The sequence below is a fragment of the Anomalospiza imberbis genome, chromosome 27 (assembly GCF_031753505.1).
Source record: "Anomalospiza imberbis isolate Cuckoo-Finch-1a 21T00152 chromosome 27, ASM3175350v1, whole genome shotgun sequence".
NCBI classification, from domain to species: Eukaryota; Metazoa; Chordata; class Aves; order Passeriformes; family Viduidae; genus Anomalospiza; species Anomalospiza imberbis.
In genome coordinates, this window is record NC_089707.1 from 395,856 (window position 1) to 467,788 (window position 71,933).

The 71,933-nt window shown below is 44.9% G+C and overlaps 1 protein-coding gene and 1 pseudogene across 10 annotated transcripts; both read right to left on the bottom strand.

The window, feature by feature from the left end:
* Positions 1 to 1,642: 1,642 nt before the first annotated feature.
* CERS4 (ceramide synthase 4) lies at positions 1,643 to 45,854 on the bottom strand. 10 transcript variants are annotated; one of them, XM_068174246.1, is made up of 11 exons: positions 45,651 to 45,854; positions 24,699 to 24,872; positions 17,337 to 17,454; positions 14,985 to 15,103; positions 12,944 to 13,001; positions 10,457 to 10,507; positions 7,067 to 7,159; positions 6,304 to 6,432; positions 5,950 to 6,056; positions 5,426 to 5,582; positions 1,643 to 2,762 (listed from the first exon to the last, which is right to left on the bottom strand). In XM_068174246.1, exons 2-11 carry the CDS (start codon positions 24,869 to 24,871, stop codon positions 2,571 to 2,573), a joined length of 1,197 nt encoding a protein of 398 aa, XP_068030347.1. In that variant the 5' UTR covers position 24,872; positions 45,651 to 45,854; the 3' UTR covers positions 1,643 to 2,570. The 10 variants fall into 10 exon arrangements, with proteins under 10 accessions (XP_068030347.1, XP_068030340.1, XP_068030349.1 ...); XM_068174239.1 differs by lacking the exon at positions 45,651 to 45,854 and adding an exon at positions 42,106 to 42,143; XM_068174248.1 differs by lacking the exon at positions 45,651 to 45,854 and adding an exon at positions 41,453 to 41,530.
* A 21,093-nt stretch (positions 45,855 to 66,947) lies between these two features.
* LOC137462887 (butyrophilin subfamily 1 member A1-like) lies at positions 66,948 to 71,059 on the bottom strand (annotated as a pseudogene).
* Between the last annotated feature and the right edge of the window lie 874 nt (positions 71,060 to 71,933).

Sequence of the window (71,933 nt, forward strand, 5' to 3'; positions counted from 1 at the left end):
TGTCCACATCTACTGGAGTCAGCAGATTCATGTCAGCCATAATTTTGGGCTAGGGCAAGCTGGAGGCCACACTGTGCTAGCCTTGACTCACTCACCTCACAGCAACCTGGAAGCATCTATATATGCTCTTTTTCTCATGGCTCACCTGGAGCTGGATGCCTCATCTCCCACAGTTGCTCACTAACATTATGTGGGCACACACTGTGTGATGCACATCTCATCTGTGCATATGGGGGATAAAAGTATGGGGAAAAGAGAGTCAGGCCCTGCTGTGGTGCCCGGTGCTCCATATGGAGATAGAACTCTCCATTAGAGAGTAAGTCCTATGAGGAGAAGGTGAGGGAGCTGGGGGGGGGGGGGGGGCGGGGGGGGCTCAGCTGGGAGAAAAGGAGGTGCAGGGTGATCTCACTCTCCACAACTCCCTAACAGGAGGGTGCAGCCAGGTGGGAGTTGGGCTCTGCTCCCAGGTAACAAGTGACAGGAACAGAGAAAATGAACTCAAGCCATGCCAGGGGAGGTATGGGTTGGACATCAAGAAGAATTTTTTCATGGAAGGGATTGTTAAATATTGGAATGTGTTGCCCAGGGAGGTGGTGGAGTCACTGTCCCTGGAGGTAATTAAGAAGTGACTGGACTCTGCTTGATTGACAAAGTGGTGACTGGTCATAGGTTGTACTTGATGATTTCAGAGGCCTTCCCCAATCTAATGGATTTGGTGGTTCCATGATATGCTCTGCTGGGTTTCTCAGCAGACAAGTGACAGACTTGCTGCAAGTTTTCTACAACAGCTGTCCTGTGGGAGGAGCTGTGATGCCCCATGTGTGAAGAGAGGAGGAGATAGATACACTAAATTCTTAAACTATCACACTACTCCGAAGCCTCCAGCCCTGGAGCAAACATAAAGAGAGAAGATGGAGCAGTGCAGGGAGGAAGCTGAATGCTTCTTCAAGACTTAGCAAGTTGATCGCAAGAAAACAAATTCAGCAGCTGATCTGTCTCAATGACTCATCACTGTTATGCTCAGCTAAAGGCAGCACTCAGTAATTTTCAAATCCAACAGCTCTCCCGTATCCTTGATGTATCTTTCATAAGAACCAGATTTGCCTCCTAACAAGCTTATCTCAATCTTCAGGGACACAACAAAGCCCTGAGAATCAAATCCAGCAGGCATTAACATACACTGGCTCCACTGAGCATTATGCAGCCTCTGGGAAGCATTCTGCTTCTCGGAGGAGAGGTGATGTGATTTTACAACAGGGATCTTCTCTAGCCTCCTAAAACCTCACAAAAAAAGAAGAATAGATAAGGCCAAGGCCAAAGCACCTCCCCAGTGTTGCCATCTTGGACTTGCCATTGTCCTGGCAGTACCAAGTAAGCTGGCCTGCCCCTAGATCTAGTGTAGGGGTGTCCCAAATTGTCCCATGTTCCAGGGCCAAACACAGTCTTACTGAGCAGGACACAAACCTGGCAGCTGCAAGTCTTTACTGGCATGGCTCAGTGTGGCTGTGTGTCCTGTGCAGGCAACATCTTCCCCTTGGCAATGGCACCCACATGGGTCTCCCTCATCACACATCCACCTGTAAGGTGCAGCCAGCCAGGTTTACCTCCTGGTGGTTAAAGAAGTACAAAAGAGACCAGACGATCAAACCTTTAAAAGTAATTTATAAAGAACATTTACATTCAGTAGTACAAAATGATGTATCATTTCAATATCCCTCCTGAGCACAGCACCTACAGAGAGGTGAGACCATACGCTCAGATCACAGCATACAGAACATGTGCTTCCAACTACCAGTTATCACAGAATTACACAATACTATGTGTTGGAAGGGACCCACAAGGATCATCAAGTCCAACTCCTAAGTGTTGAAAAACATCTGTCTGGATTTCCCAGCTCTTCCAATGTAATTTGTGTGAGTACTCCTCCAGCCTGGGCTTTGGAGCTCCCTCCTTAGGGGCAATAAGTAGGGACTGAGATCCATACCATTACAAAACTGGTCACTGGCACAAAGAGTACTTCCTTTGAGAAGAGTATGTTTTATCTTCTACCTTTTCAAAAGCTTTCATTTCACTATGCTCAGTTTTAATTTTGTAAGTGTATATAGGGCACCTGTTTTCTCAGAAGAGGTAATATTTGTCACTTGTCGGCCATAATAATTACTGGCAATAGGCCAGGGCCTCCAGAGGCTGATCCAGGCTAAACATATTCCTATCAAATATTAGGTGGGTAAAACTTGACACTGCCAGAGTTTATCCACCTTCTTATTTTAAAGTATTTTTCAAGATTAACACAATTGACAACAATTATGGTACAGTCTTAATACAAGTCAAACCACTTTGATCCCTTGCTATCTGTTTTGAGGCTACAACCTATAGTAAGCTTTTACTGAAGGAAAACAAAAAACTTCCTTCAAATATCCACTGACTATAAACACTTCGGTTTATGAGAAGCAGGAATTCAGCTACAATACTGCAATTGCACTCCAGTTAATCTACACAGTGAGCAAAACTGTTTCTACAGATGGTGGCCTGGGGTCGCTGGAGGCCAGGCCAGCAGCACAGGACAACAGCTATCTTTCCTTGGCATGGCCATTGGCACGGTGGGCTCTGTTGTCCAGGGGCTCAGATCCATTCCTCTGGATGTAACCATTGCTTGTGACGTTGCTGAAACATTTGATCCCATTTTTCTCCTTTTCTCCAATTTTATCTCTTTCTTCATCCTTGTCACTTTCTTCTGTGTCACTTCTCATGTCCTTTTCCATCTACAAAGGCAGGTGAGTGAGAAGCCAGATAAACACAGCAGTTGCACAAGCAGCAGTGATGGCTGAGCCACAGGCTGACCATGCACCTGCTGCGTCAGCCACTCAGCACAGTCCTGCTCTGTCCCTTCAGCTTTTACATTACCCTTGGGAACAGATTCTCCCTGCCTCTTTGCTTTCAGTCTCACTGGAATCTCATCTGTGATCCTGATACACATTCCTGATACACATAATTCCTGAAATTAGGAATTACAGGCTATGAAGCATAACAAAACCACAAATGCCCAGGACAGAGGACAACTGTGTAAGCCTGAGGAGATCCACAGTGCTGTGGTCATCAGCATGAGGGAGAAGGATGGGGGAGGCAGTTAATCAAGCTCTTTCACACCTTCCAAAAGGACAAGGAGCTAACTTCTGCCTACATGGCCTGGGTGGCTGCAGGCTGACAACACTGCTTGGGACAGGCTGGAAACACATGCTTCCCAAAGCCACCCCACTCTGACTAAATTCAGTTTTATGGTCAGGCGTTTCCTCTTGCTGTTTATTGACTGAGAGACCTGTAATCCACTTCTGTAAGTATTTAATAACTGCCTTAAAAGGAAGGCAAAAAAGAAATAATGGGATAAAACAACAGCTTAGAAAAAAGCAGCTCAGCACTTCCAGGCTACTCAGGCTGTCTCTACTCTGCCATATAAGATGCCAATACTGGGGACAAATTCAGTGTCACACTCCTTGTTGGACAGAGGAAAAGCTGCAAACCCCTTCTGTGACCTCAGCTTTAGAAACTGCTCTAAAGCTGAGCAGATTTTTCAGGGGAAAATCAGGTGCTGCCCAGAAATTTAGTCTCCATTTATGGCTGTCCATTCTTCTTGAGATCTCCCAGATCATATTGAGAACTCTATCTCTATCTTTCCAGAGATCACTACAATCAGATGCAGACAGGATTTGTAAAAATCTAAATTTGCACTGAATTCAATCTGCCTCCAAGTACAATATGGGTGGGAGATGGTATCTGCTGTGGACAACCTGCACCTTGGATCACTCTGGAACTGACAGCTCAGGAAATATACAGGAGTCTGGACCTGTAGCATAAGGACAAATCGTAGTCAATATTTCTAAATATATCCATTGATAGCCAGAGAATGTGGCTGAGGCCTTAAATCTGGCAAGATTCCCAAAGGAACTATAAAGCTGCTCCCTCCGTGAGGGAATGAAACTTGTACTTCAGGATCTAGGCTGAGTTCTAATTACTTGGGATTAGGAAACATCATGTGAGAAGGTGGTAAAGATTATCCTGTAGCCAGAGAGGAAAACTGTGGAGACCAGAAAGGCCTGCAAGAAGCACATGACCTGATTGCAGCAAAAGTTTCGTGGCTCTCAAAGAGAGAATGTCCTGTATTCTTTCTGATATTGCTTTGGGCTACTAAATACTGTCATTGAAACAGATCTGTCTAGGACAATTCTTTTTTGCTTTTTACTGCTCAGTATAGAAAGTTTTCAAATATATTTTTATAACAAATCTGGCATATCCATTTTAGATAAAATAGGAAAAATTCTGGATATGCTTTGGATTTTCTTCCCTGATGGTTCTTTACGTTCTAATAAGACTATTTATTACCTCATCATTTTACACTATAGTAACTGCAGTGGTAATTCAGCCCTCACCAAAACTAGGAAAACAGTAAAAGGCTGTCTTCAGTTGTGTCTTCATTTCCAGCCTCGTTTCCTGATCTGCAAGTAATTTGCTCTGTGCTACCTTAAGGGAAGGCAGATAAAGAAAATGGGAACAATCAGGATAAAGAGAAGCCTTTTATGCTTGCTCTCAGTTCCTGTAAGACAGAATTCCTCAGCTGGATACTAATAAAACAAATCATCCTGGGCTCTGAGGTCAGTTCCCACAAAGCACTGACTGGTCACCTTTGGACTGCATCCTTGGCATGTGGCCAGTCATGGCTTTGATTTTGGGAAGAATTTCATGCTGAGCAGCACTTTGGTCTCACAGCAAATCCTACAGGCCAGAAAGAGTGGGATGTGGTATGCATTCAATTTCAGTTTATACAGCTGGAGCTCAGATACTCATCTCTGGTTGCTCTATGCCTGTTGAGCAGCACTGCCAGGTGAAGTATGGAATGGATCATAATTTGGGCATGCCTGTCGCCCTCCACTGCTGGAAGAAGAGCCCAGGCAGCTGGTTTAGTCAGAAATACCTACTGTGTGAAATCTACAGCACCATAACACAATTGTAATAAAAAATCCTCTACAGTAAGGGAAACATTTCTGCACTGACCTCACCAATCATGACAGTTTCCTCTTCCTTGATTTCTTAGTCTTGTTACAAGTCCAAATCACACTGCACAAAGTGTTGGGATTTTTACTCAGCTGTCACTGGCTTTGTTCACAGACCTCTCTCCAGGAGTCCAATCCATATTTTTGTTGAATATAAGCATCAGAAGTGGACCCAATATTGTAGTGATTAATAAAAATTTTTTTGGTCAACTTTCCCTAATATAACTGTATTTCCTTCCACCTCACTGTTGGAAATATACATGTATAATTTCAATAGAACAATAAGGAACCCATGCCAGATGGACCCCTGTATTCTCAAGCAGTCTAGGTGGACCCTCCCTCCCCATGTGATGTAAAGTATAGCACAGACTGATGCATACCGTGCCCTGGAGGATGAACTTGTAGACCATGTGAATAATTAGGCAGGACCAGAAGACATGGAGCAGCTGCAGAATTATCAGGAGGACATTCACAAAGTAATATCCAAAGAAGGGTTGGAATATCTCCATGGAGTAATAGTAGGTGTTATAAAGCACTCTGAAAAAGAGAGGGGATTGCAGTGGAGAGAAAGCATATTGTTAACAGGGCTACAATTAAGCCCCAGAAATTTGTAGTCACAGAGGACGTTTCAGATCAGCAGCTTCCATCTTTACCTATCCCAGCTATCAGTTCCCCACCCAAAGTACACGGGATGGAGCCACTGGCCCAGGGCTCCAGGACTGCTCTATGAACCCAAAGAGCAGCCTTGTTTACCCCAAGGCAGGTGCAACAGCCATGTGGCACCCATGTGCAAAGGGGAGGAACACATGCTCCAGGACAAAAAACAAAGGCTGCAGCACCCAGATGATTTGTCCTGTCTCTCAGAAGGCAGCTTTTCCGTGTCCCCTCACTGCAGCAGACTCACGTGTAGGGGTAAATGACCAGGCGGCTGATCAGGAAAACAGCTGAGAAGATCATAAAGAGGCTGTCACAAGTTTTTTTCCACTTCATGTAATTGAATATCTTAGTTGGCTGGAAGGAGAAAGAACAATTAAACAGCAGCCAAGACAGCATCTGCACACACTCCAGGGGGTTAATGAGACAGGTATGACACAGCCTGCATCTCACAGCTCTGCCCAGCTCTCAGCTGGGCACCTTTTGCGGGGTCAGCAGAGCAGCAGAAGGATCTGTGGAATACCCCAGAGTTTGGCCTACATTAGATAGAAGGACATTCTGTGACTGAAGAGCACAATTGCTGATTAGGCTCTGCCTGGCTCACCTCTAGGAAGCAATCAGAAGCATCATGAATCACCATCACCAGTGTCCCAATGCGGATGTAGTTGGCACAGTATGAAAAACTGATCAGGAAGATGGTTGCAGCATGATGGACTATCTGTTCCTTGAAATCCTGATGAGAAGGGGAACAGCAGAGAATAAAATAAATAATGCACCTCCTGCCCCAGTCCAAGTGTGGCTCCTGCAGGTAGCAATGATATCTCTCTACCCAGTGATTAGGAAACCTCCCACTACAAAGACTTACCCATGTAATAATTTTATCAAATGCATTCTAGAAATGTAGGCAACCAAGAGACCCAGGAATGAAGAGCTTGTGGTGTAAACTGAGGTTCTCACAGCAAAGAACATTCTTTCCCCCCACCAGCCATGGCCTGATGCTGCACCCTGTCTGTTGGGGCACTGGCACCAGGAACACAAGCAGCTTTACTGGCAGAGAACCACCTCTTTTCCTGTCTCTATGATCAGTGCAGCCTAGAAGAGTTACAGAAGAGCAATTTTTATATTTGGATTTTAAGTCTGGATTGAGAACTCTGCAGTACTTTGCAGCTTTCTCTATCAGGGTTGGTGTTCTCCACTTCCCAGAGTAGAGAAAGCCAATGAGTGGGAACCAAAATTCCTGTGAATGAGCAAGGAGAGAGTGCCACAAAACCCTGACTAGACTGTACATGTGCTCTTAGAGATCACTCTCCTAAGTGTTCAGCTTGTGTCCTGTTTGTACTTGATTCTCCCCTGAGACTGCCACTCACCTTCCTCTTCACATCAAAAGGCAAGGTGAAGACCAGTGACCAGTAGAAGGAGAGTTCCAGCATGTAGTACCAGAACAGGGAGGGTTGGAGAGGCTGTGAGAGAGGGAGAGACAGGGAAACACCCATCAGATACATTAATGCAAGGGCTGCAAGTGAAAACTCCTTCCAAGGCAAAAGACAACTATAGTGGGTTGATGCTGACTGGATGCCAGGCAGCCACCAAAGCTACTCTGTCACTCCCCTGCACAGAGGAGAGAAAATATAACAAAGGGTTCAAGAGTTGAGATAAGGACCAGGACAGATTGCTCATCAAATATAGTCATGGGCAAAACAGACTCTAATTACAGATATTAATTAATTGCTAACAAAATCAGAGCACGATCATGAGAAGTGAAATAAACCCTTAGAAACACCCTTCCCCCTGCCCCTCCCTCCTTCCCAGCTCTACCTCATACCCCAGTGATGCAAGGAGATGGGAATGGGGGTTATGGTCAGTTCAGCACTCATGGCTTCTCCTGCTGCTCAGGGAGAGGAATGGTTCCCCTGCTGCACTGCGGAGTCCCTCCCATGGGAAACAGTTTTTCATTAACTTCTCCAGTGTGAGTCTATCCCACAGGAAACAGCTCTCTGTGAACTGGCACAACATAAGTTCATCCCATGGAAAACAGTCCTTCCCAAACTGCTGCAGCGTGGGTCACTCTTCCATGGGGTGCACTCCTTCAAGGACAGGCTGCTCCAGCATGGGAGCAGGGCTCCTCTCTCCATGGGTCTCCCACGAGGCCACAGTCTCCTCTCAGGCATCCCCCTACTCTGGTGTGGGCTTCTCCTCCATGGGCTGCAGGGGCACAGCTGCTTCACCTTGCACAGCCTGCACAGGAACCTCAGCTCCCGCACCTGGAGCACCTCCTGCCCCTCCTTCTCCACTGCCCTTGGTGTCTGCAGAGCTGTTCCTCTCCCGTGTTCTCAGCCTGCTCTTCTCTGGCTGCAAATACAACTGTGCAATAATTTTTTTTTCTTTCTTTTTAAATCTGTTATCACAGAGGTGTTACCACTATTTCTAATTGGCCCAACCTTGGCCAGTGACATATGTTCAACTTGGAGCCACCAGGGACTGGCTCTGCTGGACATGGAGGAGGATTCTGGCAACTTCTTACAGAAGCCACCTCTGTAGCCCCCTGCTACCAAAAACAGGCAGTGAAAACCCAATACTACAACCAAATCAACAAAGCTAGCTCCTGCAGCTACAGGGGGAAATAGTTCAACTGAACAACACACTCACTTACTAAATGTCATCTGTGCCAAGATTAAATAAAAGAGCAGGGGAAATTCAACTTTACCACACCATGTCAAACATTTAGGGAACCACCATGAAGATCGTGAACATTTTTAGGATTTCTTCGGCATTATTCAGATTCCTGAGCAGACAGTACAGAGTTTTAAAAACTACATAAACTAATTCATTATGGTGGAAAAGGAGCAGCTGAATAAGTCATTCTCTTTTTAGGCCTGAAGATGCATCAGATACTCTGCACTCTGTCACAAATTTTCCAGTTTAATCAAACTAATGGGGGGAAAAATCCAACCCCAGCAGGAAATGTAATTCACATTCTTTTGGGTAAATTATCTGGGCTTTTACAGCTGGGAAATGGAAAGCTTAGACCCACTCAGCAAGATCTTGTTACTTAACAAGCAATTTTTGCTGTTGTTGCATTATATGATCTCCTTAAACCTGAATCTATTTGATAAACAATTACTATAACTAAAGGGGCTTTGCAACCATTTTCAAAGGAACATTAAGTATTTTCCTCCATAATACCAACTGGTTATTTATGGCCTTCATAAATTTTAGTTTGTTTTCCTTTGTAGCACCAGCAACTGGCCACAAGAGGAAGAACAGCTGGATGCCCTGGGGCTTCCAGGGAGGATATGAACATCTCCCTAGCATATATGTGCTGGTCACACTCCAGGTTATCCTAGCAGGAGGTCTGGATCAGAAGCTATTTTTTCCCCCCCAAAGATCAGACTGTTTGAAAGAACTGGTGTTTCTTTTGTCATTGTCGGTAGCACAGGACATGTCTGTTTAGTAGAAATTGTAATTAATACATTTGTTGTTCCTACTAATACACAGGTTTGTCCTTGTCTTGCTCTTTGCCAGTGAAACATGACCAGCCCTGGTTTCGGTCTTTTCTGGTTGTTACAAATGTTGGAAAATTGGTGTGTGTTGGATTTACATGGAAAGATTTTGGTAGCGGGTTGGGGGCAGGGGTGGCTGCTGTAAGATGCCAGAAGCTGCCCCCTGTCCAACAGAGCCAGCTCCAGACACCTCCAAGATGGATCTGCTGCTGGCTTCATGAATGATAGTGGCACTGGCTTGAGGACAATGTATTTAAGAATGGAAAAAATTGCCAGGAAAGAGTGGTGTGGAGAGAGGTGTGAGACTATGAGACTCTGTAGACCCTCAGGTCAGTGCAGCAGGAGGAGGAGCTCCTGGTGCTGGAGCAGAGATTTCCAGCAGGTCATGGTGATACAGGCTGTGCCCCTACAGCCCACAGAGGTCCACGGGGAGCAGAAATCCACCTGCAGTCCATGGAGGACCCCTGACTAGAGCAGGGGGATGTGGCCTAATGAAGTTCTGAGCCTGTGGAGACTGTGCTGGGGCAGGCTCCTGGCAGCACCTGTGGACCTATGGTGGACCCATGATGGAGCAGTCCATTTCTAACAGACTGCATCCTGTGAAAAGGATCCACAGTGGAGAGGTTCATGGAGAGCTGTCTCCCACTGGAGAACCCTGCTACCAGAGCAGGAGGAAAGAGCAGCAGAGACAAAGTGCAATGGACTGACCACAACCCCCATTCCACATCTCACTGCACCACTGCAGGGGAGGAGGTGGAGAATGTGGGGGTGAGGTTAAGCCCAGGAAGAAGGGAAGGGTGCAGGAAGGTGTTTTTAAGATTTGGGTTTATTTCTTATTAAACTACTCTTATTTGATTAAAAGTAAATTAAAATAATTTTCCCCAAGTCAAGCCTCTTTTACCTGTGATGGTAACCAGGGATGCTCTCTCCCTGTCCTTATCTCAACCCATGAGCCTTTTGCTATATTTTCTCCCCCCTTTCCATTTGAGGACTGTCAAACAAAATCCCTGGAACATAAGTCTTCATTTTCTCTTGGTAGTGACAAAGTGCTCTGCCAATTCATCTTCTCTTGCATTAGATGATACCAGGTACAAAGATGTTCTCTCCAGATGAGGGTCTGACTTTGAATTCTTAGGTCTTCTGCATCTGAATTTAATTCAGTGTCCTCTTTTTGTCACTATTATAATCTGATTTTCAAAAAATACAGAAACACAATAGAAGAATTATAACAGCAATTTTCTTTCTTGTATGACTCACCTGTTGTGGATATCCTGTCCAGCACTCTCTGTGGTCCCAAAGCCAAGGCTTCTGCAACAAAAATGCAACATGTATGTGAGAATATCAGAGAAGTTCTTTTCTCATCAGTTGTCTAATTCCTTTAGTTTGTTACTACTGTAGACTTTGTTGCATTTTATTACAGGCAGAGCTGGTCTCACTGTCTGGAATTTAATTGCCAAGACATTTCCACTACAAGGACTTGCATCTGCTTGTGACATTTCCAAATTGTGGCTATTTGCCTGCATCCTCACACACTATTTAGCTGTTCCAAATAAAATAGCTCAGCGAAGACCTCTCCCAACTTTTTGCCATCTTCTACAAGCTTGAGGTGGTGGTGATGTTTTGATTTTGTTATTTTAAAATAATCTTACAAGTATTTAAATAGAAATATCTGTGATTTAGACAATAACACTTAAATGTGGATAGGAGGCTGAAAACTGGTGTTTCAGGTAGGTGGTTTTTCCTTTAACAGTGAAGGTTATGCTGCAGTTTGTTAAGTAATGAACCTCTGAAAATATCCTACTCTGTTCAATAGAAAATTGTTCGTTTAGAACTTGGCAGTTTTGAAACCTTCATAGAAACATGGCAACTAAAGTCCCCAAGAGTCCTCCCTGCATGGAGCATGCTCTGTCTGGAGCTGTGCCCAGAACTGGGTCAGAGCTCACAGAACACAGCAATGCCTTGCACCTAATTTTCTTTAAGTTCTACAGGGCTCCAGGTATCAGAGCTGAGGCAAGAAGGCAGCATTTCTTCTTCCCACTGAGCACCGCTGGCGTGTGGGTGATACAGAGGAAAAGCAGGAGGCAGTAGTTTTAGGTGCAGTGGTAATTTGGAACAGAGTCCCTGCTGACTGGGAGTGAGGCTGGGAATAGAATTTACAGCAAATACTTGTGCAGAATCAGGAGAGATGTGTGATATAGAACCAGAAAGCACAAAGCAAAAACTGTGAAACAACTATGGCATACTGTTTACCTAAGCTAGAAAGGAACTCCAGATCCCTGAATTTCATCATTCCTCCATTCTCAGCAAATATAGCTGATTTATGGCAGCCCACTGGAAGATAACTTTCCTTTGTTATAGGCTGTTTCACTGACTTATGGGCAGAGGTTTTTGCTATCAGTCCAAAACTACTAATGCAGAATTTAAACATTTGCTTTTTTCCTAAAGAAAGAAGGGAGTTTCACAAAAACAAATCCATGTTTAAAAGCTACTCAGGTTACAAAGTAAACATGTGAAAGTCAGGAAATCTCACAGGTATATATGCTTGTCATGTTGGTTCTTTGTCCTTCTTTTTAAAGTAGTATTTTAGTACAATTTAGGTAACAGAATAACATATTTGCTACAGGATCTAGAGGCGCGGTCTAGATGGATGTAGGATGTAGGATGGATGTCTCCCTTTTTTGTGAAAATTTTAAGATGTCTGTTGAATAAAGACATGGGTCACAAAAAGTGAAAATGGTATTTCATCCATATAATGGACAGACAGCATGGTGAAGAACATGATTTTATCCATTGTTGCCATGGGGCTCTTGTACAATGCTAAGCAGGTCATCCAGACCAAATTTCAATAGCTGGTCTCAAAGAACAGTCTTCTGTTTTGATGTACAGATCCACAGAACACTGCAGCTCAGGTTCAGACAGCTTCACTCCTCAGCTACCTCATCCTCTAATCCTCATACTTTTGAGTACCTTAAAATCTGACTTGAAAAAACGTCCTTCACGTGTTACAGTGAGAGGTTACAAGGAGAGTTTGTGCCTGCTGCCTTGGGATGTGCACATTTTACATCACTTAACTCATCAAACCCTATCAGAAGACTTTTGCAAAGCTCACCTGGGGAACCAGACACAGCCAAAGAGTCAGGGGAACCTTGAAAACAGAGGCAGCAGATGGCCAGTGCCCTAGTCCCAGCTCAGTGACTACAGCTCAGGGACAAGAGCACACCCATGGCTCCTGTTACCACTTCTGCCTGGTGAGGCAGTACAAATTGTATCAAGAGAACTCATTATCAAATTGGAGAAAAGGCTGAGGCATGAGCCTGAACCAATCACACCCTGGGTAAGGAAAAGAAAATTAGCAGATAAAATTATTAAATTGCAGTCCATGCTCCAAAGGAAGCCCAATTTATTAACCTTAAAGAGGTATTGGATACAATACATATAAACAGGCAGTGCAGCTTCCAGCTTAGGTAAGTGTTCTATCTCCTACCCTGCAGAAATTTACTTTTATACAATCCCAGCTGCCTTCTGCTTTCCCAGAAGAATAGGAAACATCTTGGTTCTGGAGTCCATAAAATAAGCATGGTCCAGTATGTCTGTGCTCTCCTAAGTGTGCTATGCAGGGGATACACACCAACCTGTATGGAAAAATTCTAGAAGAAGATCTGAAAAGGCATGTTTGAAAACAAACTCTGCCATTCTTGCAGGCTTTGTCTGGGTAGAACAGCAGGTGACTGTGTGTGTACTCACATCATACAGGACAGCGAGTCCAGTGAAGAAAGAAATGATGTAAAATGTAAATCTCCAGCTACAAACAAACAAAACAAAGGACATTAGAATCCCATTCATTAACCCCTGAGCTGCAAGTCTGTGTATCCTCACACTAATTAAAAGAATAACACTTTTAAGGCAAAGACACATGTTAGTATGTTCAAGGTTTGACCAAAACAGGAGCAGCTCTTTGCATTTTATCAGCATATTTCACAGACTTCACAAAGAGCAATTCCTTTGCTGTAGAGATGGCAGAGGACACAAGAATCTTGCTGACTAAAATCTTGAGTAGAATAATCCCTAAGCTTCCCAGCAGTAGAGTAGTAGATGCATTTGTAAAAATGAAACAGTGCCAATCTCTCTCCTAGTCCTTGGGAGATCCAGCCTGCTAAATTTGTTATCATGTACAGTAACTAATTGCTGTCATGTCTGACGTAATGAGGAGTCAGAAATGATTTTCCAACATTAAACCCACACAGAAGTACATACAAACTGTTGGCCCAGTTCAGTGGGCAGAGGCAGGTCACCTGAATATTCACACACATAGTAAGGAATGGGAGGAATTTCAGCCCAACAGAATAAAAAAGTTATTAATAAACAAACCACAGGAAATATTAAAAGGAGTAAAACTATCTAAACTAGTCCTTTAATTTCCAAAAAATCTCCATAACAATTCAGACATAACTGCATTTTGAGACACTCCACCTGTCAATGAAAGCCCCAGGAATTCCAAGACAAAAATAAACTCTGTAAAGCTGCTACGTCAGATCAGCAAGACGTTCTGTCTACAGACTGCACATGGCCACAGAGGGCAGGGGGAAGGACACTATCCTCAGGGGGCTGAGGCAGAAAAAGATTTACTGTTTCCTACTTACTGTTACTATTTACTACAAGTTATCAGAGTGCAGGGAGAGCTGATATTTCATCCAGAAGGAGGCAGAATAAACATTGTTGCTTTACAACTCCTTATTCACTGTTTCTGTAAATATTTATTACTATATGGAATATTATAAATAAATAATACACATTTTTTTTCTTCTTTTTGAATTAGGTTTTTTAGGCAAAGGTTTTGAATTACAGGTGGAGTGTTAAATGGAGCACATGCTGATGAGTCCAAAGTTGATGCCTATCTTATGGATACAGATACACACTTTTAGATAGATGAATAGTACTCCAGGTATTTAATGATTTCTTTTGCTTATGTGACTTTCCTGGGGGAACCCAATTCCTTACACAAATAGCAGAGTAGCCCCTTGTAAATAAGGCATTCCAACCAACCTGTGGAGAATCCTTCTTTTCTGTGGAAAGCTGAGCCAGGACTGACATTCAGATCTGTCTGTCCTGAGATTTATTTTGTGCCTCCACATAACAAGGAGGATTTCCACACAGCTGTTTCCTAGGCAGTTTCTGCTCTTTGCTCACAAACTTCCATGCTCACCCCCATGGAAGGGTGCCGGTTTATGAATTTCAGGATGCTGAAGACAAATGACAGCAGAATCCAATCCAGCCTGCTGCCTGTAGCTTTTGAAAGCAACAGTGTGCAAAATAGTTGCAGAAAAGGTGCAGCAGAAGGAATCTATGCAGAAAGGGAAACTATGAGAAAGGCAACAGAAAGAATGCCTTTTTAGTAGGTGCTGAAGCAGCAGCAAAGCACTCAGATGTAAACAGCAGAGACTTTTTCAGGTTCAAATGTGTGTCAAAGCAGGATGCCAGAGTGCCAAAGTCAGGAAAAGTCAGAAACAAGGGCCCAGTAAGGAATAAAGGTACAGAAGTAAAGGGAGACTTGGGATTGCAAATAAGGGGGAAAAGAAAGAAATATTTCTGTAACAGAGAAGCAGCAGAGAGTTATAGCAGAGCCAAGTGGGTCAGGGAAGACCCAAGATGCTCTCTGCATGGGGATGGAGGGTGGACAGGGAGCTGGGATCTCTGTGTAAGGATGGAGGGCAGGGGGAGGCAGTGAACTGTCTGTGGAGCTCAGGTCCAGTGAAAACCTGAGTTCATGGCTTGTGCTCCTGCTCACCAGGCCTCACTGAACTTCTTGGACAGGCTGGGCCGGTCCATGTTCCTCCGGTGCCGGAACCACTTCTCCACCTTCCTCACTGGCAGGTCACATTGCTTGGCTAAACTGAGCAGATCACCCTGGAAAACAGGCGAGGCAGCAGGCTAAGATTCAGATTCAAAGGTCAGACAGGGCAGTATCTCATCTGACCCACCACAGAGTCCAGCTGGAGCCCCTGGCCAGCCTAAGTCTGTTCAGCCTAAGGAATCTTTCTGAAAGCTGTCCATTCCTAGTGTAAAGATCTTGGATAGTAGAAAATCTTTCCATTCCCCTCTAATCAATTGGTTATAAATACTAATGTTGAAACTTCTAATTTTTTCTGATGCAATATCACAGTGGATGTCATGAGCAGAGGCAACATTTTCCTACTGGATATTCTCCTCTTGTGGTAAACCTGTTAGGGGTAATTCTTCAATATATGACTCACAGAAATCCTGCAATTACCTTCCTTCTTGTCCTTAGGCTGTTAAGAGCTTGTCATGCTTTATATTCCTACTTGGAAGTGTCATCATGGATAACCTTGTTTTTTAAGTAAAGCAATAGTTTCTCATGGAATGCATTTACCTGAATTGGTATCATGTGAGAGTGGCCTACATACTTTGAGCATGCTGTACAAAAATAAATTGATTACCAATTTTCAGATACGCTGCTTTCAGATACGCTGTTTTTTGAGCCCTGTTCTGGAGGTGGAGACAAATGGAGATGCTAATTTACATTCTCCAACTGCTCCATCATGTGGAATTTGTCCCAAGAAACGGCTGCCGAGAACTGCAAAATCTCATACTGTACTGGACAAGTAAAAACTGCCTCTAACGGTGGTTTGAGAGCTCATGGGAGGGGATGGAGCCAGCTGACTGGCTGAGATGTACCCAGTGAGTGGAGACATCTAGGCAGCATTCCTGCTCCACTTCATACTGCTGTCTCATGGTGAGGATCTGTTCCAGTACCCCAGATCTGCTGGGAGAAAAGCACAACTTCGGTGCAACAGGGGTGCAAGTAGAGCTGTGGGAAAAAACCTGCTGGCAAAGCCAGGCCTTGAGTTAGATCTCTGCTGTAGAAGCAGTTATACTGAGAAATGTTTGGATTTTGGGGACAGAAAGGCAAGATGAAGGTCAACCACATTGACAAGTGTCCCTCAGAACACTCCTTCCCACTGCTGCAGAGATGGGCTGGCTGCACTACCCAGATCAATGCCTATATTTTCATTTTAGCATGTTTTCCTTTATTTCTAACCTGGTACTGCATGTCCTGGGGCTCCTCATGTCCCACTGCAGCAAAACCATGCTGCAAAAGCCTTGGTGAAGCAATGTGTTTGGAGTAGGATTGTTCCTTGGGACTGGAACACATGGTGAGCACCCTACTCACCCATCCTCTATAAGAGTTTACAGCTATTGCTTTGAGGCCAAGAGAAAGTCTACAAAAACAAGCTGAAATAAAATCAGATTGCTTTTCCTACCACAGAGTTCACACTCAGGGACTTCACTGACCAGGTTAAATTCTAATATTGTGTGACAATTCATAATCCTGCTAGTGGTCTTTCCCATCAGCAGCAGCCATTATAACTCTGGGTCATCTTGCCAATTTCCTGAAGAACACTTTTCTTATCCCTCAGGGGAAAACTACCCACAGTTGTGTTTGCAGGTTTCTGAAGCCCCTCACAATCTCTGTGATGATGGCCAAGATTCTGGCTTCTTGCAAGGCCAATCTCAAACTCATGGATTACATGGCAACAGAATGACCCAGTCTAGGACTACGAGATCAAGCAAGACACATTGGCTGAGCTGCAGGACTAGCAATGTGGGAGCTCAAGACAGCTGATTTTTTACAGGATTTGCCAGTATATGAAAAGAAGCCATCACAGAATGGCTGGAGTTGGAAGGGACCATGGAGATCACCTCGTCCAACAGGCCCTGCTCAAACAGAGCCACCTAGAGCCAGGTGTCAAGAACCATGCCCAGAGAGCTTTGAGTTTTCCCAAGGATATAAATTCCCAACTTCCCTGGGCACCCTCACAGTAAGAAGGTGTCACTGATGTTCAGGCAGCTGTGCTGTGTATAGGGTAAGCAGGGACAGGAGCTGTCACTGTTCCTTTGGGGAGCAGTTTCCTCCCAGGTGTTCAGAAGCAGAACTCAGAGCTGATGGCATTGCAGGAGAACCTTCCTGGCAGGCTGCTCTCAGGTAACCAGTGCTACAGTGTTTCCTTTCATGAGCTTCCAGATATTAATGGCATTGCTGAACTTCAGGATTCCAAATGGGTTTTTCTTTGGCTAAAGACATGAAATCTACAAGAAAGCAAAGAAAGAAGGGACTCACGTCTTTCGGGTTCTTGCGGCATGTACTATAGAATGTTTCCAGCACGGGGTTGGGCTGAGCTTTTGGTCTCTGCTTGTCTCTCACACCCAATTTGGTACTGAGGGGCAAGGCTATGGCTCTGCAAAAGAAAACATAAAGGGTCAGCCAAAAATAGAACAGCGATTCCTGATTTTGCAGCACTGTTAAAACATAATGCAGTACATAACAGCTGCTTCCCACATGTGAATCTAAACATTAGTATCATGTTAAGCAGGTAAAATCACAAACTTACAGTGGAAACTGTTGGACTTGCACCCTACTGCTCTGAGCTCTGTGCTGTGATATTCAAAATTACATGAAACTGGTAAATGTGATATCCTCCTTTGTCAGCTTCTGAATCACCAGTCACGTGTTTCTGGTGTCCTTGCAGCTGATGGGGAGCACCACACTGGTGATAAGGTCTAAATGTTGTTCCCTGCTCGATCTAGAACATGAACATACATGGCATCCACCTGAACTAAGGCCTTGGCTCAGGATCAAGAGGGAGGCTCTGCCAGAGGTGTATTATTAATGCAGAATAAATGTCCTGCTGAAACAGGAAGCCATTTGGTCTTTCCCGAGTAACTTACCTCCATGTTTCCTAATATAAATCAAACACAGTTGCAAAATAAGGACATGGCAACTAGAAACCTTGTCACAAGGAATGGATGTTTGCACTAGCTGTGCATCTTCAGTCTTTCACGGTGAAACAAAGAAAAAAAAAAACAAAAAAAACAAAAAAAAAAAAAAAAAAAAAAAAAAAAAAACAAAAAAAAAAACCAAAAAAACAAACCCAAAAAACCCTGCATAAATAGAAAAATGTTATCCAAGGAAAACTGCTCAGAGAATTCCTGTGCTCAACAACTCAACTCCTCTACTACCAACTCTCTTCTCTACCTCAGCAGCAGGAAACATCCTCTTCGAAGGTGTGAAGTGAGATCTTGCAAAAATAGAGCACAAAGAGGAAACTTGTCACACAATTTTCTTTTAAATATCCAAATCATCTGATTTTTACTTTAATTTCTTGAGAATTGGCTGTTATGAATTACTCCCTTTTACACACTGCCACTGGGGAAGTGTCTCTGTGTTACTGCAGACTGGTGCTGAAGCTGCTTTGAGCTAACTACACCAAGCAGAGGCAGCGAGTGCTGAGCCCCACACCTGCTCTGCCTGGTCACTCCTGATGTCCAGGCAAGTCCTCTGATCTGTTCTCCCTAATGATTTGGACACAGAAGAAGATTTTTTTTTCTTTCACTTTCACAAAAGCTGCAAAAGCTATTTCACTGTGTAGGTGTTTAAAGGTGCTCTACTTCAAGAGAGTATGGGATATATTTATGGCTGTGATTATCTGGTGTGGTTACCTGTGGTTTCGGCTAGTTATAGAGCCTATACTCCATATGCATGTCTTTAGGGACTATTTCAGGTCCAGAATACTCCAGATGGGTCTTTTAGAAGTTTTCTTTTCAAGAACTCATTTCTTAATTTAATTAACAAGTATTAAAAAAAATTTATGAAAAGACCCCCTACCTAAGGAATGCTGTGCTTCTGTTAAAGCACAGAATGGATACACATTTTGCCTACTCGTATAACAGCTCTCACTTTTCTTTTGAACAGCCAACCCACCTGCCTGTGTATCAATTATTCTTTGTCATTATCTCTGGGTTATTCCTTTGGCATCACTGGCTAGAGGAACATTCAAAGATGTACCAAGACCAACAAATATTACATGTTTCTACCGTAAAAGAAGGGCCAGGGCGAAGTGTGCTTGCTGGCAACAAGACACATAATGATCACAAAAACATGGGTAAGCATTGATAGCTTCAGTGAAATTTAGCAGCATCCTGGCACTGTTGCTGGGTGGCAAAGGAATATAGCCATCACTGGGAATTCTGGGGTTTGGCTCTGACTGCTCTCAAGAAATGTTTTAAGTGCATCTAATGACTTTTTTCTATATGAAATGAATGCTTTAAGAAGAGTGATACTGGACCAGCAGGTCCTGTGCTAAGAACAATAACACAGTATTTCAGTAGTATCCATAACTCCACTGAAGTTGGGAAAACATCTACCTTAAGCTCTGCATTAGATCTTGGTTCTTATATTAAAAAGTGGGCCTGATCTTTCTCTTTCAAAGAACAGGCATGAACACAAGCACCTCTGAAGAGGAAGATGCAATCAATTCTATTGTTGAAAACAATCTTATTGCCACTTCTTATCAGGCCATATTGGGAACTAAAATGTATGACATTTTCCAGATACATTAAACAAGGACAATGTCAGGTGTCAATGCAGCTTTCGAACAAATTTATTTTACTGAAAAGTGTCCTGAAAAATTTCTTAATTTTGTTTAATCCCTGATTTGTCTATATTTCCTGCTGATTTCTTATGGTCATGGCATAAAATCTCACAGGAACAAGCCAGGTGCAGTGGATGAAGACAGGGTGTAACCAGTTACAATTACTTTGTTGTTGAGGTTTTCAGTTTACCCATGATTGATGGAACCAATCCTACTTTTATGAACATCATTGGGAAACCAAGGTCTGAAATTCTTCCTAAGGGACATTTGCACGTGTTGGCTGTATGCTCTGACTCAGTTCTCAGTTAAGTCCTGTTCCAAGCACAGCCCTAAAATGATGATGCTTGTACTGATTTCAACATCACAGATATGTCATCTCAGTGGCAGGGACAGCCTCATCATGTCACTTTATCAGCTCTCTGCAAGACAAAAGGGTAAATCTGAGGACTAAACTGTGCCCCTCTCAGAGTCAGACACAGTCAGGGAGATGATTCTCATCACCAGCCTACTCCTCCATCAGTGAGCAACTCTCACTCCATGTTTTACATGGCAGAGGTCTCACCAAGGCTCTTTATTGAGTAATCACAGAACAAGCTGTCTTGTGCAAAACCTCCTGACGTTGAAACTAAGTGGATTTATCATAAATGGGGTTAAACTGCTACTCTCCCACCTTTCAAAAGTGGGCTACACTCCTTCTGCAGAGCTTTCAGAGTTAGTGTGAGGTAAAAAAAAATTAACGTTGAGGGTGGATATTTAAAAAAAAAATATTTATAAGGGTGCCACTGGCAAATACCTTCAAGTACTAAGAAATGCAGAACCAGTGACAGCAGCAATCTGAACTTCTGTTCTTTGAACTGTACAGTCTCTTTTGGCCTCCTGGTTTCCTTTGGCAGAGGGCTATTGCTGTGCTCCTGGCGTAGTCTCTGCCTTCTCCTGCTTGCAGGAGATGTTTCACACCAGTTAAACTGACTGTGCCATTTGATACAAGGCCTGGATTCACTGCAGTGCTGCTGTCCAAACTGAGTCAGGTCCATTTTCAGTTAAATGCTGCAATGTGTCCCTCATCTTTGCACCAAGCCCTGCCTGTAAGACCTTAACAGGAAACTGTTTCCAGATCCTTCCTGATTACTGATCAACAACAAAAGTCTCTATGCAAAATAAACTTTAGAAAGATAAATTTATAAATAAAATACTCAGAATTGGTGTCCTTTCCTTCTTTTGGTTTTGAGTTCAAGTATCTGTTCCTTGCTGATCAAGACTGTCCATTTCTTTAAATGTACAACATATGAGTCACATCCTGGCACCACTCTCCCACAAAGAGACCCAGTATTTCTGACTAAAATCCTCTTCTAGTGAAATCCGGGAGCTGCGTGGATTCAAATTCACTGACAATTCCTTTCAATTGACCAACACCCAGAAATCCCTGGACAAGTCCAAAATCAGACAAATCAAAGAATTTTATGTAAAGAATGGTTTTCAATGGCTTTACTATTTCTCAAAGGACTTTACTTGCCACATTTTACTAACCACGCAGGCAAGAAACACTTTGCAATACTCCTTCAGAATAATAGCTTTCCAAGAACTTGATTTTTACAGAAATGGTCTTAAACATTACATAACTAGAAGAGAAGCCAACATCCTTGCAGGATTATGTCCAGGGAAAAGTCCTGCTAAGTAAAATCAAGCTCCAAGTTATGGTTACAGGAAATATCTCCTACTCACAGGTGCAATCTGGAAACATTAAAGGAACGGGGGAGATTCCCAAGTTCTAGGTCCTCTCTTTTCTTAGGACATCATTAATTGCTTCCCCCAGTTCCTGCCTCAGTACTGTGGCATAGCCCAGCACTGCAGCAGGAATGGGCTTTCTACTCTCCAGCACTGAATCCACTTTTCCCCACCCTCCTCAGCACAAACCAGCTCACAGGGGAGTTGCTTCACAACCTATGAGCTGTTTCTTCTCCCCCAGGGCTGCACCCACAACCTCCTCAGCTCTCCCAGGCCACACCCAAACACCACAGGTCCTCTTCCCACAGCCAGCACCTCATCCCCAGCATCATTGGCTTTTAGAAGGATGTTGCTGTCTCAGTTTTCCCCAGTTCAGCCAGCTGGTGCAAAGGAGAGGAAAAATCCATCCTTTCACAAGTTTAATGCCTAAAAAAAGGATGAAACAATTGGTCCCAGCATAGCGGCTGATGCAGACATTGCAGAAAATCCTCCAGATTTCCCCTGTCCCTTATTATTTACCTGGAGTTCTGATCATATGAACACATTATAACATCTCTGAAATCCCAAAGCAGACACCACCAGGAACTATCTAGAGAGAGAAAAACACTGCACCCAATGCAGAGTTGCAAGTAATAGCTGGTGGAGGCTGAGAGTAGAATAAATTGCCAGAGGGCAAGCTACAGCCACCAAACCCAAATCTGTCTACTAGTTACAGCCACTCATTTCAATCTGCAGACCAGGTGTCCAAAGATATGCAGTCAAGGTTATCTCAGAAAATGAGAAATAAACACACATTTCCTTTTACAATTCACAAACTTGGTGTAAATTATTTTAAACTGGGCCAGTGCCACTGTTTAAAGATACAGATAAGGCAATGGAGAAACTGAGGGCTGGATTCACACTTCACCTTCCCAAGGGAAGCTTTCTTCTCCAGGATGAACTGGATGTGAAACACTAATGATTCAGAATGAGAAAAAGTCATGCTGAAATAAATTACTGCAGAGTTAGGACAAACAAGAATACAGCTCAGAACAACGGCTTGTAATTTGCATAGGTAAAATAGTGCTATGATTATAGGTTTCCTGGACCTGTAAAATGGGCTTGTGATGTTATCTTTTTCAAGGGTGTGACATGCAGCTTTTATTTAATGAAGTTTGTGAATCAAAACAGCTTTAAAATTAATGAGTAGGACCAGGCCTGTGGAAATGCTCCCAGCTGAGGCAGCGCTTGCATGGGAAAGAAAAAATCTTTTTACTTGGCCATCAGCATCTAAAAGCAGATGATAAAGATATTTAGATTGACTGGGAGTGGTGTGGCAGGAGGTAGGCAAATAAAGGGATAGAGTCACACAAGCACAGAATCAGAGATGCTGAAAGGGGCCTCTGGAAATCACTCAGCCCAACCCTGCTGCTCCAGCAGGCTGCATGGGCTAGGTCCAGCTGGGTGTTGTGTATCTCTGCCAATGCAGACTCCCTCCTTCTCTGGGGAAACTGTTCCAATGTTTGACCACCGTCACAGTAAGAAGACAGTTTTTGTAAATGCAGATGGAGCATCATGCATTTCTGTTTGTGCCCATTGCTTCGTGTCCTGTCATGAACCACCACAGGGAAGAGTTTGGCTCCTCCTTCTTCCTGGCCATGTCCTGCACTGGGGAGCCATAAATTGGCCAAGTGCCAGTCAGTGGCACATGGGCCCAATTTCCAACACCACACCAGAAGTACATCTGTGTCACTGACCAGCAGGGCCCACCTGAAGGACTATGGCATCCAGCCAGGCAGCAGGGAAGAAATGTGAGTCACTTCTGTTTTAATGGCTGCCTAGAGCACCTTGGTTTCCACATGAAGAGAGCTAACCAAGATGGCCATGTCCCCAGGAAAGTGCAGGATAAAAACCATGGAATTTATGGAATGCACACTGAGCATATTGTTTACAAACAGGAGATTTAAATTCCAACCTTGTATCATCCTAAAATGATTATTTCAGTAATTATTCACACATTTGGTTTTAATAAAATACCCCAACTTACAGCCAGTATTTTTATATAAAAACATTCTTATAGGAGAGCTCTGAATCATTTCAACTTCTATATGTTTTTCCAAGCTACCCCTGTGTCACAGAGAATCTGCAGAAGAAACATCTTTCTAGTCTACAGAAAAGTCCATTTCCATTTTGTTGTGCAGCCACTTAAAAAAAAAAAAATTTAAATGTCATTGCCCCCCTCTTTCTAAGCTTAAAACCACCAAGATTTCACACGATTACTTCTTCAGAGAGCTACTAAGAATACTGGGTTTTGAATATACTGAAAAACACTTTAAAGTGTATTCAAAATCACAAAGGGGACTTGCTGTGCAGTCTTAAAAACAGTTAAGACTGTAGTAAATCTCAGTTTTCCACCAGCAAATCATGTGTCACCAACCACATTAACTACTGACCAAACTGCATAAAGCAGTGGCACCAGTTCAGGACTTCAATTATTAAAGCCAGAGTTAGTGACACCTGCAGGATTTCTTGCTATACTTTTGTCATAATGACCAAATTTTCTGTCTTGAAGTGTAATGTGTAAAACATTCAAATGGTTCTGGCCAGAAAGATCCTTGAGTCAGAGTAACTTCTTGTGCCACCGGCACTGGAGTATGATATCACAGAGTTTGCAAAAAGCAGCCCCAAAAGCAGATCTGGTAGCAGAATGAGAGGAGCAGAAATCCTGGCAGCTCAGCACTGAGGGGTCCGTGGCAACTTCAAGTCAGAGGAAGCAGCTACAAATGTCTGTCCCCAGCAGAGGAGAGCAGTGGCACTGCCAGCCCGCCTGGGGGTCAGTACCACACACCCCCCTGTGCTAGGCAGGGCAGGTGCTGAGGCACAGGGCTCAGCCCAATCTGATGCATCTTGTTCAGGTTTATCTATCAGGTGCAATACTCCAGATTCCCATCACTCAAGATAAAGGAGATTTAACTGTATGATGGAGTCTTAACATGACTTCTGCCACACTCAATCCTGAAACAGCAAAAAACATGCAGCATACACAAACCAGCAAAACACACACACAAACCTCACCTACACTGATCTGTTTTATGTGTACAAAGTCACAATGCTTGCAAATAGACCCTAAGGATAGGGTTTGTGCTCTACATTCAACACATGTCTTTAGCCAGTACACAGGGCTGAAAAGAAGGACCTGAAAAATGTATCTATGTCAGCAAACTTTGTGACATGGAGTCTCTGTGGACCTCTTCATTCATGCATTGGCACAGACAATAAAGCCAGCTTTTGGACCCAAACTGCTCCCATTGTACCTAAGAAACCACAAACAGTATTAAATAACTTACCTTTCAAAGGCAAATCGAATGACTACCAAGATTAAAGCAAAAGGGATACTGAGCAGGAGATCACGAGGTTGAGGGTAATGAGTGTCTTCAGATTCTTGCATGTCCTCCCAGGTGATTCCTGGGGGCAGCCAGAACTCGTGCTGCCACAGCCACTCATACAGAGAGCGAGCCATCCTGGAAGGAGGAGAGACCAGAATAAAGTGAGCCCTGTACACAAGAAAACCTGTCAGCACAAGCCGGTGCAGCCAAGGAAGGATTACACCCTTGCTGAGGTGGCATCTGGCTCTGGAAGCAGAGCAGCTGTGGGATGCAGCACTGCCCAAGGAACTGATAACTTGTTCACAGATCCTTATCATGTGCTTGGTAAATGCTGACTCCTGGCACCCAACCAAAACAGGGGTAAAATGGAGAAAAGTGCCTCAGAATTCAACAGAGTACTAGTGCCAAACTTCTCAGGTTCACAGATTCCTCTCTATAGCTTGGTATTGTGGGGATGTGGTAAATTTGCTCTACTTTTTATGTATACAGCCTTATTTTTCAGTTTTTGATCTTTTGTATTTATTTGTTTCTATTTACAGATTGTAATTCCGTTATCTCTGTGTGAGTGTGTGTATGCATTATACTTATTATTCTGAGACTTTACCTTATAAAAGAAAAAAAAAATCAGCTTTTTCTTTGAATTATTCAGGTAAGAATTTTTGTGCTAGGTGGATTTTGTGCTGGGTTCTTAATGTAATTTTAAAGACTATGCTTGACTGTGGAATCTACATATATGATCAGTGAATTTAGCAGCAAAATTAACAGCAGAATATTGATATGACAATTCAACACACAAATACTGTTTCTAGATAACTCTACCTCATACAGAAATATGAGCTGCACCGCCCTCCAATGCTCATTCTTAGCTGGTAACAACCAACATCCCAAACACAAGCTCTGAAGTCAAACAGACTCTATGCAGGCACAGAAGAAGGAAATGGGAATGAAATGCCCATTGAGATAGTCAGAACAGTGCACAGGAGATGCCATCTCAGGTAATGAGGGGAAAAGCATACAATTTAAGAGTCTGGCCCAAGTATTATAAAGCTTCTCTTCAAGCACAGTCCCAAGGCCTGATCTATTTTCTGCAAGAACTGCCCATCTAATCAAAAATTAACCAGTCATTTTATTTTGAAGATATCTGTAATTCTGATGCAATTTCTCTGTTAAACTCATTCTACAATTCGGTGTCTGAGGGATATTTTCTGAATCACAGCCATGGAGTCATAGAATGGCCTGGGTTAGACAGGACCTTCAATCTCACTCCACGCCCTACCAAGGGCAGGGACACCTTCCACTATCCCAGGCTGCTCCAAGCCCTGTCCAGCATCGCCTTGGACATTTCCAGGGATCCAGGGGCAGCCACAGCTGCTCTGAGCAACCTGTGCCAGGGCCTACCCACTCTCATGGGGAAGAATTTCTTCCTAATACCTAATCTAAATCTACTGTCTCTCAGTTTGAAGGCATTCCTCCATGTCCTGTCCCTCCAAGCCCTTGTAAAAAGTATCTCTCCATGTTTCTTGTAGGCTCCCTTCAGGCACTGGAAGGAAACGCAACATCTTTTCTTGATTTGGACTTTACTATTCCCCTCAATGTGTCTTTTGATCTGACTACAACAGGGAAAACTAGGATGCTATTTCTTCAAATTTGACTCATTTTGCTGCATTTCCCTGTGGAATGGTATCACCCTCCTGGAAGACCCCTATAGCTGTGACTGTTAGAATGATCCTTACTTCCTCTTTGTACCCCATTGGCCCAGAGCCAGATAACCCAGACCTCCCAGACCCTAGATAAAAAAAACCCACAGCCATTGTCCGTCCTCTTTTTCCTCCTTCTCCCCAGAGAATAAACACCTGGAAATTGAGCCTCTGTGAATATCTCGCCTGGTTTCTGAAGCTTCGTATCCCTGCAGGTCCCCCACGGCTGGGCTAGCTTAGCAGTTCAGGGGGGCTGACAGGGGGGAAAGCTTCATCATTTCTCCTGGCACATGCACATCCAATTCGGTTTGAGGACAAAGCTGATTAAAAATATATGTGCAATTGACAGTAAGTGGATGTAAATTTTCTAATCACTTACAGAAAAATATATATAATGTATAGCATTTATATATCATATATAGAAAGAAGGAAAACATTTCCCTTTCTTCCCAAAGAAAAAGGAAAACCATCTTATGAAAAATGCATTCTTCTCCTCCACCGTGCACTGCCTGATTTCAGCTTTTCATAATAAAACCCACAGCATAAAAATCCTCCTAAAAATCAAGAACCTGACATACTGAAGAATTGCAGCCAAAAGAAGTGGAAGTATGGCTTCACCAGCACTGAAAAGAACATCCAGGTCATTTACTAGAGTTCAGGTTGACAATAATAAACAGTATTTTCTTTCTGGTGTAGCTTCTGGGCCTCTGGAAACTGCAGTTTTGATGCCACTTCCAGGCTGCTCTCCATTCCTTCTTCTAGTTCTTCTTCCAGACAATGCCTGGATGAAAAACCACTGGCACACAAAATGGAGACAAACAGGGTTTATAGATTCTTCAAATCCTGTTTTAAGAGCCTGACTAGCAGGATGCAAGAGTTTTTGAACTGCCTGCCAAATCTCAAGTCTCTACAGCTCTCAGGGGCCTAGAGTATAATCTAACTGTCCCCACCAAGGCTGTTTGGAGGTGGGAACATTTGCTAGTAACAACTGTTCCTCTGGCAGGGCTGTAGGATCCTTTAAGACAGTTTTGCCTTTAGTGGTCCCGCAAAAACACCTGAAGCCAGGACCATGGACGCTGGTGACGGCTCACTGGTGACAGAGCTAGCTGAAGCACACATACACACCAGCTTTTCAGAAAGGTGAAAAATCTTTTCAGACTACTCAGTAAACATGCTACTCACCAGTACAACTCCACTTGGGTGACACAGCCCTGTGCCCATGGGACAGGACGGCTGTGCTGAACCCCCAAGCCTCCGTGAACCATTTTTTCAGGATGTCCCCAAACTTCCTATAGACTGTGTGAGCCCAGGTTTATCCATAGAAGTCTACATTTTTAGAGAAGAACGTGTTTATGTAGAAGCAAACTGTATATGGGCTTAGCCTACGATGAATTCGACATCCTGTCACCATGAAGCATGGTGACACCACACCAAAACAACTTGTGCACTTCAGACAGTAGAGGATACCAGCCTGAAGAGCCAAATAACCCAAGTGAGGTACCTGAATTGCAAAGAACTTTACAGGCATTGAACATACCAACTTCAAAATGTAGGTAAACTTTCTCAGCAGATAAAAATCTCAGCTCTAGTTGGGAAAAGCATTAGGAATGCCTAGGAGAACTCCAGGGAGAAATTACACTTCCTCCTTGGCTCAGCTCTTCAAAAAACATTTCTTCAGTAGGTTTTCTCACTGTGCAGACAGAAGGCATGCTGGGGAAAGCTGACATCACAGCCAGCTTTGCAGCTACACAATCCCACATTCTCCCTCCAGAACTGTATATATCTGGCAACAACACAAAACCACACTTGGTAGAGAACAGCAGCTGAACTCCACTGGGGACTCTGCGGGAGAATACAAAATAGATATCCAATTTGCTTAGGGGGAATATATCGATTCAGTGTGCTAAGGAAGCAAATAGCCAGTACTAATTGACTTTCATGTGCAAAATACAGATAGGATCACCCTCATGGAATATTTCTTCATCTTTGCAGCAGTCTTCACACATTACAAAAATACAGAACAGGGTACTACATGAAGTAACACATATATCTTTTGCAATTTATACATGTCAAGTTCTCAAGTCAAGGCTGCCGGAAAGCTGAAGACAATGGTGTGTCTAAAAGGCCCTTTGAGCACTCACAGAAAAGTGTAAGTGGGCCCAATTCTTTCTCAGAAGTTCTTTACACCTCACACAGCATCTATCCTGCACTGTAGCTTTGTAACATGCAGAACCAAGCCCTTCAGCTCTGAACAAAGGTCTAACAGAGAAGGCACCCCCTCACACAGAGCTCAGCAAGAACAGAGATAACAAACAACAGTGGGAATCACTGGACAGATCAACACAAGGACTTCACAAACAGCCAACAAAATAGTAAATGCTGAAAGAACAGCTTTAGGTTGGTTGTAAAAAAGGACATGTAAGGATGAAATCAAAACCAAAGAAGTATCACAGCTACACCATGGGGTAAGGGGGGACAAGGCTTCGGCACTTCCTGAGCCCGTAGTGCACCAAGAGGAGACTAGCAAAGTGGACTTCACTGAGCTCCTTTGGAGTGACACAGGTCTTGAAGCAACTGGACTCTGCAGCCCAGTAGCCCCATCCACTGTATTTACTTTGTTGAATCTTGTCTTTCCTGGTATTGCTTGTTTTTTTGGTTTTTGTGAACATAGTCGTTTCATCTGTATCCTCAGCATTATAAAAGTCTCAGCTGTTGGGCTTGCTGAGCTGCTCCAAGGAGAGCAGGAATTCCTGCATCTGCAGTGCCTGCAGCAGAGCAGCACAGCAGGGCTCCCCACCCTGAGACACGGAACACCACTGCACTGAACCCTGCAGGGCCAGGTTTGTGCTTGGTTTCGCTTTGGAAGCAGAACTGTTTGAGAAGAAGCAGGCCATCCAGCTGAAGAGGTTACTGCCTGTCTCACAGGTAAAATGGCTAAGCAGGTTTACGCAGGCAATGTTAACTGTTCCTTACATCTTCAAAGAGTTACTCTCTTGCTTCACTTACAGACACCATTCCCAAGCAAAACATCACTATATTGGTACACAACTAATCATGTAAATTTACATGTGTGAATATAGCAGATAAGGGTGGAGATGAAACAGAGAGAAACAGCTTACACATCTTGGAAAGAACTGGCTACAGAGGCCTTCGAGTGCTCATTTATAGCAGACATGGTCCATTGTCTGCAGGTGGATTATACAGGTTTGTGGGTGAACCATGCCAAAGGTACAAACATCCCTGCAGTGGCTTTGGGCCAAGCCATTTAGGTCAGCCAAGTCTTATTAGTTTAAATGCAGCATCATGTTAATGGCCTGGCTGCCAGAGCAGTGCAGGGATTCCTGCAGCAGCCTTCCTGGTAGGGCCAGTTTTCCCAGGATGCAATTATCCCCTGCAGCACAGCACAGCCACAGGGGAAATCACTGGTAGATGCGGAAGCACACCACCACAAGGATGCAGTTATGCTGCTTCTCGAGTCAAGTTGCTTTATTTTTCCATGGGGTTAATGCTAAAGAAAACCAAAAAAGTCTCTTCAGTCTGGATATGCTGGAGACCAAAATGGAGAGGCTTGTCTTAACTTCCCGGGAAACTGGGGTCAAGAAACAAAGTCCTCCATATAGTTCTAAAGGTTCCTGTTATTTCAAACTGGAAGAGCCATTATGTTCCTGCCCTACTGTGGTCCATATTGCCTAAATTTGAGTTTTCATTGCCTTATGCATTTGAACCTTGAACCCATTTTACTAAGAAATCAATTAGACAAGAACCCCATGAATAAATTCTCTCCTGATAGCTTTTCTAGGCAGTTTCTTGTTTGATACTTCCCATAATCCTGATGTCTTCAACTAAAACTACTTTGTAGAGCTACCCAAGAGAAGTTACTAGTTTAGACATGACAATTACTGCATCTCTTTTAGGCAGAAATAAATAACAAATAAAGCTCTGACTAATATAGCACAGGCTATCTTTTGAACACTCATATTTAATATCTTAATCTCCATCTCCAAGGATTTTTCTTTTTTTAAACTTTCACACTAATGATCACAATACTGGTATTATAGTATTATAGTTCTAGGATAATTTTTTTCTTTTTTTTTCTTTTTTTTTTTTTTTTTTTGTTTTGTTTTCTTTGTAAAATCTTTTATGCATTTCTTGTAATATATATCAAGACTTGGTAAAATTTATAGATAAAAAATCACTAAAGATTTGGTAAAATTTATGGATAAAAAGTCTTTGCTCCAAAATTCTTAATTACATGTAGCATTATTTTCAGCATACTGAGACGGAGATTAGTTAGTTAGAGTCTCCTACCTGAAGGGAATACATTAAGCTTTTCAAATTTCACTTCAGTTTTGATTTTGATTTCCATTTCCTCATCTCTGTTACCCATCCTGCTTTCAGATATCACCTTATTCAAAACCTTTCCCTTGCACAAGATCCCTTTTTAAACTATGTTTCTCTTGGTTCTTCACCATTTTAAGGCTTTTCTTATAATGCAAATTTAACCATTGATGGACTATGTTTCTCTTGGTTCTTCACCATTTTAAAGCTTTTCTTATAATGCAAATTTAACCATTGATGGACAGTGTCCAAGGGACTCAGCTGAAATTTATCAATTAAGAAAAATGCCTAAGAAGGTCCTCCCATGGTAATGAAAAAATATTTAAACCTTTCCATATAGTACCAGTCCATGAACTACTACTGATTGACCTTAGCTCTCCTAGCATGCTTCCTCACACTGTCAAAGTAACATTCCTACAGAACCCATCACCCTCTACACTTCCATTTCTTTGAACTTTTTCTGCAGATTTTTACAAGCCTGTTTGCTCTGGCCATAACTGATGCAGAATCTCCAATCACATGTACAGGTTTTGGTATTAATCTCTTTTTACCTGCAGCTAATTCTGCTTTATTTCTCTAGTTCCCCAGCCTTCTCATCTCTTTCTCTTGTGACTCTACACAACCCTTTCCCTAAAACTACAGCTTCTGACAGAACCTCCATTTCTTTTTGCATGAAAGAAGATGTTTCAACTCTCACCAGTAGCAAGAGAAATGAAACCACAACTTCCTTACCTTCATAATCTCTAACACTATGTTCTCCAGGCTGACCCTCCTCACCCAGACTCAGTTCTCCATATCCTCTTCTTTGGAAGATAATTGAAAATTTGAAATTATTTGTGCAGCCTTGTTTCTCCACCAATGTCCAGTTACCCTCAACATCCTAGCTTTCAGATGTTCCCCTCACTTAGATATACCAGCTGACATTTCCTACCAAATTATTTTGTGTCTGCTGTTTACACAAGAATAAATTCATTTTCCAAGTCATGTGCTGTCCTGTTCAAAGGTAAAAATTTTCATGTACACCATCTTTTGGGAGGGCTCTGTTCCAGAAAAACCCTAAAATGCCCAATCAAACATTTGAAACTGCAAATAAAAGTTCCAAAATGGACAAACTTGCTTACCTAGATCTGAAGAGAGCATCTTCCTCACCCAGCATAAATTACATATCAACCTCCCATACCTTATGCTCCACTTGCCAGCTCCTTCCTTGCTGGGCTGCTCTGCCTGCGAGTGCCTGGCCCTGAGCAGACTGCAGGTATGACCCACAGCACAGGTTTCAGCTGATGTCACTCACCACGTCAAAATGCAAATCAGACAGCTCTTCTCATTCAATCATCCCTCACTGAGGGGAATGAGTACAACTTCCTGGTTTTGCCCAGTGAAAAACAAGCATTGGTTTATTCAGCTAAAAACAAGGCCAGAAAAGCCCTCAAATACCTCTGGCTTCACCATGTCTTTGGTCAGAAGTTGCTCAGAGCAGTGTGCCCAAATTTTTCTTAGCCTCCCTCTTGCTACCAATGTACTTTCAGAAGCTGCTCTGGGTGCTCTTCACATCCCTCACTCCAGCTGAGCTTTAGCTTTCCTACCTGCATCCTTCTTTCCCCAGGCAACATTTCCATATTGCTCGTGGCCATTCATAATGCTCCCACCTTCCTGACGCTTCCTGCTTGTGTTTAAGCTCAAACAACAGTTCCATGCTCATTTGTCTCCTACCATGTTTGTTTGTCTTCTTGCATGTTGCGATGGACTACATGTGCTTGGATCTGGCTGTCCTGAAAGATCAGCACCTTTACCTGCCAGGAGAGTCTCCCATGAACTCCTGCCAAGTAGATCCCTGAAGAAGCACAAATCTCCTCTCCTGAAACTTAAGAAAACCCCAAGAAGGTAGATTCAAATTTTGAAATACCACAGATGTTTGTGCCATATTTTTCCTCCAAGAACCTGGAGATACTTCCCTACTAATGCTGCAAAAAACCTGGGCTGAACTGCAACACTCATCAAACTAGTCTGAAAAACAAAGTACTGTATTAAATTATCAGGGTAAAAGCAACAGAGACAAAAGCTAAAGACCTTTGCTGTTTGGCTGGTACCTAGTCCATGGATGAATTATTAAATGAAATAACATTACTGTTACATGCCAACATGAAGTAACATACCTTCCTAGGGCAGAGTGAGGTAACTTAAACCTTGTTGTCCTGACACTTGGGAACAATGTTCTGCTACTGAACATTAACTGTACAAACAAACAAACAAAAAAAAATCATCAAAAAACCGCAGGACACTGCATGCTGATTGTTTGGCCACATCACTGTGCAGAAAGCTACAGATCATGTTAAGGCTTAGTAAGAACATCGGTCACCACTGGCATCCAAGTAAAGCAACTGAGGCACTCAAAGCACCAGCTACACATCTCCACAAAACACACAGTCCCAGACCTATGTGTGTTTCTCAAGAGTGCAAATGTAAAATATATGAGAGAGGTACCTATAAACCCCAAATGAGCTACTTATCAATTTCTTTGCCTTTTTCCCTTCATTCTTTCTCCTGACATTGACTATTTCCTCCAGTCTCACTGTAAAAACAGCTGTCATTGTCTGACATCACTTGATAGAATTGAGGAAGAAAATCAAGTTATTGGTCTCAGGCCACAGTGAGCCAAGAAGACAGGTTGGAAGATCACTCAAAGAATCAAGAGGGAGATTACTTCTCATAGAACTGCTCACCTGTTCTTTCTCTAAATTTATCAGTATCAAAGAAGGAGTCAGGCAAACTTAATGAGATCATGTCCTTCAATCTGAGTTAAGAGACAGTAAAAACTGCCAAAAAGCCTCTAATCAGAAATGCTTTTTATCCACAAAGATTGTACCAACAAGCAGTTCATACACCAACAGGAGCCTTTTGACAGATTTTGGAAGAGAAAGGCACAAAAAGGAATCACACTGTGAGAATACACACTGAATAAGGCTCAAGACTTTGAGCCTGGGCAGCAAAAACTTTGTGAGAAACTCTTCCAAAGGCAAGTTCTGGCCTTACAACCCAGTTTATGGGCATGGATGATCAGGTGCTGGAGGAGCAAAAAATACTTGTTCAGATCATTCATGACAATACATACCCCTGACACTTTTTCCACTACCAACTGAAATCACTCAACTGATTATCACTAATCCTGTTACTCAACAAACACATACTAAGATTTAAAAAGTTTAACTTAAAAATTGAGAATAACAAAAAGTAGGTGGGAGGTTCAAGCCTCCAAGTCATGCTCGAGTCACATTAAAATATCAACATAGCTCTCAATAAAGCTTCTTTCTTACGAGCTCATGGGACAGTGCAATGCTTCTCCAATGCATTACCTGACTCTCCAGCCCTTTTGAAGCATAAACATTCCTAAATAATCATACTGTTGTGGTCTGATAGCCCTCTCCTCACCTATCCTCTAAGAATCATCCTTGGCAAGCCCTTCTGGTCCCTTCCAGGACAGCTCCTCCTCTTCTGTCCTTCTGCCTTCAGCCACACTCCAGGTTCCAGTCTGTGCAGCCCTCAGAAGCTCTGCATCCATAGTTTACCTACAATTCCTACTTCCCTGCAGCCCAAAGCATCACCATTGCTCCTAATTCATACAGTCAAGCCCTACAGTGAATCAAGCACTCTTATCCCTCTTTCTCCCCCAGCCAGGCCATTTCCCCAGACAAGTTTTCTAATTCATCACACCAGCACCTCTGAGCATCCCCCTCAGTGAAGCGCTGAACTCCTGAACAGCTGATGTTGGGTCAAAACAAGAGAACCTGCTGTGTTAAATAAGGAGGCCTAAGGGACCAATCTATGCAACCTCTGCCACAGACCTCACAAAGATCAAACAGCAAAGTGGAATTGGATCATCTTGAATGCCAACATAGATTTGAAAAGTGCTTACCTATCACTTGGGATGAATCTGTTGCATGAAGCTGAGGGAGGCATCCCGTATTACAATGCAGTACACCTACACACACAGTGAATGACTTTTCACACAACCCTCGCTCTCCTCACTTATGCAGGGAACACACAGGCTTTAATTACTTTTTATGAGTTGGCTTTAAATTTCACTATCAACAGTTCCATCAGTTTCCCAGGTATTTGCTCCTGCAAACGTCCCAGCCTGTTCCAAAGCTTAGGGAAAAAAAATTAATTACGCTAAAATTAAGATTCTTTTAAATTATACTCCTACCTGTAAAACTAGTACATGCTTTCATGATTTTTCATTTCAAAACACAAAACTTAAAACCTTATCTGAGAACATCTACATTCCCAACATTACTGCAAAAACAAAATAAGTCAAAAACATTGAGATAGCAACTGATAAAAAGATTTCCCTTTCTCCAAGATTAGAAGCATTGAGAGTCACTTTTCACAAGCATTATTGCTTAATGAGTAATGCAATCTGTCACATGATGATGTTCATTGGAAAACAAATGTGAATATGAATTATTCTTCATTAGCACAGACAATTTAAAAGCTCTGTGATAGGAGCAGCCTATAAAGCCGAATGTAAAACTCTGGTTGTTTCCATAGGCATTGAGCTCTTTTCTTTGCTGGAAAGTGCCTAACACGAAGAGAACCTGCCTCCAGTGGAGCTTTGCCTATTACATAAACAAACCACTATAGGATGCTGTATTCCTTGTCAAGATTTGAAGGCTGCAACCACACTGTGCTATTTATCCAGCAATTCTGGCATTACGGGATGGCTTAACTACATGTGCAGTGGGACCCTTTCAGTGAGTGATCCCACTGGACACAGACAGGGCTCATTGGGATTGCTCAGCCCTGGAGGTCCTCTTGGTCTTCTGAGGAACACGGTCACTCCTCAAGCTGGCCTCGATCTGCTCTGCTGTGTTTGCTGAAGGATCTGAGAGAGAACTCTGACACCCCATTTATTCCTCCCTGGGCCAACTTCTCTGCAGAACAGACACTAATTTACCTAACTGCAGCCAGTTGTTCTGCCCTGCCTGAGCCGAGAACATCGTGGCTGCAGCAGCCACAGAGGGTGAAGACCCCGGCCCTGAGCACATGGCGGTGCCGGCCTGGGCCAGCTGGATCCCCCAGCCTGGGCCAGCTGGATCCCCCAGCACACCATCAGCACCTCCGCCTCCCGTGGCACGGCCCTGACTCACGCTGGCTGAGCTCAGGGTTTATTTTTAAAATACCGATAATGAGGGTCACTTTCTCCTTGCTTCAATTCACCACAAGTAACTTTACAAGGAAAGTCACACAGAAGTGATTATTTGGGGAATTCTGCTTTCATGCTTTTAATTCGATATCCTCTCTAAACAGAAAAATTCCTCTGATCTTTTCTTTGAAAACATTAAACACAAACTCTGACAATTCATCTTTCAAACCCCGCAGAAGGATCTTTCAAATACGTATGAAGACAGACAGATGAACAATAGGGAAGTCGTTGACCCAAAAGCTCTTACAGTACCTCAGGGATAAAAATAACACTGCTCATTACAAACAAAATAATGTGAACACAGCCTGTAGTTTACCTCTTTCACATTTTATTTTTCCTTATCTGTTTTGATTCAAAGCCTTGGCATTTGTTGGGTTGGAAGGCATATGCTGTAACCTGTGACTATCAGTGCAGCAAACTCACAAAGAAAAGTATTTGAAGAATTTCTTTATTTTTGGAACTGACTTTTAAAACAAAGACACCAATTCTGATCAAAACCAGTTTCGGTAAAAGGTGAATCAGTTTCAAAGTTTATGGAATTACTGCAGTCCTCTTTGAACGTATTTCCTATTTTTCAAAATAAAACTCCTGGATTAATTAAAACTAAAGCATATTGGAAATGGAGTGGGGAACATGCACTGGGATCTTGGCATAGTTATTTAATTCTGGACAAACCTGCTGAGGCATACTCATCAGCATAGATGACAACGCTATAAAAACAACCTCCAACAGAACAGCCTTAAGTGGACCTTCAAAACTGGGAAAATGATGACATTTTTTTCTTTTTACTTAAGAGGAACCTGCTATAGAGTGCCAGTAGAATTAAATATGAAACCTTCAATACGGATATACTAAAGATGAATACATGCAAATAGCAGAGACCCACAATAAAATGCAAACCTTTATTTGATTGAGGAGGGTGGCCAAGGGCACAGAACAGACTTGCAGACACCTAGTTAAGGTGGAAAACACCCCACAGCCATGTCAGTATGTGAGACCAGGAGCACTGGGTCACACCACGAGCAGGCACAAGGACAGGAGCTCTGCCAACACCTGTAGTGGCCAGGATGCATCCGGTGGAGAACAACACTTTGCATCCTCAGCCCCTCACAGCAGACCCAGCCTGGGCTGGGTAACAGCTCCTGGAACTCATCCAGAACCAGAGCCTGCACTGGGCATTCCAGGACTGTCCACGCTGCTGGGCAGGAGGCAGTGCCCAGCTCCTGGCAGAGGTTCCCCTACAGCTCCTCTCAGGTGTACTCCAGGTCTAGGGACTCCATGAGCTGGAGCTGCAGCTTTTACAACAGAACCTGCAGGTGCTGGAAATGTGTGAACTCCACACCTGCAAGAGACTCCACTGAAGTGTTCAATTACTCAGTTAATGTTAACTAGAATGAAGATAATTAATTTTACTAGTAAGAAATAATTTCAAGATTTTGGCCTCCTAAAGAGCAATCCATTTTTAAGTAAGCCTTTTGACTTCTGTTCTTCCTTTACATGAAAGCATGGCTTTTCTCCTACAGGGAAGAAACCTGGAATAGACATTAGAAATACAAGCAGGATATAAAATACAGAGCACAATAAACAATTCTGACTCCAGAAATCTCATTACATTTTTCTTCTTATCAACAGGCTCTAAATTCACAGCTAAAGTGGAGTCAGTTCAAAACTGCATGCCCCTCAGTTCAACTGCAGCCCCACTGGATTTTAGTGTGGACTTGTTATGTCATAGTAATGTCTGGATACATCCAATGAGTCTAAATTTGTTAAACAAATGTGATTTTTCAGAAAATGCTGTGATATAATGACTCCATTTTCAGCACTTCAAAGAACAAGTACATGTTACTTACACCCTACAGTACAGAAAATCAAGACAGACTCTTTGTTCTGACTTGTGCATGTCAGTACTTTCATGTTCTATAAACTTCTTTCTTCTAAGTTTACTTTCACCTGAACAAAGCCTAAGACTGGAGGACCACAGTGGTAAAAGAAACAGATGTACTTCTTTTAAGATTATATTAGTGGGTGGAGAGATCCACTACAGTCCTTAAAATGAAACTGCTGCTCTTTCCAGCACGAAGATTCCCCTGCTGAGAGAGGCTCCTTACAACTGAGAGCCAGTGTAAACCAACAGAGCCATCAAAGACTGGACCCTGGCCTCCACCCGCTCCTGACCAGCCCGCCCACATCACTGCCACAACCCAGGAATTTGTGAGGCTTCACAGAGAACCAGCTTGAGAAAAGGATTTGGGTTTAAACCAAACTTTTTTTTTTGTTTTTACTTGGGGATGATTTTACCCCATGCCAGTTCCTCAGTGCAATTCACTTCCTGGCTTCAAAATCATTTGTGCAGGCTCAATGCAAGGTGTAAGGGGAAATGACAAGTGGCCCAGACCTGGCAAAGGTGGCACCTCTCTCTACAGAAATGCACCTTAAGCTAATGAAACTGTACCTCTACTGAGCTCCAAATGCCCATCTGCTACATCATACCTGGAAATATCTGGATTCATATCATCAAATCCTTACTGGCCTCTGCAAAAGGAACCCAAAAAAAACCCCAAAAACATATAAAACAAAAACAAAACAAAACAAACAAAACAAAACAAAAACCAACCAGAAAATTAAGCCTAAATATGTGATAGATGCAGCCCCAAGCAATTTCTGGGTGTACATACACAACTGCAGGGACCCTCTGCATCATATCACACCAAACACCATGCCTGCATTTTTCTCCTATTTCTCTCAGGAGTGAGTAGCAAAGTTATAGAAATATCCCCTACTCATCTTAGACCTGAAAAAGCAGTGTAAAATAACATTCTAGCTGCATTTTACCCTCTTGCAGAGAAATTTGCTGTGAATTAGGATCCGAAGATTCCCTGAGGGATCTTTCATTTACAACAACTGCTTCCAAAGTCTGGACAAATCATCATGACCTTGACAGGTGGCAACCCAGCTGCTACAGCTCAGCTGTGAGGTCCCTCGATCTGCTGCAAGCACTGGTCACAAGCCCAACTCGTGTACTAGCTCTGTGCACAGTGCTCTCCAAAAGGAGAAGTCCCATGGACTTCTACCTTGGAACTGCCTTGGAAGAAAATCAGACTAAGCTCAGGCGTGCACCCAGATGGCTGGAGCCTTATCACCTGAAGCTGTATTGACTAAACACTCCTTTACCATAACTTTTCACAAGCAGAATTAGCAGCTTTGCAGTTTGACTTTTGTGTATTGAGCCCACATAAGCCACTTCCTAGAGTAAGTGATCTACAGAGGCTTTCACTTCCTTCCCTGCCCTGTAAAGTATTGTTCTCTGCCATAAACATGTCAGAAAAGAAAAATTTGGATAACTCTCTGAGCCTGAAAGCAATTTCCCCCCAAAAGCTCTGCAGGGAAGAGTCTAGAGTATTACAAAAGCTAGAGCTAAAATAGAGAATAAAAATTTAGAAAAACAGTATCAATTTTCTTGTTATGTATCTCAAAGAACAGAAAGCAATTGGACTTTCCTGACACCTTTTTGCTTCTTGAGCCTTCTTGGGCTCATGAATATGATCAAGGATTCTCATTAGCTGCCTGTCAGAAAAAATATCAATTTGCAGGAATGCCTAATTTAGTTATTTTTGTGTTTATTGAACACTGCCAGGTTTATAAAAGATTGGCTGTTGTCAAGATGTTGACTCTCCAGAGCTCATGCTCTCCTTCAGATCAGACATCATTTAAGTTCTGCATTCAAAAGGATGTCAGAAACTGTAAGTGGTGTTAAAAAACCAATTAAAATGTGCTCCATCAACCTGGTGACCTCAGGAAGTGAAGAAATAAAGTTCCATCACAAGGAGAAGCTTTAAAAAGAAGCCTTCTTTAACTCTATTTTGACAAAAAGGCATATACCAGGAAACTGAAGTTTGAAGCCTGTGAGGATGCCTGCACGAGTACCCAGCCATGGGCCTTTGGAGTTCAGACAGGTTGGTGTCCCCAAACAGACTTGGGAAGCAAGAGCAGATAGGTGAGACATCCTCAAGCACCACTTGTCTGTCATTTGGCAATGCAGGGTCTCCCCAGACACTGTCCAACAACATGGGAAAAGGACACCAACTCAGACAAGTTTTTTATTTTGATTGGAGCTGAAATCCTTAAGCCCAACATAAAAGGTTGGCAGCATGAATCTAATCTTTGCCACATAAGAACAGAAGAGCCAAGTCTCTTGTAGTTACTGGCATGAGAGACAGCAGAAATAAACCCATTTCTGTGGATTTTGGTAGACTATAACAGAAGAAAAGGACAACATTAATTTTTCATTACAGGTGTTTACTCTCCTTCCTGTCTGGAAACAGTCATCAAGCTGTGAAGTCTCTATCTCCTTAAGATAACTCTGACCTTAGATGGGAATTAGATTATAAAAATTAATATTATATGCAAATTTCAACAGATTTTAACAGCTATTAAGCCTCAGCAGCTTTGATTCTCAGTAGAAAGCTCTTTTGGCTGAACATAAGCTGCACTTTTCCATTTTGGCAGCTTCTTTGCTGCTCTGAACACAAGTATCTCACAAAGTCCTATCTTTCAGTGTACAACCCCCAGGTAAAAAAAGGCTTTGGCCTTTTTTTTTTTTTTTTTAACAGAAACACAGAAAAAAATCCTCTGCATTTTCAAGCCTCATGGCTATCTTGATAACCTGAGCTTGTAGATTCATCAATCATCAGCTGAGTTTCTCACCTCACCCCAGTACTTACAGTTGGCTGAAGGAGAGGTAGGTTCCTTCTGAGGACAAACTTCACCACGTGTGTCCTCTCACACACACCTTGCATCTGACTTTGACAAAACTTATCCCACAAAGCTCCATATTACACTTTCAAAAGAAGGAATTACCTTTAAATGATGATAAACTGATATAGATAAAGATCCATTTTCCAATCTGGTGAGCTAAAATTCAGCCGTCGGACTGCAAATTAACACTGGTCTGCTCCAGAAACACTCACCTCATGCCCTGACACCAAACTTTACTCTTATCCCATTGCCATTACCTCCAAAAACCTACCAGCTGGTCTGGCTTGAAACTATTCCAGAAGTGGAATTTGCTGTCAAGTACCTGATTTGAAGTTTTCGGCAACTCCAGTCTAAAATTAGGGTTGGTTGGTTTGCTAGGTTGGCTTTTTGTCATTATCCTACTTGAATTTTGATCATTACACAAATCTTTCTAAAAACAATTCAAATCACAAACTAAATACCTCAGCCTCTTGCCCAGCTTTGCCGTCCTTATCTCTGGGAATAGTTTTCATTGCCAGCAAGAAAATCTTCCCTCAATTCCATCGTTTTTCATGCCAAGGGGTGAAAGCGACGCTCCCGTGCTCGCCGCGGGCTGAGCGTAGCGTGCGGCCCGCGGCCGCGCTCACGGCCGCGCCAGCCCCGCGGCTCCCCCGGCCCGGCCCGGCCCGGCCCGGCCCGGCCCGGCCCGCGGCTCCCCCGGCCCTCGCCCGCCGCCCGCTCACCTCCGGCCTCCCGCGCCGGGCAGCGCCGGCCCGGGCTCCGCCGCGCCCCGCGAGCGGCCCCTGCGCGCCCGGGCGGAGCGGCCGGCGGCGGGCGCGGCACTGCCCCGCTCCGCTCCCGGCCCGGCCCTGCCCGCCCGGGCCGCGGTTCAGGGCGGCCTCGCCGGGAGATCTCGGCGCGGAGGACCCGGGGCTCCTTCAGCGAAATTGTAGCTGCTCTTTACACGGAAAGCAGTGGTTGAAGTAATACATAGTATTTCAGTCGAAATGGAGAAAGTGCTCCTTCTGTGGACCACAGCTTTGGAATCAGCGCAGTACAGCTGTGTAGATTGCAAGGCTGGAAAAAAACACCCTTAAGATGATCTATTCTGTCCTGTGTTACGCAGGCCAAAAAAAATTCCATTCCGTCATTCTTGCTCTCAAGCCTTGGGAGTACAGATCCTGTTTGCTGTTCCTGTGCTATAATGCATTCTTGGAGCACTTAAGGCTGTTCCCTTGTCTCACTGAAATGCTGTCCATCAGCTCTTTCTTGCCAGACTTTTCTAAAGCTGTAGTCAGCACGGTTATGATTAACATGGTTATAAATACCTTTGCAGACAGAAATGCGAACAATTTTAAAACAAACACAGTGACTTGCTGATAGTTTTCTCGCTTACCCATTTGAGTCCAACTGCTCCATTCTCACTAGGCAGTGTGCAATCCAGCTGCTGACAAAGGGATGGCTTGTAAACAGTCTCTGTTTCAGTAGCCAGGTTGCCACAGCATATCAGAGGACATAGCTGCACAAAGTACTGGGGCCCTGGAGTTCCAATCCTGCCAGGAAACTCTGGCCATCTCAGAGCCCCAGGGGACCCCTGTATACCTACAAGCAGGCGGTCGTCCAGTGGCTCCTTGTGTGGCATCACTGAAATCAACTTAAAACAGTGCTTGATCTGCAATGCCTATATTTATAAAGCCCATTTTTCTGGGGCTGATCCGAAGCCCACTGATGTGAATGAAAACTCCCACCGACTTCCAAAAGATTGGGATTGGGCTTCCCACGAGCAAAAGTCTGCTTGTTTCTGTGTGTGCAATAGGTGGAACAAAACCATCTAAGACCCCTGGAGCAAAGGAAGGTGTTCATGTGTTGTTTGCCTTTTATTTCCCTTGCGTTCACTGTGACTCTTTTAGTTACAGAGGTGTGACGCAAGTCCTCCCACTCAGGAGGACCCATCTGTGTCCACACGAGAGGGTCCCCAGCACACAGAGCCACAGCAGCACCACAGCCCAGCAAAACCCTCCACACAGCAAAGCTGTGAGCAGAGCACAGCTCAGAGCAGAGCCTTGGTCAGAAGTGCTAACCCTGCATGCCTCAGCAGTCCATAATCATAAATCATGGTGAGTCTAGAATTACAAGTGCTGAATACTGCTACTCAATCCCTCTGCAGAGTGCTGCCTTCCAGCCATGAAAGATACCAGTTTTTTTGAGATCTGTACCTTGAGACATCCAAAGGGGTCTGAAGGACAAAGATGGGCACACAGTCTCTTACCTATCAAGTTTGTTCAATACTTCATGAAACAATTAGGATATGAGGGACTTAAAAATAACTTATCATTTCAGAATATGGACTGCTGAACCCCTGCTGGGTTAGTATTTATATGACAATATATTTATGAGTATACACAGATTTATAAAAACGTAATCATTTATCTGGCAGATGCCCACTATGAACAGGATGATAATGTGTTCAGAGGTCAAACAAGTCCTCTAGTTAGAGTCCACGAGAATGTTACCCTCTGAAATCGTGTTCAGTGAGTCCAAATGAAGCTCTGAGCAAGCCTGACGGCCATTTTGTCTGTGAGCTCTGGGATGTGATGCTGGGCACTGGAAAAGCAGATGGGTGGCCTTTGCCAATGGGAACAGCACCCTCGAGTGGGAAAATGAAGTTCCTCCTAGTCAGCAGGACCTGAGGTAAGCAAAATTAATTCAGGCTGGAGAAGGCTCTAGGGAGACCTCAGAGCCCCTTTTTGTCCCTTAAGGGGCTCCAAGGGAGCTTGGGAGGGACTTTGGGAAAGGGCCTGGAGGGACAGGACAAGGGGGAATGGCTTCCCACTGACAGAGGGCAGGGTTAGATGGGATACTGGGGAAAAATTCTTCCCTGTGAGGATGGTGAGGCCTGGCACACTTTGCCCAGGAAAACTGTGGCTGTCCCATCCCTGAAAGTGTTCAAGGCCAGGCTGGATGGGACTTGGAGCAACCTGGGATAGTGGAAGGTGTCCCTGCCCATGGCAGGGGTGGGAATGAGATGGACTTAAAGGTCCTTTCCATCCCAAGCCATTCTGTAATTCTATGAAACTCCAAATGCAATTGAGCACTGGTACTCCCAGAGCTGGATGTGCCTAGGTCTGGCAATGGTGAGTGAATGCTTGTGCCTGCTGTGGCACATGATCTGGGCAGAGCTGCTGGCCACTGCAGCCTTACTGGTCCATCAGCCCATCAACGAATCTCACCTTGTGTGGATTCTTGCATTCAAGACACTTCTGAGTTGTGACTCTCATGACACTTCATCCTACCGTCTTATTCATGCACCTCTCCATCCTAGTGAGGATCCCAAAGCCATTATAACTCAAGATCAGGACACAGCATTTTCATGGAAATAGTTCATCTACTCCTGAAATAGATCCTGTTTATGAAGAAAGGAGGAGGCTTGTCTTCAGGAGATAGTGTAATTCCTCAGGTCTTGAGAGAGGATGCTGTGGTACAGTGTCTAACTGGAACTGCACAGGTAATTCATGGAAGAACGTGCTGTTATTTACACCTGAAATTTGATAAGATGCTGTTGCTAACAGGACTATCCTTTTGAACATGCCTTTCTATTATCACTTTATGGCTTTTTTTGTCAGAGCAGGGTAAGCTGGGAATTTTGAAGAAATTATCACTAGCAGACAAACTCAGAAATTTGACTTTCTTGTAGATCATGGTGAGGCATATGTTTGTGGTCAGACAATGAGGGTGTCAGGGGGTAGATACTATGGCTCACACATCACTGATGCTTCTCAAGAGGAGCCTAACCATGATTAACTGCAGCAAACCTCCTCTCTAGAAATGCTTGTGTTCTGAATCAGTGACATTTCTTATGCCAACACTCCCAACACTAACAGTCTGAGGAGTCTTAAAGTCTTCATATTATCAGCTAAGCCAGGTCATTAAAATAAATCCCTGCTGTCTTCACAGAAAGCAGGTATCTCTGTTCCAAGTCTGCTGTGGATTCCTTCTGTAGAGGCTATGAATGCCAGCTCCACCTGGGTGCCTCCACATCTGCTTGCTCATGGCACCAGATGTGGCATCATTTTGGCACTGGCTGTGGCCAATGGGGTTTTACATGACTAAAGCAGAAGGAGTCTAGCAATTAAAAAACTGTACAGCAGTAATGGAATGTATGAGCCAGTGGTGCAGAGCCTGGATCTGTGAATGCCATCAAAGCCTGCACATTACAGCAGCAAGAGCTTAGTTTTACTCACAGGTCCTTTATAAATTACATACTCTCCTAGAGAGTGTGCTTAGAGTGCTTTGAACAGGTCTCTGCCATCTTAGTTACCCTGAAATGCAGAGATGGTGGGATTTAAAGAACGTTCTTTATTAGGAAAATTTGAAAATCTTTTAGTTCTCTTTCCATTTACCAATGGCTATTCCTGTAAAAGCAATGTCTTCTATGAATTTTCTGGAATAACAGCTCTTCTTTGAGGGTCAACACCATCTCAAGACATTCCTTTTCTGCTGATCATACTATTCCCTAGGAAGATAACATGCAACTTCCTGTTAACACCACTGTATGGATATTTTGATGTATGTACTTTCCTTTTTCCCACTTAGATAATCCTGAATTCTGTGCCATTTAGTTTCTTCATTTGTTCAAGCCTGATGCAGAATTTTTTGTTTGGGCTAAATCGGGTCCCCCTTATCTGTCTCTCAGCAGCTGTCTTCTACCTGGACACTGTCCTAAATCCTGCAGTGACAGGTGATGCCCATTGACACAGCTCCACTTACTCTCTTTCGTGCTGGCACCCCCACCCCAATATTCTGACACTGGTGTCTGCTCTTACTGTGCCATTTGGTTTCTGAACCCTAATGTTTAGGGTCACAGAGGGACCTCAGATTCTCTGTGCAGAGACAGCACGTCCCACATCCCATACCCATCGCTGCTTATTGCAGTTCACTTACCCGCTCCTGCTGCTGGCAGCTGCTGCACTGTCTTACTTGCACATTTTTCCTGCCATGTATCAGCCTGAATTGGTTGTCCTTGGATATCCTTACAACCTTGGGTGTGCAGAGAAGGTGGCTTATTGCCTGGTGCCAAAGTTCAGTATCTTGAGAGAAAGGTACAATTTTGCGAGTGTAGTGGAAATAGGAGAGATGCAGACATCATGGGTACTCTCAGATACCGTGTGAGCCCCTCCCCCAGCTCTGTGGGGAGGCACATGGGAGCAGCTTTGTTCCTATTTTAGGTATAGACCAAAGTATCCAAGAGCCATTTGTACTCTCTGTGCAGCCTGGCAGGATTTGGGTTACAAGCCTCAAAGACCTGCTATTGAGTGTGCTGCTCCAGGGGATTACAGGCAGGAAAGCTGTCCCACAATCTCTGTCCTTCTTGAAAGGCTTTCTAAAGTATCTGACCTGTGACTAATATTAGGCTCTGCGACTTCAGCAAGCAATCCAGTGCCCTTTCTGTGCTGCTTGGCTCTGCCCATACCTGCTGTGATTTCATCCCGTAGCACCATTTTCAGGGTGAATGTCAGGACCTCAGGACTCATGTCTCTGGACACTTAAGGGTCTCTTGCTGATATTTTTATTGAAGAGGGTGAAGTCTCCCAGGCGAGCCTGCTGGAGTGTCAGAACATCCTCCCCTTCCCTTGCACAGCCAGTGCAGCAAAACTCAGGATGATATACTGAATAGCTGATTTTATTAGAAACAAAACTGACTTAATTTCCATTCATTTGCTTTTGAATTTCATTCACAGGTTCTCTGACACTCATACAGAAGTACTGAGATGAATGTGTGCAAGTGGTGTTACTTAAGGTAACACCACAAACAGAACACTGGCTGCTGAGTCCTCATCACGTCTCTCAGCTCTTCAGGAGTTGGTGGCCAAGTGTTGCATTTTGCATACACCTTTCATACCCACCCCAAGGCTCTTGCTCCAGAGAGTGCCAGGGCTTCACCAAGCTTTGCCATGGCACAGATAGGACCCTGCAGCCCTGCAGCCAGCCCTAGGAACTGAACAGACTAGAATATTTCAGTTGGAGGAGACCTACAACAACCATCTCATCCACCTGCCTGCTCCTTTCAGGGTTGACAAAAAGCCAAAGTTCTTAAGGCCACTGTCCCAGTGCCTCTTCAACACTGACAAGCTGGGAGCATTGACTGCCTCTCAAGGAAGCCCATTCCAGGATTTGACCACCCTCTTCATAAGGAAATGCTCCTTCATGTCCAGTCTGAACCTTCCCTGGAATAGCTGGAACAATTTTCAGGAGTGCTGTGCCTGGATCCCAGCTCAGCACTTCCCTCTCCATATCCCCTCCTCAGGAAGCTGGAGAAAGCAACAGTGTCATCCCTCAGCCTCCAAAGGAGACAAGACCAGAGCCCTTAACTGCTCCTCAAGGGCACGCCATCCAGCCCAAACAGCTTGGTTCCCCTCCTGTGGACTCATTCGAGGACCTTCACATACTTTTTTAATTGTGGGCCCCAATTTATGGGATTGCATTCCCTTTCTATAGGGGGACAGAACAGGAATGCAGTTACTACAGCTATAGTAAATTTTTTCAGGATGTGCTATGCCAACATTCATTTGCAGTGTGTGGCCCTTTGAAGAGGAGAGAAGATGGTCTTAAAATGTACTGGTTACGAGCTTGTTTTCAAATGTAATTCAAAGCATAGGTTTCAGCTCATAAATCCTGTGTCATTTGCAAAGCTTGCTGTTATAGACTGGGGGCACTCAAGAAAAAGGACTTTACCACTATTGTGGTTTGACACTGGTTAAGACAACAGACACCCATGAAAATCATAATGAAGGGCTCATGAGCTAAGAATTGGAAGAAAACACTCTAAGGGCCAAACAGGCTCAAACTTAAAGGTATAAAGTAAATTTAATATGAACAAAGTCAGAGGAGGATAATGAGTAGTAAAAGAAGCCTTTCAGTTTGTCACTTGAGATCTTTCTACAGTTTGCTTAGGGAGAGGAGTCTTTTTCTTCTGCTACACCAGGGAGTCTTTCCTGTGGAAGACAGGTCTCAGTGAATGTGGGTCAGTGTGGTTCAAATTTACAAGTAGCAGTCCTGCCAAACTTGCTGTAACATGAGCCCCTCCCACAGGCAAAAGAGTCTTCCCAAAACTGCATGTCATGGGTCACTAGTCCATGGGATGTAGTCTTTTAAGGCTAGGCTTCTCTAGTTTGGAAGCATGGGCCGTCTCTCTTTGTTCAGATCTCCCACTAGACCACAGCTGTTTTAGCTTAGCATCCACCAGCTCCAGCATGAGCACCTTTTCTCATGGGTTGTGAGTAGATGTCTTCAGCCCCTGTGGACTTCATGCATTACAAGGGAACAGTTTGTTTCACCACAGTTCTCACTACAGCTTTCAGAGAAATCTTGATTCCGACACTAGGAGCACTTCCTCCCCTTCTTTCTTTCCACTGACCTTGGTGCCACCATGTTGTCATGTTGTCTTTTTCCACATGTCTTCACTTCTTCCTCTTTCTCTGACTAGGAGATAAAAACCTGCTGCTTATAAGTACCACTGCCAACAAATCCCAGGAATTCAAAGATTCCTGCAGGATCCCGCAGCGCTGAGAAGTTGATCTTGTCTAGGTTCCACATTGGGGAATCACTCGTCATGCTTCTGCTGCCAGCCATGCAGCCCTGCCGCCATTGCTCAGGCAGTGGTGGCTGCTGTGGCACTGGCACCATTCACTGCCTCTCCTTGTGCAGGGCATGGGAAGGGGAAACTGCCACCACCCCTGCCCTTCTGCCCGTGGCACAGCTGGCTAGGAGTGGTCAGGTAGGCAAGGCTTGCTGCAGGCTGTGCCAAAATGGTGGTGGCTGTGGTAGCTGTATGGCCACACCCAGTGCTGGGATCACCCTTGGCAGCCGTGCCTTGCCACCCCTCGGGAAAAAATTCCCACACAAAATTTTGATTTCCTTCTCAAATATGTCACCACAGAGCGTTACCAACTTCTCGAGTTGGGCCAGCAGCATGTTCGTCTTCAGATCCGTCAGAGACTGGCTCTGTCAGACATGGTGAAGCTTCTAACAGCTTTTCAGAGAAGCTATTTTGTGGCCCTTCTCCAATACTAATAACTAGGCTGTGCCAAATCAGCACAGTTTCTAGCCTCACTCCTGTTGATGCCTGTTGATGCCTGCTGATCTATCAGACCCATGTTTGGACATATGGAAGGATCTGTGTTGTGACCCTGAGCATGTGTCATGGCTAAAACCCAGCTGGCAACTAATTACCACACAGCTGCTCCTCACCCACCTCCATCCTGCCCCTGGTGGGACAAATCAGAAAGAAATGTTAAAGCTCATGGGCTGAGAGAAGAACAGTTTAACAATAAAAAAAAAAACACAAAAGAACCCTACCAGTAATAATAAACCCAATACTAATAATTGATGTGAAAAAGAGACAGGGATAAAAAGCAAGAGTAAAAAGTGAAGCCCAATACAGTTGCTCACCATCCACTGACCAATGCCCAGCCCATTCTTGAGCAGCAACCAGCCTCTCCTGGGCAGCTGCCCCATGTTTACACACTGGGCAGGATGTTCTATGGTGTGGAATATCCCTCTGGCCAGTTTGGGTCAGCTTTCCCAGCTGTGCTCCCTCCAGCTTTTTGTGCAGCTCCTCACTGGCAGAGCATGGGAGACTGAAAAGTCTTTGACTTGGGGTGAGCACAACTAAGAAACAACGAAATCAGTGTGTGATCAACATTATTCTCTTCATGATCAAAAAACCACAACAATGTACCAGCCACTGGGAACAAAATTAACTCTGGGAGCCATTGTGCAGCTGGAAAACTGTAGCAGTGGGGAACAAAGCGACACGGAAGCCCTTATGCATCCAAAGGAGATTGCTTTATTGTAGAAATCAGCCGCTTTTTACACCTTTAGTTTTAACCTGACATAACTGAAACCAATCTGAGACTTAACAGAAAGAAGGCACCCGTTGGCTGGCTCGGTACCATGTTGCTGACCATGTGTCCTACCATTCAATCAGCTTCCTGCTCATATACTGTCTGTGCTTCCTCCAGCCAATCAGCTTCCTGCTCATATGCTGTCCTTGCTTCCTCCAGCCAATCAGCTTCCTGCTCATACACTGTCCATGTGTCCCTCCAGCCAATCACAATCTCACTTCCAGCTGAGTCTCTCCTCACTCCCAGCTGCCTCTCACCCCTCAGCCGACTTCCACCCGTCCGGCCTGCGGCTGTGCCTTTCCCATGGGGCCTTCTGGTGAGCGTAAGCATTAACCCATAGGAACGGGCAGGAGATCATGCTCCTGGGGGTTGCACGCATGCCGCCGCTGCTTCCCGGAGTGGCACAGAGGAGGAGGAGTGCAGCTTTGTCCACTTTACACGTAGGCAGAGCCGGGGATTCAGTCCTCACGGGAGTGACAGGATTCCGAAGTCTGAGTTGTGGCTTGGGGTCCTCATTCTAGCCGACATCTCTGTGGTTAGAGTGAGAGATTAAAAAAGTTTTGCAGTTGTTTGGGTCCTTCAATTTTGTTGTGGCTCACTGTTTTAGGGGTTTTTCAGTGCTGGATTTGGTGTATTTCTTTATTTGCATACTGCCTCCGATGTCACTTCCGCCTCACAGTCCTGGGTGCCATTTTCTAGAAAGCAGCAGGGGTGAGACCGAACCCGACAGGGAGGGATTTCTAACAGGGTATGAACAGCAGGCAATTGATTAACAATAGTCTATTAGGTAACACTCTATAACCTTTAAGAAATAAGCAATTTCTTATTCATAACATTAACCACTCTAATGATCCTGTATCCTACAGAAAACTACAACATCATTGCCATCACAGACATATGGTTAAGGATTGGGAGAGGAACACTGGCGATCATAGACCGACCAGCCAGGAAGAAGAGGCAGACAAAACATTCTATAAGCAGCTGGAAAAATCCCCACAATCACTGGTCCTTGTTCTTGTGTGTGTCTTCAACTTACCAAATGTCTGCTGGAAATACAACACAGTGGAGAGAAAACAGTCTATGAGGTTCCTGGAGTGCATGGAAGAGAACTGCCTGACACAGCTGGAAAGTGAGACAACCAGGGACGCTGCCCTGCTGGACTTGCTGTTTGTGAGCAGAGATGGACTGGTGAGGGATGTGACAGCTGAGGCCTTCTGGACACAGCAATGATGAAGTGACAGAGTTTTTGATACTGGAGAAATAAGGAAGGACGACGGCAGAACTGCCACCGTGGACTTCTGGAGAGCAGACTAGGGTCTGTTTAGGAGACTGATTGAGAGTCCCTTGGGAAGCAGCCCTGAGAGGCAAAGGGGTCCAGGAAGGCTGAAGATTCTTCAAGAAGGAAATCTCCAAGGCACAAGAACAGGCTGTCCCCATGTGCTGAAAGATGAGCTGGTGGGGAAGAGATTGGCCTGGCTGAACAGAGAAATTTGGCTGGAACTCAGGGAGGAAAAGAGCATTTGTCTGGAAAAAGGGGTAGGGAACTCAGGAGGACTATGAGGATGTTGGGAGGTTAGGCAGGGAGAAAGTCAGAAGGGCCAAAGCCCAGCTAGAAATTAATCTGTCCACTGCTGTAAGAGATAAATGGATAGTTTTCTGTGTTTTTACAGATACATCAGGAGGGTGTCTTGGTTTGGAAAGACAGGTGTCTGCTAAGGAAGGCAGGAGTCTCCACTGAAAATGAAAAAAAAAAATGTAGACCCCCTCCCTCTGAATTGTTATAAATTTGAAATTAAGGGGGGTCTCAGGCAAAAATATGGGAGCAGGAATAACAGTTCTTTATTAGGGAAGAAAAAAAAAAGATAAAATAAACAATGCAGTAAACCAAAACAACACTGACAGAGTCAGAATACAACCCGACACCCTGTGGGTCAGGGTGTTGGCAGCAGTCCAATTGGAATTCTGGCTGCAGTCCTCCTGAAGTGTCAGGTGTGGTTCTGTTGGAGCAGCGATCCTGTAGAAAAGGGTGCTGTCTTCCTCTGAAGATGCAGTGAAAGAGGCAGCTGTTCCTCTAGGAAATCCAGTGCAGAAAAAGCCGTGCTGGTGTTCCAGAAACTCAAGATTATATCCAGGTAGGAATGCTTGGCTCCTCCCTCTGGGCGGAGCATCTCGCAATGGGATGCTGCAGCTTTTATCAGTCACGAAGTAACATTCAATAGCCCATAAACAGCAGGTGTCTCCCCGGAGGGAGGATTGGTTTGTGGAAGAGATAAAGAAAACCGCCCAATTAACAGAAGATAACTGCCACACCTCTAACAGATGGCAATTGAATACATCTTGCTTTGCAGTCTAGGACAAGGGCCAAGGAGAATCTCCATCCCTTCATGTGGTGAGAAAAAATTGCCACAAAGGATAAAGAAGAGGCTGAAGTACTTAATGCTTCCACTGGACCTGAGGGTGCTGGTTGACAGCAACTGAACATGAACTGGGGTGTGCCCAGATGGCCAAGAAGGCCAATGGTACCTGGCCTATATCAAAGATAGCATAGGTGAAGTTATTTGCTACCCCCTTACTGGTATAGTAATAAGCTGAGTTTGCACAATTTTGTTGCAAATTTGATGCTTTCATACACTTGGGTCTGGTTGCTTCCAGCAGCAAACTCACTTGCACAGAAGAGGTCAGTTGGTCGAGTTGTCTTGAGCATGTCTTGGAAGCAATCTCTCTTTGACTACCTTATGTCAAATGCTGTACCCCTCTTTGGTGTGCAGAGGGGCCACAACAAACCATCTAAGACCCTTCCATTATGAGCCAAATGCCAGAACATTCCATCTCAGGCCATACTGCCGCACCCGTCCATTAAGAGCTTGTGGTCAGAACATTTCTAGAAAGCCACATTCTCCCACCACAGCCCACAGTTCACACTGGGGAAGGGTGGCAGTGGCTGCAGCCAGGTCAGGGGTCTGTGCCCCTCACAGAGCCAGGGAACACAATCAATGGTGGCCTTGGCACCAGCTTGGTGGCTGACACCATGATATGGTGTGGTGGGTGCTGGGGGCCTCTTGCACATGGTCACCCTGTGTCCCGCTGGGGCCTGGAGCAAGCCCTGGGCAGCCTTGTGGAGAAGGAGGTGAGGAGGTGGGAGCTGGAAGCACTACAGGTTGAGTTGGAGGAAGAGTGGTCCTGGACCCTAGAGCAACACTGCTGCTCCACTGCAACCCTGCCACTGATTCAAGCCTGGCTGATTGAATTGAATGATCAGTTTTGTAATGAACAAAGTTTCCAGGTGTTCCCCAGAGAGGCGGGCAGGGCCTTCCTAGTTCCCATGGCAACACTGGAATGACTGCTGGCTACCGATATTGAAATGTTAATTAGTTAATTGCTCTGTTTGCTTTCTCTAAACTACCTAGAGATAACCTGCCTCCCCCCCACCACACCGACATTCTGGGACTAAAATGCAAATAAAGAAAACCCCCTGGGATCATGGGAGTATTTTTTTTGGGGATAAAGACACCCCTAAATAAAGAACTAAACACAGCAGAGGGGGAGAGACAAATGCCCTAGCTGAGGAAGATGGGAAACACAATCCCTGATGGACTTTTGTCTGTCACCATCACCTAAAAGCGTCTAGACCAGAGTGGGCTGGGGCAAGTGGAGACAGAAGAGACAGAGCCCCCTGGGGCTGCCACCAGGGAAGGAGTGGGGACAGCTGTTGTTCTGGACTTCAGCATCAGACTCTGCACTCCATGCCTCCTCACCCTTTGGCCACTGGTTCTGCCACAGGGAAGAAGAAGGGACAGCTGCTGCTCTGGACTTCAGTGACAGACCCTGCACGCCTCCTTCCTTTCAGCCACCTGGGAAAGCTACAACAACGGGGGCGAACTCCGTTCAGGACCCCTGCCCAGCTGATCTTTTTAATAAAGAGCTGAACAGTAATAAAGGCATTAGCCCTGTTCATTTCAGTATGAGAAGCTAAATGAAAGCAGTCAGCAACTGTTTCAGGAATTGGAACGGCTGGAAAGAGAAAGATCCAACTCTATCACTTCCAGGTTGCAGCAGGCTAATCTATCCTCCTGGAGGCTGTGAGAAAGTAACCAGCAGAGCTTCGGGCATTTGTAGCTCAATACAACTATGATCCTCTTGATGGTCCCAATGAGTGGCCTGAACTAGAGCTTCTTCTCATTTCTGGACAATATGTTTACATCTTTGAAGACATGGATGAAGATGGTTTCTATGTGGAAGAACTGCATGATGGCACAAGAGGATTTGTCCTGTTCAATCTTGTTGAAGAAGTTGGAGTGATGAACATCCTGATGGCACCACATCTGATGGAGACCAACTGATGGACTCTCCAGAGGCCAATGATGAGAGGATGCAGAGGATGTCCAGTCTTACATCTTCCTGTTAAATGTTTTCTTAATAATCTGTGTCACCTCCCTGTCCTGTGTATATGTGACTGGAAAGGACAAGATGCATTCTGGGCAGGGGTACCAGAGAGTAAATTGTGTCAGTATTCAGGGAATCCATACACATGTGTGCTTGTGACTGTAGAGTGTCATGTATGTACCTACACTAGTGACCTCCTCTCTCTGCCAGTCCAGGACAAGGCACCAGGCTGGGTTCCAGCAGCCAGGCAGATCTGTACTGTACTGAACTACAGCAGCACAGCAGGAGAGGTCCTGGGCTGGAGTGGCTGGAAACTGTGGCTTGTCTTGACATCCATCCACGTTCCAGGTCTCTGGGTTGCATGGGGGAAACTGAATCCAATGCTTCCTGTAGAACAGTTTCTGAGAGAAAGAGGTCACGATCTGGATGTTCATGATTTATATGTTTAGAGTGAAGGTTGAGCTACCCCAGCCTAGGCCTCAGATGTGGGCCTCGGTGAGGCCTTGGAGCCTGTGGCACAGTTAGGAATAAGTTTGTGGCACAGTCAGAAATTATGTTAAGGTATAACACAGTGTACTGAGCTATCTAGGTGTGAATTAGTATAGGTCTGCAGTGTGAAACTTTAGCCACCTTAAAACAGGAACAAACAATGTTTGCTTGGCAATGAGAGTGTGCTCACGATTGTAAACTATCTGGAAGTGTATAAAAACTACTGTCTGTAAACAATAAAGGGAGAACATATGATTAGCCATATTGGTTCAGATCTGTGTTTGTTCTGGTCCAGCTCACCTCTTTATTTTTGGTCCCTGCTTTACGTGGTGCCCGAACAGGAACCGGAAAACTCCGAAGAGTTCCAAAAAGTCGTTCAATTAATAACAACTGTCACTTCTAAGATAGTGACGGGGAACGGCCCCCAAAATGCTTGCAGGAGGGAGTGGCAGGAGAGAGCTCAGATCCAAAATCACTTTTAAAAGCAACTGGGATTAGAATGCCGGAGCACTGAAGCCTCCTGAGAAAGGTCTCCATATCGGTTTTTGCTTTTTCGCAACCGGGGATTGTGGTAGCCTCTGGAGTTCACGCATTGCCAGCGCGCAGAGGTGGAATATCCTGCGTGGCGGAGGTGGACAAGCCAGAGCAGGGTGGCTGGAGCGGTGTCGCGGCTGTGTCGTTTGGAAGATACGGAGCGCCCCGCAGTGGTTGGAAGGTAAGCTGCGAGCCGAGATAGAGGAAGGCAGTCAGAATGGATAATGATTGGGACGCAGCTCTGCGACTTCTGGTTTATATCCTTTCAAAGAGAGGGGAAAAACTAAAGGACACTGATTTAGAGCAATTAGCCCTATGGGTGAGAGATAAGGGCAAATTACAGAAGCCCTCATTCTTCTTTAGTGAGACAGAATGGCAAGAAATAGGGCAACTGCTTTGGAATTCGGCTGTGGAGGGCGGAAGGGGCAAAAAAACCGTGTAAGAGTTCGAAGCTGTTGCAAAGAAAGTCTTATGAACCTTGCAAAGTATGTCCGCTGAAAAAAGAGCAGCCATTCCGGCGTTTGAGGGACCCATGGTTGAAAAAACAGAATTTCCGAAGCCATCTCGGATTGAGAAATTTTTTGGTGTTCATAATCTGCGGCTGATGCCCGGACAAAATGCTCCAGTCAGCACCACCATGCAGGAGGTTGTGGCACGCTTGGAGATGCGAGCGCAGGCAGCAGAAGTGACTCAGCCAGCTGCCAGGCTGAATGAGGGGCAACAGGAAGGGAACCAGCCGCCCCACTCCTGGGGCAGGGTGAAACCCGAGGAGACAGGCGGAGTTGATGACGAAACGGAGCTGGCTCAGGTGACGGAACACTGGGGCGGAGACCAGGGCAGAGACCAGGGCAGCCACGGGAGAGAGGCAGCACCACCCCTGCACCCCCAGGAGGCGCGGCCACTGCCGCGGCCGCACTTGTGCGCGGCGGAGCCACCCCGCAGCCGGCGCTGCCGGCAGAGACTCACGAGCGGGGGGCGGCTTTGAACCTGGCCGCGGCAGCGGGAAGGCAGAGGCGTCAACCCAGACAATAGCGGTACAGCCCGCAGCAGCTCGTGTTGCCCAACGCTGTCCGCTCCCCTCAAATTCTGACACAGACGAATCAGATTCAGGCCCTCCCAATTTTAATAATCGTAACAGGAAGCGATCACAACATAAGACACCAAAAACAAATGCTTTACAGCAAAAAATGGCCCAGCTTGCCAATCTCTCAGCTCAGCCAACTCAATTAGAGGACTCTTCCTCTGAGCAACAATTAACATTACCCACTGTTTTACACAATCCAATGCAATCCCGGTGGGCTTCAGTGGTAAAAAATGCTATTTTAGATGGGGACTGGGACGCTGCCAAATCGTTAGCCTGTCCTAACATTAGCCTGTCCTAATCGTTGTAAGAGACCAGAATGCTACCTGGGAACCCCATGAATGGAAAATTCTTCAGTCAGCCAAACAGACAGTCACCAATTATGGTATCAGATCAGAGGCTGCAAGGAACATAATCCAGTATATATTTACAGCAGATGTTCTTTGCCCCGCTGATTCATCTAGTATTGCATGCTTGTTATTAACCCTATCACAGTTTCTCATGTTTGAAAGAGAATGGAGAAGGCTGGCCACTGAGGAAGCCAACAAACATGCAGTTGTAGGGGATCCTTTATATGGAATCCAGCCAGATATGCTGACTGGGCATGGACCATATGCAACAAACAGAGTACAACTCACTTACCCAATTGAAATGCATCAATTATCACAGCAACTAGCACAGCAGGCCTTGCTTTCAGTACCAGATAAGAAAAAGCCAGCACCTTATACAACCATAAAGCAAGGAACCACAGAACCATATGGATAGTTCATTGACAGATTGTCAGCTGCTTTAAAAGATGCTCCTGATGTACCAGCAGATTTTCGAGATCATTTGTTTCGCTCACTTGCTTTTGAAAATGCTAACTCACACACGAGAACTCTTTTAGCCACCCTTCCTCAAGGCTGTCCAGTCGACGAGATGCTTGTCAGAGCCACGAGAGCAGAGCAAAGCAATCAAACTGCAGCATTCACTGCAGCCATTCAAGACACCATGCAACAGCAAGGACACATCATTGCAGCTGCTTTGTCCAACAATGATTTTAATAATCCTCTTCGTCACAGCAAAAGTCATCCCAACATCAAATAATCTAACTTCATCTGCTTTTGATGTGGTGGAACAGGACATCTCCGACGGACCTGCCAGAAGATCGTGTGGTGCCACAAGTGCAACACTGAAAATCAAGCCACAGAAACTTGTCGCAAGTCGGGAAACTCCCAGCGCAGCACGCCGAGGCACTGCGCAAAGAAATAAATCGATGCCTCGACCCCACAGACTCTGATGACAGCTTCCTGATGAAAAATCAACCTGCCACCTGGGGAAGCCTTGGAGTGGATTTGGCCACAGCAGCAGAAGTCACTCTAAATGATAAAAAAGTAACTTTAATTCCTACCAATGTATATGGTCCAATGTACAGCGTACAGCGCGATTTCTTTAGTTGGAGGTTTGTTGCTGGGAAGATCCTCCACAAGTAAACAAGGTGTGATTGTGATCCCAGGTGTCATTGATGCAGACTATACAGGACAAGCGAAAATAATGGCCTATGCCTTGCAGCCACCTGTGACGATTCCAAAAGGAAGCAAAATTGCACAAATTAGAGCGATGGAAAATATACTCCCACATTGCCAGTGTCCAAAACAGCCAACCGAATCTGAAAGAAAGGACAATGCCTTTGGATCAATGGGACACAATATCTTTTTCACAATTGATATGAAAGATCACTCACACAAGAAAATAAAATTGCAGCGTGGTTCCCACTGTATCAAATTAGAACCGCTCCTTGATACAGGTGCCGATGTCTCAATTATCAATCAGATGTACTGGCCATCCAACTGGCCTTTGCAAGCTCCAAGTTCCCACATCATAGGAGTGGGTGGAATGAAAATTCCTTCAGTAAGCAGAGACCCCATCAGCATCATCTTTGAAGACAATCAAGTTATTGTGACTCAATTATATGTCATGCCTTTGCCCAAATTGCTTCCAGGATTGATAGGCAGGGATGGGCTTTCCCAGCTTGGAATGGTTCTGACACCGGACCAGCATTTTTCTTAGTGGCCACTGCAGAGCAGCCGCCCATACTCAAGATCACCTGGTTGACTGAGACACCTGTGTGGATTGAGCAGTGGCCAGTGTCAGGAGAAAGGCTGCAGATTGCTGAACAATTAGTACAAGAGCAACTTGAAGCTGGACACATTCAACCCTCTGTAAGTCCATGGAACACTCCAATTTTCATCATCCCCAAAAAGTCAGGAAAATTGTCAGGAAAAAGTCAGGAGATTGGTACATGATCTATGAAAAGTAAATGAACAGATGCAAGCAATGGGTGCATTGCAACTTGGCTTGCCAGCACCAACCATGATCCCACAAGGGTGGAACATTGTCATCATTGATTTAAAGGACTGTTTCTTTACCATTCCGCTTCATCTGCACGATACTCAGCGATTTGCCTTCACTGTACCATCTATCAATAGAGCAGCACCAACAAAAAGGTATGAATGGATTTCTCTCCCTCAAGGCATGAGCAACTCTCCCACCATGTGTCAGCTGTTTGTTGATTGGGCCCTGCGACCAATTCATCAGCATTTCTCTAACACAATGACTTATCATTATATGGATGACATTCTTATTTCCACCAAACAGCCACTGGCAGATGCAGATTTAAATTGGATCTTTTCACAGTTGAAGCATCACGGACTGACAGTATCTCCAGAAAAAGTACAGCGACCAGCACCTTGGAAATATTTAGGCTGGCTGATCACAGATGCACAAATTCGACCTCAGAAAATTACCTTGCACGCTGACATTTCTACTTTACACGATGCTCAGAAACTCTTAGGAGGCCTACAGTGTTTTCGTACCATTGTAGGAATCACCAATGATGATCTCCAACCATTAGTGCCTTGGCTTCATGGCAGTGATGCCAACAGTCCTCGAGTTTGTACCCCTGATCAACAAAAAGCTCTGATTTGAGTTTCAGAAAAACTACAAAATCGTTGGAGTGTTCATCGTATTGAACATTTGCCATTGTCACTGTTCCTCTCCAACACTGATGCCTGCCCACTTGACATTGTTTTTCAATGGCAAAAGAAAAAGGGGGAGCCCCAACCTGGTGCAACGGCAATTCTGCTTGAATGGATGTTTTTACCTGTTCAACCAAAAATTCATGTGATGAGCAGGACAGATGCTCTCGCTGCATTGATACAAAAAGGCAGAGACAGAATTCTAGAAATAGATGGGAAAGAACCAGCCGACATCAGTGTTCCTGTGAAGAATGAAGATCTGGAATGGTTGCTCAAACACTCTGTTGCACTGCAAGAAGCATTGTTGGTTTTCACAGGAGTGGTGCACAACAGACAACCAAAAGGCCCCTTGTGGTATTTCTTCAAACGTTATCAGTGGTTGAAAAGACCCTTGTGTTCAGAGAAACCAGTTGAGGGAAAAACAGTCTTTACTGATGCCGGCCGAAGAATAAAAAGAGCTGCGTGTGTTTGGCAACAAGGAGGGAAATGGCTGAAACATTTAATCAAAGGACATTCAAAAGATAGTCTACAAATCCTCAAGTTGAAGGCCGTGTGTTGGGCTTTCCAAACCTGGAACAAAGAACCACCCAACATCGTTTCTGACTCATTGTATTTGGTTGGAGTTGTGCAAAGGATTGAAGATGCACTTCTAAGAAGGACTCAAAATCAGCATTTAGGAGAATTGTTCCTGCAGTTGCGGAGTGTGCTTAAACACCAGCATGTCTTTTGTATCATGCACATTCAAAGCCATCAATGTAGCAGCGTTTTAGGGGAAGGAAATGCAGTGGCAGATGCTGCAGTCAGTTATGCAGTCCATGTTCCCCCACAGAATCAGTTTGAGAGAGCTCGCAACAGTCGTGAGACATTTCATCAAAATGCGAGAGCCATCCACCGACAATTTCAGATCCCCCTGAATGATGCTCAAGGGATTGTCCAGGCCTGCCCTCAATGTTGTCATTATGGGCCTGGCCTCAGACTGGGCACGAATCCAAGGGGCCTGAAAGCTTTAGAATTGTGGCAGATGGATGTCACTCATGTTCCAGAATTTGGGAGGCTGAAATATGTCCATGTCACTGTAGATACCTACTCAAAGTTCATTTGGGCAACAGCACAGACAGGGGCAAAAGCTCTCCATGTGAAAAGGCATTTATTTGCCTGCTTTGCAGTTATAGGTGTACCTGTAGAAATTAAGACTGACAGTGCTCCATCCTATGTCAGTCAACAAATTGACATATTTATGCAGAAGTGGGGGGTGAAACATACCACAGGGATCCCTCACTCCTCTACAGGTCAAGCTATTGTGGATAGAGCAAATCGTACCCTGAAAGAATATCTAGCCAAAAAAAAGCAGAATGATGAGACTGATGTATCTAATCGATTGTTGAAAGTATTGTTTACCCTAAATTACTTATGTTTAGCAGAAGGTAGAGAAGAACCTGCAGTGGTGATACACCATCAAGCAGTGAAAGAAGGAAGACCACAAGCAATTCCAGGACTTTATGTTTATCACAAGGACATGCAAACAGGTGAATGGCAAGGGCCAAGTCCTGTGTTGTTTAATGGTAGAGGTTATATGTGTGTCTCAACAGGTACTGGTCCAGTTTGGGTGCCGAGCAAATTCACCCATGCGTGTCCACAGGATAGAGAATCCAGCCAACCATGATAACAACACTGACAACAATGATTTACCTGGAACATCCCACAACAAGTCCAGTTCTGATGAAAATTAATTTTTTAGAGTATTAGAAATTGTTAGAAAATTATCAGTATAATATTTAGTATAAGTATAGTGTGTATAGTTTGTATAGTTTAGAATTAAGTTTAGAAGTAAGTTTGTTTCTTTCATGTTACACAGAGCAATCACAAACGGGAAAAATATGTGGTGGGTCACAGTGTTTTTGTTAAGTAGTGTCTTTGTAACTAAAGTATCTGGAATCCTTGATGTCAACAAGAGACAAAACATGTGGGTCACGTGGGCCAATCAAACAGGGCAGGATTTGTTCTGCCTGTCTTTAAACACACCATCTAGTCCTTTTCGTACTTGTTTAATTAGAGTTCCACTGGGTTCCATGGCAGAATTCAAAAATTGGACCCAAGCCAAAATAGACCCAAAAGATGTTCTGGGAGCGCAAGCTGCTGCAGTAGTGCAGAATCTTAAATTTATTAGTAACCCACCTCAAGAATTCGATCTTTTAGGCTCTGTCCCAGGAAATTACTGTTTGATATTTGGACCTCATGCTATGAAACCAACACAAAAAGGACATCAGCCACATGATAGCAACACTTGGTTGTCTCCCAGATCACAATTATATTATAACTATTCAGAATATTGTAATAATCAGATACAATCCGTGATGCCATCGAAAGGTGTGGCAAGAAAACTAGCACCAGGAACTTTCCTCATTTGTGGGGATCGAGCCTGGTCTGCAGTGCCTCACAAAGCTATGGGAGGTCATGTTACCTTGGTAAATTAACCCTGTTTGCTCCCACCATCCATCAAGTTATAGGGTTGCCCCAGAAGCCTTGACAAACTAAACAAAGTCCGCTTCAACTAGAACCCCATTGTAATGACCATGTATCCCTTTGGGGACGCGCCTCTGTAGTAATATCCTCAGTTTTTGCCCCCGGAGTTGTGTCAGCGCAAGCTCTCACACAATTGAGATCCCTGGCTTGCTGGACATCAGAGCAAATTAATACCACATCTAACATGTTGAGTGAGCTTGCCACTGACATGGATGACATTCGTCATGCAGTTCTGCAAAACAGAGCTGCCATTGATTTCCTTCTTTTAGCACAAGGACATGGGTGTGAAGAATTTGAAGGCATGTGCTGCATGAATTTGTCTGACCACTCTCGATCAATCTATAAACAATTATCACAACTGAAGGACAATATGAAGAAGCTTGTTGTTGTAAACTCTCCGTTTGCAGACTGGCTCAATTCTTTAGGTTTCACTGGATGGTTCATGGAATTAGTTCGTTTTGGTATTATAATTTTTATTACTATTATACTTATTTTAGTCTTTATACCGTGTATGTTACAATGTGTATGGAAAGTAACTAGCCACACCTTCAAATTAGTCTGGGTAGCTCAAAAAGAAAAGGGGGGAATTGTAGAACAATTTCTGAGAGAAAGAGGTCATGACCTCTATGTTCATGATTTATATGTTTAGAGTGAAGGTCGAGCTACCCCAGCCTAGGCCTCAGATGTGGGCCTCAGTGAGGCCTTGGAGCCTGTGACACAGTTAGGAATAAGTTTGTGGCACAGTCAGAAATTATGTTAAGGTATAACACAGTGTACTGAGCTATCTAGGTGTGAATTAGTATAGGTCTGCAGTGTGAAACTTTAGCCACCTTAAAACAGGAACAAACAATGTTTGCTTGGCAATGAGAGTGTGCTCACGATTGTAAACTATCTGGAAGTGTATAAAAACTACTGTCTGTAAACAATAAAGGGAGAACATATGATTAGCCATATTGGTTCGGATCTGTGTTTGTTCCGGTCCAGCTCACCTCTTTATTTTTGGTCCCTGCTTTAGCTTCCAGCTGGAGATGAAATGCCTGCACTACTTCAGCTGAGTCCCTGCCCCGCATGGGATTCAACCACCACATCCCTGTCACTGCCTGTGTGTCCTTGTTTTGTTATGGGTCAAGGATACCAGAGACCAGAAGGATATATTTACACCTTTTCCAGACATCCATCTCTGGTAGGACAAACCTGTTTTCAGAATCAGTCTCTCTCCTCTTTTTAGATGATTGATGATTATTTCAGTCAGCTAAAAGATGATTTATTGAGGGTGACTTTGCTGCCCTTCAGGAGCTGTCAGACCTGGATCCCTGGGACATCACCAGGGAGGCCAAAAGGGGTGGAGAATGTGGCACCTTGGGCTGGCAGGGTGTGAGTCTAGGTGTGTACCCACGGGTGCCCAGGGCTGTCCTTCTGAGCAGGGTATGTGTGCCAGGGCAGGAACTCTGCTGCCTGCCAGGGTCAGCGCTCAGCCAGGCCAGGGATCTTCCCAGAGCGCTCTGGGGAGAAGCTGGGGGTGGAAGGAACCACGCTAGGAAGGACAGAGTCCTGTTTCAGTTGAGAGGGTGCTACATGGGCCAGGGCTGTTCACAGCTCCACATCATCCTCAGGACATTTCTGATGGCAGTTTTGAAGAAGAATATCAAAGCAGGGGTTGAATGAAAGGGAAGGAGTCTGTGTGTTATGTTTTCCCCTCTTGGTCCCCTGAGTCGGCAGACTGCATTTTGGAGCAGGCGCCGAGACCTCAACTCTCATTAGGACTTGGCTGCACTGCTCCTCAGGCCCTGCACACAACTCTGTTCCTGGGCAGTGTGCTGCTGCCAGCAGGTCTTTGCAGGGCAGCGCTGAGCACTCAGCAGGTGGGAAGGCGCCTGTGAACACAGACAGGGAGGAGTCCTAGGAACTAGAAAGAGCTCCTGGCAGAGACATCTCCAAGCAGCAGAGACATGGGCAGGGAGGGAGAGGAAAGTACCACCCAGAACACCTTGGGAGAGGCAATTCAGGCTCTTCGCTGCCATCCCCTGCAGTGCAGATGCCTTAGCCAGAACAAGGTTACCTGACAGGAGAGACACCATGACCAGGAAGGGGGTATTCTCAGGGCAAGCCTCATGTCCTACAGTAATTTTTCTTTGCCTAAAGAATTGAAAGGCATTGAGCACTGGCAGTGTGTAGCAGCATGGAGTTTAGATGGTGGTTGCTGCTACCTATACCTATTCCCCAATATGCGTCTCCTGTGGAAAAGCCACTTGGGTAAGCATTCAGGCAAAGCAGTCAAGTCCACACACACTTAGTACGGCCAGCTCAGCGAAGAGAGGCAGAAAGGCCTTTTGTATGGTCAGTTCCAGTGAGGTTTATTTCAGCACGCTGAAGGGAAACCAGGGACAAAATACAAGACCATGTGCACTGCACAAGGTTTAAGTAGGGGAGGGCACAGGGGCAGGGCAAAGGGCATTGGCTTTCAGGGAAGATGGGGCTGGCCACCAGGGGTACCACAACCAAGGAGGAAACAGGGAAAGGAGAAACCAGAGGAAGTTGGGACGTATGGGGGACAAACTGGGATGGGTCAGTGCCAAGAGTCCACGAGGAAGTCCTTTCCGTCTGCCCAGGTGGGGTAAACTCTATGGTAAGTCTCTCCAAGGCAATGCTCTGGGGATTTCCCTGAGGGGGAAAGATTCAGAGGATTCCACAGCACAGGTTGCCCAGAGCAGTGGCAAAGTCACCATCCCTGGAGGAATTTAAAAGACGTGTCGAAATGCCAGTTGGGGATGTGGTTTAGTGGTGGTCTGGACAGTGCTGGGTTAACAGCTGGACTTGTGGTGTTGCTGATCTTAAAGACACTTCCTAATTTAAACAATTCTTTGCTTCTAAGCCCCTGGTCTGTTCTCCCACCCACCAGAGTCGCTGCTGTTAAGGCTATTGGTACAAGGATGAGGTACCTCCTCAGCAGCCCAGGCTCTGATGAGGAGATACTCCCTTGTGCCCATATATCTTCCCTAACCTGCCTTCACTGGCAGGAGCATTGGGGTATTTCTCTATGTTTCCCTTCTTTCTCACCATCTCATCTAGGGTCTCCTGGTGCTGCAAAAAGTGAGGCTGCAATGAGGTGAACCACCCTTCATAGAACCCAGAAGGTCCTTTGCAAGACTTCTTTCTCCAGGCTGAGCCCTTCGAGATTCCTCAGCTGCTTTTCATCAGACTTGTGCTCCAGACCCTTCTCCAGCTCTGGAATGCTCCAGCCTCTCAATGTCCTTCTTGTCATGAGGGGCCCAAAACTGACTCCAGGATTTGAAGTGAGGCCTCAGCAGTGCCCAGCACAGGGGGACAGTCACTGTCTGAGTCCTGCTGGCCATGATAGCTGGTCCCTAAATGCTTACCCATAAACTCTTGCCTTGATCTTCATCCATCCCTGGGCACAGCTTGATCCATTCTAGTTGCTCCCTCATGTAAAGAGCAGCTCCAGCCCCTTGCCTTGCTGACCCATCTTTCTTAGTGTGTAGCTGTCCTCACCGGGATTGCAGTCATGCCAGCTATCCCACCACATCTCTGTAATTGCAATGAGACCACGGCCCTGTCACCACATACAGCTTTCTAATCCTTCCCATTCCCCCCCCCCCCATGCTGTGTGCTTGGTCTGCAGGCAATTCAGAGGTAATGGAGAAGGCAACCTTCCCAGGAGGGGTCCAAGAGGATTCACAACAGCCATACACACCCCTGAGGTGGTTGGCCTTCTGCTCTCATCTTGGGAGACCACAAAGGAACATTTGCCACTGCTCTGGGGGTCCCAGCTTATTCCTTGACGTGATGGTGAAAGCGCCCCCAAGTTGTTAGTTTAAAGCCCTGCTGTCCAAGGTGTCCAGCCTGCTGTCAGGTTCCCTGGCCTCTTCTAGATGTGTGGATCCCATCCCTCCCTAACAGGTTGTATTCATTGAAAAACGTCCTGTTATCATAAAAGTCAAACCCCCAAGATGGCACCAGCCACAAAGCCAGAAATTTATTTGCATTATACATCTATTCCTGGCTATGCCCTTTCCTCTTATAGGTAAAATGAAGGAAAAGGTTACTTGGGCACCAATATTTTTCACTTGGACCCCCAGGGCTTTGTAATCTTTTTTGATTTTGCTGACGTTCTATTCTGTGTCATTTGTGCCACATGGAAGAAAAGCAGTGGAGAGCAGTCTGTGCTCTTCAGAGGTTGAAGAACCCTCTCAACAATATCTCAGACCTCAGCTGCCAGAAGGTAGGTTATCTCACATGGCTCTCTGCCGAAGGCCTCCTGGTCCCTTAACAGAGTCACCCACTGTGAGCACTCCTCATTTTTTTACAGTGTCCCCTCTGTGCTTCTGGTACAGTTTCTCCTTGCAGACCTTGCTTGTGGGTGTCTAGAGCTGCTAAAGTGCCACTTCTGGGTCTGGTGTGATGCTGGAGGGTGCAGACTGAAGCACAGCCCTGCTTCTGTGGGTCACCAGCTCTGAAGCGCCTCGTTCTCAGTGCCTGTGAGAGGAACATTATTCTGAAACCACCTGTCCACATCCCTCTCAGCCCCTCAAATACTGCACAGCCTTTTAACTGCTTCCTGTTCCTGACATAACAGATCATCAAACGTGCACACACCTTATGAAGGTATTTACCTTTTCTCCAGGAGAAAGGCCTGGGCACTTGTTGCAACTCACCACCTATACTGAAGTCTCCTTCCTTACCAGTTGTATCTGGGTGAAGCCTTCCCTTGGGAAGGTCCATGCCTGCTGGACACCAGTTGACTGGAGTATCTGGTGTGAAATCATGTCTGAGAAAGAACACTCTGCTCTCCTCCCTTTGCAGGGGGAGCTTCCCCTACAGCAAAATAACCTGGAGTTACCCATCTCGCAGTGTAGGGTATCGCCAGGTCACAGGGGAACTCATCCCCAGGGTTTGTGCTGCTGGCAGGTGTGGGCAGCCATGGACCTGTGTGATGCATGAAGGCGAGAGACACAAGCTAGGTGCAAGTGAATTTACTTCATTTGCGAAGCTCACCAAGTTTATATCCTTAGCCCAAAAGCTATTTTTAACTGCAAGCTTAAAACTAATCCCAGTTCTACAGTAAATCTGTCCTCTTGACATCTTCTATTATTCTTTCCAGAGTCATGAGTCAGTAGAGCAGAAAAACTGTTTTGTTTCAAATTTCTTCATGTTCTGGTTGAAGTGGTTCATTGGTTTCTTGTTCATGGTGTAGTTTGTTCAAACACAAGATTTTGCTGCCATTGTTCTTTCTGTAACCCTTTCCTTACCCCAATATACCTGCCCTGCTGACATGACTTCATTGGCTTCATCACAGGATGCAGTGAGCCATTTTCTCGTAAGTGCCTGCAAATCCCACAGGCTGAAAGGAGCAGGAGACATTGCTCAGAGACAATGATGCTGACACACATACAGACAAATGACACCAAAGCAATTTCATTGTGTACATTTAAAAAAAAATCCCTCTTCCTGGAACATCTTTTCAGTAGAAGTTGTGTTCAACAGAACAAGGAGGAGAGTTGACAACATCAGTTGCAACTGGAGAAATTCTGACCAGAGAGAAAGGATTGGTTCAGACCCTTGAGAGAGATGCAGCATTGGACAGAGGTCCAGAGACATAACGAGATCTCTGCCCTGGGAAATCTGACACAACTCAGCTGAACAAGGTCCAAAGACACCAAAGACAGCCCTCAGGTTAACCCAGCTCTGAGCAGCTGGTTGCCACAGAAACCTCTGCAGGTTCCTTCTAACCTCAATCCTTCTGTGAGTATGAACTACCAAGTTCTCCTAGAAAAGCCTTATCTCACTCCCTCCCATTCATCACAGTCATATTTTGAGAGGTCCCAGGACCCAGACAGAACCAAAAGTGGATTGTTTTTCTCTCAGACAATACCAGTGGAAGTGTGAAGATGGAAGCACCCTCGTAAACACTGAAAAATGCTACCCATCCCTTTCCATAATCCAGACAGATCCAGATCTGTTTGAGAGTACTGATTTCAGGAAGGAGAGTGCGATCAGGAGAGGTGAGAGCTAGGAAGTACCCTGCCAACAGCCCCACTGCCCAGCTGCTTTTCTCTGGCTTAAATTCAATATCATCCTTCTTTTTCACATCTTCTATAGAGACTCCCCCATGGCCCATCCTCCTGTATCCATCACCTTCACTTCCCAATACTGTCTCCCTGAAAGTGAAGCCATCAGAGCCTAGCATGCAGCAGCGTGGGTTAAATCTCTCAGGGATGGCAGGGATGTCCTGTTGTGTGTCACCTTGTTTCACACTTTTGCCATCATCAGACAGGACAAGGTCCCAGTGGGCGGTGTCTGGATCCAGAACCATGTTCACTGCAGGTGAGATGGAACCAACACATCAGGGCAGAGCTCCCCAGGGGAGCTCTTGGCTGTGGCTGCCTAAGGAAGAAGCAGGGTGAGAGTGAGAGCTGGCAGACTGTGGCAGGGGAAGGTGCACAAGGTCACAATATTGGTGCAAGGAACAGAAAAAGAAGCAGAGAGAGAAGAGGATTGTCAGCAGACCTTCAGGCTGAAGATCCCAGATATGTGAAATGTGGGGACACAGTTCACTGAGGACCAGGACTGTCCAGATTTGCCTGTATGAAACTGGGTTATGCACAAAACGAACAAGGAGTTTGGGTGTTACACTTCCTCTCTTAATGGGAGGGTTGGCAGAACCACCCCAGGTCCCACCAGCAACACTGCAATAGGGGAACTGCCAGGAAGGGAGAATAAAGCAGGGGAAATGATTCAGCACCCTGAAAGACCAAACTGTAATTACCTTCTTCTATAGGTACTGCGTATCTTCTCCATGCTTTAAAAAAAAAGCACCCACGGGTGAGAGATAATCAAACACACTTGTACTGAATTAGCTCAGGGTAATGATATGCCAGTGTTGCCCATTTTCTAAGTTGTTATCTCTGTGAAAATCATCTCACAGTGTATTGCTTCAAAACTTCAGTGTCTGACTACGTGAAAGGGCTCCATCCATTTTCTACAAATACAACCACGCTGCTGGTCCTGATTCAGACATACATTTATTGTCAGTTTGTACTTTGAAGGAATTTTCTTCTCAGCATAGAATAATTACAGGGCACAGCATAAAGCCACACAGAGACAAATGGAAAATAACATTTCTGAAACAAGTACATCACTTCCTGAAATTTTCTTCCTATTCCAAACCACAGCAGTATCTAAACTATTTCCATCCCAAGTGTCCCCTAGAAATGCAACCCATGAATGCTTCCATTTGAAGATTTCTCCAATTTCTAGAAAATTGAAAGTAAAACTTATCTATTTTTTTATGCTTTCCCATGAAGAAAAGAAAGAAATGCAAGTAATTTTTAAAAACATCCCTTCCATCAAGTACTGATTAACCCCCAGCAGGTTACAATCATCCGCATGGCAGAAGGGCTGCAGGGTCTGGATGTGCCTCAAAGCACGTGCTGCTGCAGTGCATTTTGGTGTATGCCCTGCCCAGTTCACCATTGCATCTCTGCTGTGATATATTTCCAGCCCCAAATCAATCATCCAGTGAAAAAAGAGCTTTCCTGTGACACAAGGGAAAATAAAATACATTAAATATCTGCAGGTGCTAAAATGAGACATAAGGATTTCTTTCTCATACTAAACCTGTAGGAAAGGATTTCACAGCAGGGATGACTAAGGGCATGGGTTGGTTTTCCCTTTTTCATTTAGTTCCAGTGTTTATTTCAGCCAGGTGTCTGTAGAAACTCTGCCACACTGAAGGCTGTTCCTTTTCCTCCCAATCTGCACTTCCCGATGGAAGTGATGGAATCAGGAGCACAGCTGCACAAACCCAATCAAAATTGCAGCTGTTTGCACACGGAGATGGAAAAGGAAATGGAAATGGAAATGGAAATGGAAATGGAAATGGAAATGGAAATGGAGAAGGCGTGTGCTGAGCAGCCGCTGGGCCGATGCTCTGGGGGGTTCTGCTGAGCGCAGCTCCCCGGGCACGGCGGCGGGGCGATGCCCTGGTCTCGGCTCACCTGATACCGATACTAAAGGGCTGACCCCTGCTCTGGTCTGAGCGGGACATGCTGCAGCGAGCAGGAGAGTTTCTGGGTCACACCTCTGCTGCTCTCCGCTGCAGAGCCCGTTCTCATTCAAGGTAGTGTCTTCCCAGTGGGACTGGAGCTGCCACCCACGGAATCTTGCTGCAGCACCGGAGACCGTGGGTACCAGCTCGCTGAGCTGCAGGACACCCGGATCCCCCCAACCTCAATGTACAGGGCAAGAGCCACTGGCTGCGGGAACAGAGAGACCCCAGGTGAGCCTGCGGGGCGCTGGGTATTGGAGGATGTCGTGGTTTGGCTGTTTCTCTTCCTGACAATGACAAACTTTGACACAGACAAATCAAAGGGTTTTTTTTAGACAAGAGTCACCTGGAGTCAGGACATTTCTTGCAATCTCATTTGCATAACATAGAGATCTGCTCTGGAGGCCAAATCTGTAGCAATATAATCCACAGGCCTGGATATTAAAACATAAATGCACAAACTACAACATTCTTCTTTTATTACCCAATGCTGAATTTTTTTCTTACACCTTCTTATATGAAGAAAACAATAGCAACAACACTTCTGAAGGAGGAAGCATATCTCCTAATGGGCACTTGGTGGGTAATTTCACCTCTCTGAGACAATCTTGGTATTTTCAAACATGGGACTTAAGAAAACCCTACTTCCAAAGCAGCCACGTCAAACTGCTTCTGGGCAGGAGGACAGGGGAAAAGCGCACTGGCTGCGAGCAAGTAAATTAGAGGTACCAGGGACACGAACTACAGACCTGTCACCTTGAACTCTACCACAGCCTTGACCTAATCTAAGCCATGTTGAACAAAACAGGTGTAATCTCCCCTGTCAGAGAGTTGGACATGGAAAAATTTCAAGTGTGTGCTGCCCTGGGCAGGGCCATCCTTCAGCAGCTCAGTGTGCCCTCGGTATTGAAGCATCTGCTCCCCATACTGGTCCTGTCTCCCCTTGTAGTGATGCACAAAGGGTGAGAGCTGCTCCCAAAACCAGGTTACCTCCATGTCCTGTGCATGCTGCCCTGGGGGGAAGCTGCAGGGCAGCATGACCTTCCTGCCTTTGGCCAGGTGATGGGGTTGGGGTGTCCCCTCACGTTGAGCAGAGCCCGGAGAAACACCCGGAGAAAGAAGAGAGAGCCGTGAGTTTGCCATGGCACCTGAGCTCAGGCACAGCAGGTGCTGCTCAGCACTGTGTGTGTGCTGCCAGGCCAGGTGCTGGGGTCATTTTGTGATGATACTTTATTCTCTAATCATCTGCTTTATGCCCAGAAATGTCTGTGGTATCTTTAACATGAACCAGTGGGAAGGGCCAGAGCCTGGGAGCCCCAGGCATGGGCTCTGTTCAAGCTCTCTCTCTCTGGCATGGTCGGCAGCTACAGGGACTGTTATTTCATTGCTTTTGCTGGATTAATTTTCACCAATTTAGGCAAGAAGCTTCTGGGTGGGGTTGGTTTTGGTTTCGTTTTGGGGTTTGTTTGTTTGTTTGTATTTGTGTTTGTTTTGGGTTTTTTTTCTTTCCCTGGCCTGGAGGCTTTTCACCAGCAAATCCTTTCGGAAGCTTTTTGGTTTTTTCTTTCCTTGAACTGTTTTGGTTAGTTTTTTTCTTTGGCCTGAGGAGCCCGCAGGGGTGGCCCTGGCCAGTCCAAACCCCAGAAAGACCAGCAAAAGAAGGGACATTAAAGTCCACCAACTTCACCTGCTGTGAGGAGAAGACCCATGCCAGAAATCCAACTGGTTCCCAGGCTGCTTCACAAACTCTTTTCTCCCCCTTCCCAGAGACAAATAAGGGCAGCTGCCATCTTTACCTCTCAGCGAGGTGGGGATGGGGTGAAATGTTCAATTTTCTTTCTTTTCCTGTGCTTTGTGGGTATCTTGCTTTGTTAATAAACAGTTTTACATTTTTTTCATTTTCATCCCCTGATATCCATTTCTCTCATTGGCAGAAGAAAAATGAGTTATTGCAGCCCTTTCCCTCTAGAGGACATGCTTATTCCAGGGTGTTTCCTCTTGAAATTTGTCTCCAGAATTGAGATACCAGGTCATCGTGCTGGCAGCGTCCCCATGCCAGGCTCAAGAGGTACTGAGGGGAGCTGGGAGAGGAACCCTGCCCTGCAGCATGGGCAGTGGGCTGGGGTCAGGTCACCACACTTCCCTCTGCTTCCCTGTCCTGCGCTGCCAGGAGAGTTCTTCAGCCCCTGGTTCTCAAGGGCACAAGTGGTGCCCATGCAGCTCAGGGCA

What these genes read in the sequence shown, in the direction of transcription:
- CERS4 (XM_068174237.1), bottom strand. Translation starts at nt 34,729, where the DNA reads ATGCCTCCCTCAGCTTCATGCAACAGATTCATCCCAAGTGATAG. An exon ending in GCCGCAAGAACCCGAAAGAC is followed by an intron (nt 15,104 to 17,336) that starts GTGAGTCCCTTC and finishes CCTGTTTTCCAG; the next exon opens with GGTGATCTGCTCAGTTTAGC. An exon ending in AAGAAGTTCAGTGAGGCCTG is followed by an intron (nt 13,002 to 14,984) that starts GTGAGCAGGAGC and finishes GTTTGTTTGTAG; the next exon opens with CTGGAGATTTACATTTTACA.